A 72089-nucleotide genomic window follows, 5' to 3' on the forward strand; every position below is an offset into this window, starting at 1 on the left:
TGTTTCATTAATAATAAAATAGAAAAATATTGTAAACATTATTATTATTATTATTTACTGAAATAAATTTTCTTAGTGTTAAATACAAAATTTGTAATTAAATAGATTTATTAAATTAGATATATCATTTATCATGATTTTTTTTACATATTATTATATATATTATTCTAAAATATATTATTATACAGAATATATTAGAATAATATATTTTAGACACGGTGAATTAAATTACTCAATTGTTTCAAATATTATAATTTAATATCTATTTATCATTATTTAACAACAATTACTCTATACGTTGATAGCAATTTAAAAATCAGCTACATTTCATCATTGTAATAATATTTTAATCAATGCCATTATTGTTTACTTTCAAACATAAATTTATGTTGATACTAATTAAAACCTCATGTTCTTCCCATTTATATTATATATAATATATTATATAATATATTATATAATATATTATATTTTTCCATAAAAAATATTCGGTGGCTTTTAATTTACATATCTTTAAAATAAAGACAACAAATTAAAATAAAAAATACAGAACTCTAGAAAAAATATTAATATCCTTATATTTTAACTTCATTTCCAACTTTAATATTACTCTAATTATAATAATAATATATTTTGGTGTAAATTATTATAAATCTTTAACTATCTATTTTCTAATTCAGAACCACCTACCATTTTTAATTTTCAGTTTTTTTTTCGTTTCTTTAATTTCTGATTAATTTATATTTAACGGTTATTATTTTCTATTAATTGGTATAATAATAAACTTTAAAAATTTATATGTCCTAATAATGGTATATGAAAACAGTTGTAAAATATTATGTTTTTTTTTTTTGTATTCTTATCCACCTTTATAAGTATCATTGATCCTACTTTCATTCTTTATTCAGTGTTTTTGCTATCCAGTTCACGTATTCATTATTTTTTAGGATTTTTCACAATGTCTGCTATTGCCAACAATTTCAATCAGTAAGAGATTTTTTCTAATAATTATTTGCATATTTGTTTATCTTATTATCAAATTTCATACTCAATTATTATATTTTCATGTAAAAAACACCTTATATGTTTTTGCAGGCTTAGCGAAGATGATATATTGCCTGCATAAATAATAACAAATGATAGAGTTTGTTCACATGTATATCGGGACTGGAATAGATGCGCTAGCAAACTGACAAACCAATGACATATTCTACACAATCTTAGTGGAACACACTACCACATTTTTTAGATTTTTATTTATAATTTATATTTCAGCTTTTACTTATTTTCTTTTGTTTTTGTCATTCCCTTATTGTCATTTTTTTTCTGTTGTTAATTTAGATTGGATATATGATAAAATCATGTTATTTGTTTTGTTAATAACATGTGATTGAATTTACTGTTGCTTTTTGACACATGTATGCCACATACGCCATATACAAAGGAAAATATATTCACTAAATATATTTGGCTTTAACACTCATAAAGTTTTTCTTTCTTTCAATTTATTACCAATTATTGTCTAAACTTTATTACAATTACTTGATTTTTGAAATTACTTCCATGATTAAAAAATAAATTTTATATAAATAATTTAAAATAGAGAATAATTAAAAATATAAATACAATTTAAATATATATTTATCATTTCTAAAATATAAGCTAAAAAAATCTCTCTTCTATATTTCATATTAAAATTAAATAATAAGTAAAAAAAATAATTTAAATTATGAGTTAAATGTTAGACTCAATATAATTCAAGTAGTCATATTTTGTAAGAGATAACTTACTTATTTTAATATATAAATGAAACTATAATAAATCTTCTAATAACTTAAAAAATAATATTATAAATACTTTTTGTATTATTGTTTCACATTAAAAATTTAATAATATAATTGCAAACATACTTTAAATAACCTACAAGACAATTTTATATGTAAAAAAAAATTAGATATCAACTATTATAAAAAATTTAGTTTTGTTTCTAATATATCCGTGCTTTCCGTGCGGAGCACGGGTCGACAAGCTAGTATATATAAATCCAAGGTTGTGATGATGACAACCCTAGCCACATGTCACCTAGGTAGTATCTCTAAACAAAACTTAGCCACATGTCACCTTGACAGTAAATCTAAATAAAAATCTTAATTTTAACTTTTACTAATTTAACCCTGTAATATCCCATAGTACCCAAGTATGTATATTTATACTCTATGAAGGATTAAAGAGAATTGATGGATTAGAAGAATCAAATGGAATCAGTTAGAAACAAACCAAGTGGCAAACTAATAATTGTGGCTTAGTTAAAGGGCATTTTGGGCATAAGAGGAAAGTATATCATAAAGGATTGTTTGGCTTTATAGAAATAATATTTTTAGAGGATGAAGTAAAAGAGAGAAAGAATAACAACTTATGTTCATCTTCATCAATTGTATTTTCGCACTCTAAGAACAACCTTCACTAAGCAGGTAATAACTCTTCACTCGTAACTCCGATTGAGCTGATTCTGGTCTTGTTGGAAATCTTACGAATTTCTCTACAATTTGCATATATGGATCGCCTCTTGCATGTTCTTTATCATGGAGAAAAACACATTTGAAGTAGAGGGTCTGATGCTGATTTTTAGGGAAGACATGCATGCGGGTTTGACAACAGTGGATGTAGAGTTTTGATCAAAGGAGAAACTAGAGAGCACCATTATCATCCTCTTCAACACAGAATCTTCAAAGATTGAGGTGAGTTCCATTAGATAGAACTTGGGCAGGAATGGGGATTATTTATATGTTGAATGGGTTAGTGAGATTATGCCTGAATGTGTCAGTGTTTGGATGATTGTTGTTGCATGCTTGATCAATTAGTACAAAATGTGTTCTTTTGATGTCCTTGCATGTACTGGTATGTTGATACATGTTAGGGTTTGATTGAGGTGGATTGGAATGCAAAGAATGGCTGTTAGAACCCAACCCGTGTTCTGCACTGTCAGGTTTGCTACAACGAACTCTGTGTTCGCTGCAGCGAATGCCTGCAGACTGCATAATTGTGTTTTCACTAAAATGACCATGACTTGAGTTCTACAACTCGAAACGGAGCACCGTCAAAAGCGTTGGAAAGGTCTTTCAGTTCTCTATGTGAAATTGCTTAGATAACATGCTTTTGATGCAGAAATAAATTATGGCACATGATTAGGAGTTTCTTGGTATTAGAATAAGCACAATTAGCCCCGAATTTATGCCAATAAGATATTATCCTTGTGTTGAACTTAGACCAGAATGGTACCCTAACTATTAGGTTGTATAATGTTATCCTAAAATGAGTATTGAACTCTTGATCATATTTTAGGAGTTTTGATGTGCTATGGAAAGTTCTGATTTTTCCTTTATTAAGAACCTTCGCTGTAGCGAACTTTGGCTCGCTGTAGCTAACTAATAGCGAATAAGTCTGGGAGTTGATTTGATTTATTCGCTGGAGCTCGCTACCGTTCGCTGTAGCGAATCGGGGCTTCGCTGGCAGTTCGCTGTAGCGAACTAGTCTGATGCAGAATTGGTATTTTTTCCCTATTGAGTGCAGTTTCGTTCCGAATCGGGAACCGAAAGCCTCTTGTTTTGGATTGAGAATTATCATGGAATTTTTTGAGTAAATTGGTGATTCTATGATTATTAAATGCATGATTATACTATGGTTATGACATTGATATGCATGTTGGATGAGTTATAAATCACATGTAATGTTATGTATGACTATGCATTATTTTCCGTTTGTTCCGGTTGAACATTCGGATGTGATTGCCTGTGTGATGGCTGATACTGTGCTGTGTGATCTTGGTGATGTGTGTATGTTTGAATCGGAGTAAGCTTAAGCTACTAGGTGGTAAGTCCTGTTTATGGACTTAGTTCCATCATTATCGTTGCGATGTGCTTGTGAGGGCCTACGGGGCGTATCCCACTCGACGTAACTCATTTGCATTCTCGGTATGTTTTGCACACCTGAGCTACCATTGCGATATGCTTGTGAGGGCCTACGGGGCGTATCCCACTCGACGTTAACATATCGGCGTGCTTGGTATGGTGAAGAAGTAATGCCACTTAGGTAATATTACTTCCGATTCACCTCTAGTGATGCCACGTAGGCAAGGTCACTAGGCTTTCGCCCGGTGGGCTCGTATTGTCAAGATGGCGTATTTACACTCGACGTTAACTCATCTGCGTATGGACAGTGATGGGGTCGGACGCCACTTAGGCAATGTCACGGCTGTAACTCATCTCGGATGGATCCCATTTAGGAGGAGTATCCGATTAGTCTTGCGATGTGCTTGTGCAAGTCTCTTGATGCGATGTACGGGTGTAACTCACCGAGGGTGTGGTTTGGCAGCCTAGGTAGACAGGCAGATTCTACTCCTGGATTCCTCGTACATGGGTACGGGTCTGCATACTTGTTTGTGTTGGCGTTGAGCCTGTTGTTGTTTTTACCTTATTGGATAGTTATGGAACTTCCATTGATGGTGTACCCTTGTTTGTATTTGCACCTGGCCGTGAGGAAAACCCGGATTCTCGGTGAATCCGTTTGATTGCATGCACCTTGTAGAATCGAGTGAACCCGTAAGATAGGGGAACTCACTGAGATTTAGTAATGTCACCCCAATTCTCTTAATGTTTTTCAGGAACAGGTTAGAGGTAGACGGATTGCTGGATGGATTGCTGAAGCCTATGGTTAAGCAATTGGCAGGAAGACCTCGTCAGACGATATCTTTCCACTGTGCATTGTTAAAGACAAGCCGATTGTATACCTCTTAGTTGAAAAACTTGAATTGTATATGATTTTAATTTCTTGTCTTTACCGCTTATGTATGTTTCTTGTACCATTTATAGCATCACTACATATTATTCTAGACATATATGTATGGGGTGTTACATTTGGTATCAGAGCAGGTCGATTCTTGTCCCTGCCATGAAACATCGCTAGCAGTTCTCTTCTCCCTCACATGTGTGTGTTGCTCAACCGATTCTTACTATCGTAGTATCCATTCGTTGAGCCTGGCCAGCTCACTGACTGTATATGCGATTGATAAGGTCATGATAGAGCCACTACGAGGATGCGTGAGATCTGAAACGACTTGAGCTGAAGTGGTAGAAGTCAATTGAGTGGAGGAAATGTTGGGATTATCAACTATAAGAGAAGTGTTGGTCGAAGAATCTTGGACAACCCAACTGTGGTAGTAAGATTCAAGACGACTGGAAGTTCTAAGATTCCGATTGGATGGAATGAACCATCTCTAGACCCTTGTAGTAGTGGGGGAAAATCCACGAAGTACTGGAGTAGGAATGGAGTAAGGGAATTTTGTGATAAAGCCCAACTTAGAGATTTGTTGTTCGATCATGGTGTTAGTAGCATACATGGATGGAGAAACGGTTGAATGGAAGACCTATGGGAGTTTGGACAGAGATATTGGATCTTTTAGTCAATCTGGCTTGGGAAGTACTTGTATAGATAAGGAGCTACACCCCGACTCGTTTTGGTGTACCCCAAGTAGTAGGTAGTTACCCTGTGAAGGAGTGATCAAACAAGTGAAAGTGGTGACCTCCAATTGGGAAAATTCCTAGACGTCGGTTCTGGTGGAAGGAGCTACTGCATCTTCATGCTCATTCTGAAATGCGTGAGTCCTAGAACTACGCTAGGAGGCAGCTGAATGAATGAAAATGCAGAGTGCAGTGATCCATGTTTCCTACTAGTTGTGATTCATCTAACCCGAGTGAAGCCGTAGAACTACGCTAGGTGTTGGGGACTTAGGTGGATTGAACTAGTGGTTATCTGCAACGTCGGCGGGCTGACCTCATTTTGTGATTGTCGTTATAGCCATGATATTCCGATATGATGGAAGTTATCTTTAGAAATTTCTTGTGTGTGCCCTGTGTGAATGAGTACACACCCGGCACATGAAACTCGGACGAAATTCTTATCAAGTCAGATCTAGCTTGTTGCGTTTAAAGGAAGTTAACCCTGAACGTGTAACACTCTTAGGTTTCAGCATCCTAAGGAGTGAGATTGAAAGGACTTGAGGAGCAATGACCCCAGTGGGAGACCTGTTCAGTTATTGTCGGTCGTGGCGATAGGATATGAGTGGAGATCGTTATACGCTACTGGGTAAGTTACTTGAATGCATGGCCTCGGAGTTGGACCACCGTGTTAGTACTACCAGACAGGTATGACGCCACAGTATCGCTGTCGTACACGGAATGCGAGTCATCTTTTCCGATATATATGGGGCAGTGTTGATCTTAAAGGTAGGATCCTGTTTTTGCACTCGTGAGACCCGAACCGGAAACTCTCATAAGGTGGTGAGATAAGGATCCATATGTCGTGCTCGATGGTTGAGGATCGTGCGAGCGGGTACAATGAGATTGATTAGATTCTAATGCTACACTTATGAGAATACCTTGGGTGATCATGGTCGCGTGAGGATTTTAGGGTTCTACAACATGGATGTTTTCTTAGTTTGACAAATTGGTGAACCTTTGCGCTTGAGTGTCCGAGATTTGAGATATGTGTGCAAAATGTATCCTGGACGGCACGATGTGTGGCAATTCTCTAACCTTGGTGGACAGTGTTGGAGTGGATGAAGCGTATCTTGGAATAGCTCAATGTGGGACATACCTAGAGGAGTATTGGTAGATCCTCAGTAACGTAGACAATGTCGGACTTGGAAAAGTAGAGGCACATTGGTTTTGGTAGTGTCATGGAATTTCAAAGGGAGATGTCCAAGGCACACAGTATGATCTCTTGTTTGTAACTAAACCTTTTCAGTTAGAAATGTTGCATTGGGATAACGCAACCGAAGAAGTCAGCTTTGTGTCAACTTCAGAGACGAAAGACATTAGATGACTGTATGATTGAAGCGCTTCTGAGAAAGGATTATTACATCAGTCAAGTCGCGTGAGTTATTAGAAGTATTGTCACACCAACGGTGTGAAGTCGTATGGCTGGGGAGAGTTATCGTAACAGCTGTAAGATGTGGAAGTCGGTAAGATAAGGCAAACTCATACTCAGAGAAAGTATTTGGCTTTAGGAGCTCTTGAACCGAAACATGTGGACCAAGTTATTTTCAAGTAGACCTAATCCAGAATGATGGAAAAGTTAGTAACTTAAATTTTGGGAATTACTAAACCTCGAGGAGAAGTGGAGCGATGAGTGTGGTTAAGATTTTGGCATGTGTTGTATCCGGGTGAATGTCGAGAAGGAACTGTTGCTACTAAGAGACTAAGTATGATGTAGTAAAGGAACTAAGTTAACCATGGACAAAGTGTAATTCATAAGATTCCAAGAAGTTTGTGACCGGTGGAGATCAGAGTAGTGCAACGGATGGGCAGAACCAGATGATTACGTAGTGGGTATGGACGAACTACTTGTAAGATTTTGTGTTGGAACGAAGATATTTTCATAAGAGAAATCACTGGAGCAATGTTTAATTTTCTTCTATTTCTCGGTGATCCACCATAATCTTGAGAGGTGATGTTGATGGGCCGACTTAGAGGAGGCATCATGATTGATGTGTGGTCAGATGTCCCCTGGACGACGGTCGAGCTTGTGGGTATCGTGACCATTGGAATGATGAAGTCAAGTGAAGGATTTTACTTGACGAAGATTCATCGTGGATATGTCTGGTGCACTTATGAGCATGTGTGAACACTTGGATGATGGTTGTAGGAACGCTGTTAGAGTTCACCTTTTCTTTCAGTGGAGCTTTATGGGAAATTGTCGAATATCAAGGTTGTAGTTCCGGGATTCTACTCCCTTGTGGTTTGCATTGGCAGTGATGTGGCCTAAGACTGAATGAAGGATCTGTTTGGAAGTGAATCTAGAATATCGTCATTGAAGGAAGGTTTTAGTAAGATTTCTTGGAATGGCAGTGTTTCCAGAAACCAATGGCAAGAGTGGAGAGTTTGTGGATTATGTTAAGTAAGGATGAGTTCGGAAAATATGAGGTACGATAAATATCCAACTAGATATGGATTGCCATCAGTTCCAAGGCTACAGGCTCAGTATGATGAGTAGAGGTTGGGGACCTCGAAAGAGATGCGTTGTGTAAGGGCTAAGACTCTCCGTCAAGAGTATTTAGACGCGAGTGTATAAGTGGGTTGTTCTCTTGGATGAAAGGACCTTCAACGAAAGTCGTAAGGGTATCCAAAAGAGGAATGTAAGGAACACTCATCCCCTCGTTGGTAGAAGATGTGAGAAGCTTGTTATTTTGGTGACTGGAAGGAATTCGAGGGCGAATTCTATTTAAGGGGGGAGAATGTAATATTCCATAGTACCCAAGTATGTATATTTATACTCTATGAAGGATTAAAGAGAATTGATGGATTAGAAGAATCAAATGGAATCAGTTAGAAACAAACCAAGTGGCAAACTAATAATTGTGGCTTAGTTAAAGGGCATTTTGGGCATAAGAGGAAAGTATATCATAAAGGATTGTTTGGCTTTATAGAAATAATATTTTTAGAGGATGAAGTAAAAGAGAGAAAGAATAACAACTTATGTTCATCTTCATCAATTGTATTTTCGCACTCTAAGAACAGCCTTCACTAAGCAGGTAATAACTCTTCACTCGTAACTCCGATTGAGCTGATTCTGGTCTTGTTGGAAATCTTACGAATTTCTCTACAATTTGCATATATGGATCGCCTCTTGCATGTTCTTTATCATGGAGAAAAACACATTTGAAGTAGAGGGTCTGATGCTGATTTTTAGGGAAGACATGCATGCGGGTTTGACAACAGTGGATGTAGAGTTTTGATCAAAGGAGAACCTAGAGAGCACCATTATCATCCTCTTCAACACAGAATCTTCAAAGATTGAGGTGAGTTCCATTAGATAGAACTTGGGTAGGAATGGGGATTATTTACATGTTGAATGGGTTAGTGAGATTATGCCTGAATGTGTCAGTGTTTGGATGATTGTTGTTGCATGCTTGATCAATTAGTACAAAATGTGTTCTTTTGATGTCCTTGCATGTCCTGGTATGTTGATACATGTTAGGGTTTGATTGAGGTGGATTGGAATGCAAAGAATGGCTGTTAGAACCCAAAACCCGTGTTCTGCACTGTCAGGTTCGCTACAGAGAACTCTGTGTTCGCTGCAGCGAATGCCTGCAGACTGCATAATTGTGTTTTCACTAAAATGACCATGACTTGAGTTCTACAACTCGAAACGGAGCGCCCTCAGAAGCGTTGGAAAGGTCTTTCAGTTCTCTATGTGAAATTGCTTAGATAACATGATTTTGATGCAGATATAAATTATGGCACATGATTAGGAGTTTCTTGGTATTAGAATAAGCACAATTAGCCCCGAGTTTATGCCAATAAGATGTTATCCTTGTGTTGAACTTAGACCAGGATGGTACCCTAACTATTAGGTTGTATAATGTTATCCTAAAATGAGTATTGATCTCTTGATCGTATTTTAGGAGTTTTGATGTGCTATGGAAAGTTCTGATTTTTCCTTTATTAAGAACCTTCGCTGTAGCGAACTTTGGCTTGTTGTAGCGAATGATTCGCTGTAGTGAACTAATAGCGAATAAGTCTGGGAGTTGATTTGATTTATTCGCTGGAGCTCGCTACCGTTCGCTGTAGCGAATCGGGGCTTCGTTGGAAGTTCGCTGTAGCGAACTAGTCTGATGCAGAATTGGTATTTTTTTTCCCTATTGAGTGCAGTTTCGTTCCGAATCGGGAACCGAAAGCCTCTTGTTTTGGATTGAGAATTATCATGGAATTTTTTGAGTAAATTGGTGATTCTATGATTATTAAATGCATGATTATACTATGGTTATGACATTGATATGCATGTTGGATGAGTTATAAATCACATGTAATGTTATGTATGACTATGCATTGTTTTCCGTTTGTTCCAGTTGAACATTCGGATGTGATTGCCTTTGTGATGGCTGATACTGTGCTATGTGATCTTGGCGATGTGTGTATGTTTGAATCGGAGTAAGCTTAAGCTACTAGGTGGTAAGTCCTGCTTATGGACTTAGTTCCATCATTACCGTTGCGATGTGCTTGTGAGGGCCTACGGGGCGTATCCCACTCGACGTAACTCATCTGCGTTCTCGGTATGTTTTGCACACCTGAGCTACCATTGCAATATGATTGTGAGGGCCTACGGGGCGTATCCCACTCGACGTTAACATATCGGCGTGCTTGGTATGGTGAAGAAGTAATGCCACATAGGTAATATTACTTCTGATTCACCTCTAGTGATGCCACGTAGGCAAGGTCACTAGGCTTTCTCCCGGTGGGCTCGTATTGTCAAGATGGCGTATTTGCACTCGACGTTAACTCATCTGCGTATGGACAGTGATGGGGTCGGACGCCACTTAGGCAATGTCACGGCTGTAACTCATCTTGGATGGATCCCATTTAGGAGGAGTATCCGATTAGTCTTGCGATGTGCTTGTGCAAGTCTCTTGATGTGATGTACGGGTGTAACTCACCGAGGGTGTGGTTTGGCAGCCTAGGTAGACAGGCAGATTCTACTCCTGGATTCCTCGTACATGGGTACGGGTTTGCATACTTGTTTGTGTTGGCGTTGAGCTTGTTGTTGTTTTTACCTCATTGGATAGTTATGGAACTTCCATTGATGGTGTACCCTTGTTTGTATTTGCACCTGGCCGTGAGGAAAACCCGGATTCTCGGTGAATCCGTTTGATTGCATGCACCTTGTAGAACCGAGCGAACCCGTAAGATAGGGGAACTCACTGAGATTTAGTAATCTCACCCCAATCCTCTTAATGTTTTTCAGGAACAGGTTAGAGGTAGACGGATTGCTGGATGGATTGCTGAAGCCTATGGTTAAGCAATTGGCAGGAAGACCTCGTCAGACGATATCTTTCCGCTGTGCATTGTTAAAGACAAGCCGATTGTATACCTCTTAGTTGAAAAACTTGAATTGTATATGATTTTAATTTCTTGTCCTTACCGCTTATGTATGTTTCTTGTACCATTTATAGCATCACTACATATTATTCTAGACATATATGTATGGGGTGTTACAAACCCTATATTAAAAGTAAATAAATATAATAATCATCATAATAAATAATACAATATTCAGCCACAAATATTAATAATAATTATATAAATATTTAATTTAACTTATAACTTAAATTTTTAAATTAATATAGTTTAAGAATTCTTTTTAAAAAAAATTAATTTAACTTATAACTTAAATTTTTAAATTAATATAGTTTAAGAATTCATTTTTTTATACTTATAAAATTATGTGTTAAAAATATTTAAATTAAATTACTTTATTTATATAAGTAATATAATTTATACAATCCCCTAATTCTAACTTTTATTATTTGATATTATAATAAATATAACTATTAATAATAATTATATAAATAATGTATAATAACATAATATTTAACTAATAATTGTAAGAGATAATAATAATAATAATAATAATAATAATAATAATAATAATAATAATAATAATCTCCTTAGTATAAATCTAAGGTTGTCATCATGACAACCCTAGACACAAACCTAATCCTAATTGTAATATCCCTATTCACCAATTTTGGACTCTTATGCTAGAATTTGTATTAAAGTATAATTGGTACAATTAGTAGTTAATTGGTGAATTTAGTGGAGAGTTAGTAAGACAAGGACATGTTTAGTAATTTTGATGAGTAAGACAAGGGGCAAATTGGATATTTTGCACTTGAACTATATAAACCCAATATGTGGTCTTTCTAACTCATTTTCCTCATTCTTTCCACACTTAGAAGAAAATCAGAATTTGGAAGTAAAAGAGATATGAGATAGAGATAGGGAGGTCTTGAAGAAGAAGAGGAAGCAAGACTAACTTCAAGCTCATCATCAACATGCATGTGCAAGATATTTGTAGATAGCAAAGCTTGGCTTCAAAAATCATGCTTGGTGAGAGGATCATCATCATCATCTCCATCATTCAATCATGCAAAGTCATAATTTCTAATGATTTCAAGGTGAGTTTCATTAGTTAGGAACTTGGGGTAGGATTTGGGAACTTTGCATGATTAAGGGTTTAGACTGATATTAATGTCTTGCATGATGATTTAATCGGTCAAATATCTGTTCTTTTGATGCAATTGTATGATATGGAATGTTGAAATAGGATGGGATTCGAATTTGGATTGTTGGGGAACCTATGGATGAGTTAGAACTCTTTTGGAATTGGTTTTATGCAAGAAAAATGTGATTTTTGCTTCTGGTTCAGTAAGAAATCGATTGCAGGGGTCAAGCAATCAATTGCACTGTGAAAAATTGGCATTCTGCGCTTCTGGTTCAGTGAGCAATCGATTGCACACGAGTGCAAATCGATTGCACCTGACAGAAAATCATCCTTTTACTGTTTCGACCATAACTGGAGTTTCGTAACTCAGAATTGGGCGCCGTCGGAGGCATTGGAAAGCTAACGGAAAGGGCTACAATATGCTTAAGCTTACACAAAATTGTCATAATTTTAAGTACTAATTAAATCCAAGTGAATATTCTTGTATCGTGGTTACTAAATGATAGTGCTTGGATAATCGTATTGTTAATCATTCTAAATGCCTTGGTGCATAAATGTTTCTTCAACTGGGTTGTAGGGATCATGGAATGAGTGGTAATGTAAATCAAAGTTATCCACGTACACTAAAGATGTTGAGGTCTTATAGCTTGTGAAGCTAAGCATGTGAACCAAGAGGCGAGGAGGTCTTACAACTTGGTGTAACTTGTGTACGTCGATTAACAAAATATGGATATGGTAAGGTGAACCTTAGGATACCTAAACCAAGAGATATGAATGGATGTTAACCTGATATTCCTTTTCCTATCAAGCGGCTACTTTCGAAATCCTACAATCTAATGGTGTAGTAAGTATGAGACGAGGGGTTAGAGAACAGACATAAGGATAGTAACTGCGAGTAGGCATGTTACATATATGTTGGCTATTTCTTGTGAAGTAATTCCAAGGATGCCCCTGTGCCACATATATTGCAGGCATTCCTCGAGTGTGTGATCTCAGGAATGGGCCGTGCTCCGTAGTTCAGGAGCTATTCTTCGGGGATGAACTCCCGGAGATGTGGGCCACACCTTCTCCTTTTGTCATCTCCTTGAGGGTGAATTTCTATGTGAGATTCGGGCCCTGGGATATTGGAGGAGTTGAATCGTGAGATGCGATTCAATGTCGATTCCATGGTTCTCTATAGTCATATGAGTTACTTACCATGTAGATTGAAAAGGTATGTTTTGGGGTCTTGTTTCGAGAGCAGATAAGCAGGTAAACCCGGAAGACCAGACCTTGAGGGTAGCTCCCGACAGAAGGTTGGCAGGTAAATCCGGAAGACCTATTCTGGAGGAAACATGTACCTAATATTCGAACATTTGATATGTTCTGAGTGAATCCAATTGGGTGGTCAGTGGACACTCAATCGTGGTGCTACGAGTTGATAGGCTTTCCTGTACTGGATAGTGAGGAAACCTTAGGATCTGAGATGGATCTGTAGATTATGTATGTACCTTGTAGAGCCGAGAGGACCCATAAGATAGGGGAACTCACTGAGATTTAGTAATCTCACCCCATTCATCTTATTATTTTTTCAGGTACTATGCAAGATCGAGTTTTGCTAGATGCTTGGATCAAGAGCTTTTGATCGGATACCGCGAAGACCATACCTGATCCTTTCTTCCGCTGTGTATCTTTATCATTGTGTAGACATATTCATTGTATCCATCTTCAAGATGATTTTGAAATGTATACATCTTATGCCATTATTTCCGACTTTTGTATGTACTCAATACCAGTTATTAGTATTCTGCTGATATGACTCTAGACACATATTGGTAGGGTATTACAGTTGGTATCAGAGCAGGTCGACCCTCGACATAGCTGTGAGGCATCATTAGCAAACTTCTTTCTTCCTCACAAATGTGTGTTGCTGGCTCGATTCTACTGTCATGTTATTAAGTTATTGAACTTGATCAACTCACCAACTGGGTACGTGATAGGAAGGATCGCGGCAGAGCCGCCAAGAGGACGCGTTATCCCCAAAGTGACTCGTGTGGCAACAGAATTCCTGTAGTAATTATGGAGAAATGTTGGACTTGGATAGTGTTGCATATGCAAGGTAGTTGCGATAACATACTCCACGGCAGAAGTCAGAGGAAGTTGGAATTTCCAAAACACCTTATAGGACAAAGTGAACCTTTCAGACGAAGTGTATGTTAGAGGAGGCAGTTAAAGTGGTAGAAGTCAGTTAAGTTGGGAGAATGTTGGGATTGTCAGACATAAGAAGAGAAATTAACACAGAATAGTTGACAACCAAGCTGTCATGGTAAGGTCTAAGACGACTAGAAGTTCCAAGATTTTGATTGGATGGAGTGAACTTTATCTGGATCTCGATAGCAGTGAGGGAAATCTATAAAGCACCTAAGTAGGAATGGGGTAAGGGAATTCCATGATGGAGTTAAGCTTGAATCCGTTAGGAATTCGTTACTCGAATATGGTGACAGTAGCAGACATGGATAGAGAAATGGATGGATGGAAGACTTTGAGAGTTGGACCGAGATATTGGATCTTTCTAATTGCTTTGGCCTGGGAAGTACTTGGGTGGATAAGATCATTACACTCTGACTCGTTCTGGATATTGGATCTTTCTAATTGCTTTGGCCTGGGAAGTACTTAGATGGATAAGATTATTATTAATTTTAGGTATAATAGTTGAGCATATTTTTTTTAAAACGGTGGACTCAATACTATAAATTTTGAATTAATTATAATAAATGTAATGACAACCAATAGCTACATATTATTCCAAGAAAAAATCAAATAATTTTTATTAACTTTATTTATAATATTGAGCATATATTTTTTTAAACGGTGGAATATATAATCTAAATAAAACAAAAACGGTGGAATATAACAAATGCTACAATTATGAATTTTACTAAAACAAAATTCAATCATCATTAATTGATTCCCTCATATTAGAAATCTACGTGTGATCAGTTTTATAGTTACTCTTTTTTTCAAATTTTCCACACTAACTCCAAATTAATTTTCTTTATTACTAAATAAATTTTGTTAAAGCGGTAGAGTATTATTTCAAAAAAAAAAGGGTGGAGTATCCTTCATCAATCATATTTATATAATTTTAATAATTCATATTTATATTAATTAATATTTTGTAACTTCCAAATATATATATATATATATATATATATATATATATATATATATATATATATACATAAATATATATATATATATATATATATATATATATATATATATATATATATATACATATACATATTTTATATATTAATTCATATTTATATTAATATTTTTTTTATTCTTTATAAATATCTATTTCATTATCTCTGTTTGGTCATCTTATTACACACATATTTATATTTTGTCATCTCACATAGCCTCATGCTTATGTGTCATCCTTATAAAATTCTACTAATTAATAAAACCTCATTTACCAAAATAATAATAATAAAAATAGTAATAATGATAATAATAATAATAATAATAATAATAAACATAATAATTATAACTATAACTAATATAATTAATCCTAAAATTTTAAATACTTATTTTGAATATATGTTAATCTTAATATATATAACTCCTATTATCATTGATATTATAAACTATTTTATTTTATTTTATAAATTAGTAATAATAGAAATAATAATATTCATATATCAATATTAAAAATAATTATAATAATAATAAATATTTTATACAATTCTATATTCAATTTCCTTGGAATGTTAGCAATCAAAGAAGCAAATGACTTTAATTTGTTTTAATATTAATTTATTTTCAGTCAACTTATATAACTTTTAGAATATTTAGAATACATATATATTTAAGTTATATATAATTTTATAATATATTGATTTAAACATTGGGTTATATTTTTAAGATACACACTTTTAGATATTATTACCTCAATTATTATTAATATTATTTACATTTTATTAATTTGTTAAAAAATTCAAAATATTATTATAAGTGATTAATAATATTTTATTTAAATTAAAAAAATTAAATAGTTGTAATTAATTAATTTATGAGTATTAAAGCTACATATATTTAGTGAATATAATGTTGTTTTAATAAACCCTTTTGAATATCAATGCATAATTGAAATACAATCACCATTTAATTAATTCACCTCTCTATTAGAATTCTACGTTAACAAAACTGATACATTTATTTCAATTAAAAAAAACTGATACATAATACTCATATTTAAGTTAACATTCATATAATATAATTCATATTTATATTACTTAATATTTTGTAACTCTCATATAGATATTAATTTATATTAATATTAATATTTTTATTATTCATTATAAATACCTCTTTTATTATCTCTCTTTGATCATCTCATCAAACACGGGCCTCTCATCACACATGAAAAATTTTAAAATCAGTTATTAGTGTTGTTTTGTTGTCTATGTATATTTCTTCTATGATAACTCTAATATTTGAGATTTTGAGTAGCAAGATGTCAAAATTACTACCAATGGTTAGTATTGTAAATATATCATCAATATATCATATTTTGTATTTTATTTTACATGTTTAAATTTATGCTTTGTTGTTGTTTTGTTGTTATATGGATTACACCTGATCGCACAATTTCATGATCAATTGGGATAAGGTATTTCTTTGGTAAGAGTGAGGGCCTAAGCCCGACAAAGAAAAAAATTACACAACAATATGCCTCGGGGTAGCATGTCCCCTAAGATCAGCCTCATACGACTCTCTAACTTGCGGAGGACAATCCTCAAAAACTGTTAAAGAAGCATTAAAAGTACGTCTCGGCTTAGCTAACACATTAGCACACCGATTTACCTCCCGATAACAATGCAGAATATTAACCTTCCAATTCCTCTTCATCATATCTCAAATATACCTACTTAAAGGTAATTCTTTTTATCTATATTATGTTTTTTTTTGGTTTATTACTTTTATATTATGTATTTAAAATTAATAAAAATATATGAATACTTTTATTAGTGTTTATCGTTAATAATTACCTTTTAAAATGTAATTTAGGAAGTTATTGAAGGTGGTGATTCAAATAGCAAAGATGAAGTGGTTGTTGCTAATACTTGCCAGACTCCAACTAGCAACTCACTTGGAGAGCGAAAGACTATGAGTATGAAATATTTAGAAACAATTGATCTTGAAGGTGACAATGCATCCATCACTAAAGAGTCAAAATTGCTATGTTTGAAAATAAAAGAAATAGAATGACTCACTCTCTTTTCAATTTGATGATTGACACTCTGTTTCAATTTGATTTGTTTTACGTCTTTTTTATCCATGTAATAACAGTCAAATATTTTATTAATAAATAAAAAATATTAGCAATGATTTTTTTTCCATGAAATTTTTTATTAATTAATAATAAATATTAGTATGAATTTTACTTTATTTTCAATTATACACTTATAAATTTTCCTTCATTTCCATTTATTTGCAATTATGTATTGATATTTAAAACAACTCATTAAAGGAAAATCATATTCACTAAATATATTTGGCTTTAACACTCATAAAGTTTTTTTTTCTTTCAATTTATTACCAATTATTGTCTAAACTTTATTACAATTACTTGATTTTTAAAATTACTTCCATGATTAAAAAATAACTTTTATATAAATAATTTAGATAGAAATAATTAAAAATATAAATACAATTTTAATATATGTATATATATATATATATATATATATATATATATATATATATATATATATATATATATATATATATATTTATCATTTCTAAAATATAAGCTAAAAAATCTCTCTCTTCTATATTTCATATTTAAATTTAAATAATAAATAAAAAAATTAATTTAAATTATGAGTTAAATGTTAAACTCAATATAGTTCAAGTAGTCATATTTTGTAAGAAATAACTTACTTATTTTAATATATAAATGAAACCATAATAAATCTTCTAATAACCTAAAAAAATAATATTATAAACATTTTTTATATAATTGCAAACATAATTTAAATAATCTACAAGACAATTTTATATATAAATAAAAAATTAAATATCAACTATTATAAAAAAATGTAGTTTTGTTTCTAATATATAAGTGCTCCCCGTGCGGAGCACAGGTCGACAATCTAGTAACTATTAAAACTTGTCTCTAAATTATGAGTATATCAATAACTAAGCTCAAGAAGAAAAAATATATTTTATTAAGAATCATATCTCATGTGTAAAATTTATAAGACATATTTATGTTATCTTGGTTTAAATTAATTTGTATTTTTAATTTATTTATATAATAATATAATATCATTATTATTTTTTACACTACAATATTGAAGTTACATGAAAATGATATACACTTGTTCAATGATTAGAGTTTAATCTTGTAATTTTTGACTTTGAATGTTTTTTTAAATTAATTGTAAAATGATTAAGGATGGCAATGAGACGGATCGGGGACTGTTATTACCTCCTCAAATTCAGATCCGAATCCCCAAACAATCTCCGTTTTCCACCCCAAAATCAAACGAAGATGGAAAATTAAAACTCAAACCCGACTCAAACGGGTTCGGGTTGGGTTCGGTTATCCCCGCCCCGCCATCATCCATTTAGTGAAATCAATTTTTTTAGATAGAAATAATTACTTTTTTCAAAATTAAATTACTTTATAGATAATAAAATGAAACAATTTCAAAAAAATTCATACATAATTTCAAATAATAAATACAAATCAGTATTTAATATTCTAAATCATCAAAAATATATAATAATATACACAATGAAATAAATGGGCGGGTTCGGAGTGAGTACTAGTGTCTCCATTATCCGACCCGTCCCTATACTTTGTAATCGGGAAAAATTCAAACTCAGTCAAAGCGGATTTTCTCCATCAACTTTGGAACGAATTCGGGTGGATACGGGTTCTGATACCATGCCTAAAAATGACCATTAATGTTATTTTATCATGAACCATCTACCATTCATTTTTCTCTAAATTTTTAATTTTTAATTTATCATGTGTTATTTTAATCAACAACCTCTTTTCTTAATTCCAAATGTGACTAATCTTTTCACAAAATTAATCATATGTTTTCTTAATTTTTCTATTTGAAGAGCACGTTCAAGTCACATAAATAATTGTTCTCTTAATTTTTTTATCCGTAAACAATAGTTAGATTATATGTGTTAGACTTTTGTAATAATTGATTTAATAGTGGTTTAATCTATTTATATTTTGAATTTATGGCAAGCAAGCACAATAGTCAATAGAGAATATTTTATTTGTGATGAGATGTGCAAGAACATCTTTTGATTCTGATATTTGAAAAAGTGAATGAATCACTCCCATCACTTGTTGTGTACAAGTGTGAGGTGTTAGTCTCATATTGTTCGAAAAAGTGGAGGTTGAACACTTTATTAGTGAGATGACTCATACACCTATCACCTTAAGGTTTTGGGTGATTATGTGGTGTCTCTCTCATTTATTTGGGTGAGTCTTTGATCTTTAGGTGAGTGTTTCACCTGATGTGAATATTTTCCCCTCCTCGTGATGACCCAACAGTGGTATCAGAGTCGATGGTTCAATTAAAGGACCGGCTCCTTGTAACGAAAGTCTTCCTGGAAATGTGGTGATCAGGCGCCGTGTCCCGTTGTAGTGTCTGCAACGGCGGTACAAGTGTATGTGGATAAAAGACTATGGCTAGGGTATTAGGATATTTATAAATCTTACGAAAAGAATCATATGTGAAAGTCATAAAATATCTAGAGTCGCCAATGAAAATCTCTTTGGTGGACCGCATACATTATACTGTATGTAGTTTAAAATTTCCCTTGTTTTGTGCTTTACGGTCTTAAATCAGACACACATTGTTTCTCACAAACACAATACTTGCATAAATCCATTGTATAACTACAAACACCCTACAATATATTTATCTTATGAAGTTTCATCATTCTATGCTCATTAAGATGACCCTGAGCATATGCTAAATTTTGACTGCATTATTATCATACTCAATTGATGTAACATCAACAATGGTTCACAACAGTTTATAGATGTTACATTCAATCTTTCTTGCTCTCTTCACAATCAAGGAACTCTTACTAACCTTCATTATGTCCTTATATCTATCAGACCTATAGGAGAAACCATTTACTTGTAGAGTACCTAAAAAATCAAGTTCTTCCTCAATTTTGAAATATAGCTTACATTTTTCAATGTTCACACGCCACCATCGTCCATGACAATTTTAATTTGTCTCACTCCAATGACAGTACATGCTTTATCATCACCCAAATAAGCAAATCTAAATTTATATAACTTGAATGTAATGACCCATTCTCGGTGCAATGTCATGTGGCAAGAATAACCAGAGTAAAAATGCATGTATTAATGCGCTTGCTAGATGAAACACACAATATATTTGCTTTATTTCCATAATCGTCGTTTTGAAACACATTTGTAAAATTGGATGAGCCATGTTTTCTGTTTGGACAGTCCCTCTTCCAATGTCCAATATGTTTGCAATCATAACACTCAATTATTTTTTATTCTAGATTTAGACATCTTTTCATAACCTGCTTTACCCTTGTTCCGTCCATAATCTTGACCTCATTTCACTTACAACTCATCGTCATGAGTTACTTCCTCTACACTCTGTCTCCTTTGTGAATAAGACTAAAGTGTAGTAGTAATCACATTAAAACTAGTATTCTATTTCCCGTAAATACAAGTAGTCACCACGTGGTCATTAGAACTTGATAAGGAGCACAACACGATAATTGTCTTATCTTTGTCATCAATCTTCATCCCAAGTCTCACCAGATCGGTGATTATTTTGCTGAAAACATTGACATGTTTCAAATTGGATCCTTCCTGCATCTTCAGACTATATAGTCATTGCTTTGCGACAAATTTGTTCATCAACATCTTTGACATATACTAACTCTTTAATTTGTCATAATCCATAATCACTCGTCTCATAGAACCTTGTCACCTCGAATTTTGCATCGGGATTAATCGTCGTGTAATACCAATTGTTAGAACAACAACTAATGTAGAAGATTAAAGAGAAATGGAAGTAAAAGACAATAAATATGGCAGATCTTTGTTAATGTGGTTCAGCCAAGGGTACATACATATGCGATTGAGGAACATTTATAGTTCCTTCTTATTTTTGTGATAAATTATAGATTCGATGTTACAAGCAATAGACATAATATTATGATTAAATTTATAATAATACCTGTGAGTCGTACCGCATGGACTACCACCCAAATAACTCCAATCACCTACCACAAGAAATAGTTGGGCCTAAGACAATGTTTGAAGTTTCTATGTTTAAATTATTGTATTCTTTTATGTCTTTATACGAGACATACTCAACAAATTCTAATTATATAACTTTCAAATAAGTTAGGCAACACATATGGTATAATCTCATGTTATCATTATAATTTCGTGCCAATAGCATGTTATGGAATTAAATAAAATTTTAGCAATACATTAGAAAAATAGAGATTCATATATAATAAAAAAGAATGGTCATGTTAAAGGCATTGTAATATATTAAAGGCAATGTTATGAAGAAAAAGAAACTAGTTGCCTTAATTGCGATTCCTTTTTTAAAATCTTAGCCGCCTTAATTGTGTTTTTTTTTCAAAATTCTAGCCGCTTTAATTTTGGTTTTTTTTCAAAACCCTAGTCGTCATCCTTGCAGGTTTTTAGGTCCATACAAAATTGTTAATCACATGGAAAACTGTTCATCTGCATAACCGTTCTTCATAGAAAACATTGTTCACAGCAGGAAACACTATTCATCCGTGAACTGTTCATCGCTGAAAACAATGTTCATTGCAGAGGCATTCTTCACTTTTAGGAAAAAGGAAAGAAAAAACTCAATTAAAGGTTGTAGGCCTCTTTACGACAGTTTGCTGGTTTTTATTTTATTTTATTGCGTCAGACACATTCGCATGACATCAATCAACATGTCAGAAGGAGAATTGGTTGAACTCAACAAAGAAAAAGTAGAGGTTGAGATCTCTCCTTAGTAAGTCAGAGAAACCAACGGGTACTTCTTTTTTGGCACATTCAGGTATGTTTCCAACTTGCTCTTGGTAATTCTCAATTTTCTTTTAGATTTAATGCCTCAGATAAACCCTTTAACCAATATCGGATACTAGATTCTTTAGCCGATCACATGACACCTTTTCCCACATACTTTTCTTTACTTATTCATCATGTCCTAGCAACAACAAAATATTCATTGTATATGGTACCCTTATAATTGTAGTTGGGCAAAGAGATATCCAAATAAGTCCATCTTTAATCCTTCGAAATGTTCCTCATATTCCCAAATTTTCCACAAGCCTAATTTTCATACAAAAACTCAAAACCGGCCTATCATGTAATGTTGTTTTTTATAACGATGCTTGTGTTTTTCAGGACAAGAATTCTGGGAGGACGATTGAAAATGCTTGAGAATAGAATGGACTTTATTAATAACGAAAATATTCCTCCTAATATACACAGCAACAACAAATCCTTTTATTCATAATCACTTAAAATAAACAGAGGGAAGGTTCTTCTATATCATTATCGCCTTGGCCATCCATAATTTAGAGTCATAAAACAATTGTTTCCTTCATTATTGAAATGTTTATATGTGAAAAGTATTTGTTGTGAGGTGTATCAACTTGCAAAACACAAGCGTGTCTCTCTTCCTATCGGTAATAAAATGAGTATTTTTCCATTTTACATAATTCATATTGACGTTTGGGGTCCGTCGAATGTTCCAAATATATCAGGTGCTCGTTAGTTTGTAACATTTATTGATGATTGCACCCTGGTTACTTGGGTATACTTGGTAATACAAAAATTGGAAGTTTGTTTTTTGTTTCTTCACTTCTTCTCTATGGTTTTAATTTTTGGTAATACTTGAGTATTGAGAGAATTAGGTCTAGTAATGCCAAAGATTACTTTAATCATGGTTTTAATTTTTTTCTCAACAAGAAGGTATTATTCATGAGTTTTCTTGTGTCAAAACCCCTAAATAAAATGTCATTGGTGAGAGAAAGAGTAGGCACTTGTTAGACCAAACACTTGCTACGATATTCCAAAATAAAGTTCCTAAGAAATATTAGGGCGGGGATCTTATTATTCATGAACTTGTTTTAACTGCATCGTATCTTATGAATCGTTTACCCTCTAATGTCCTTGTCTCCAAAACTCCAATGGAATTCTTATCCTCATTCTATCCTGATGTGTCTACTTTGAGTAATCTGACCCCTAGAATATTAGGATATACGTCGTTTTTGCATATACATAGTGATGATAGAGGGAAACTTGATCCTAGAGTGTTAGAATGTATCTTTATAGGATACTCTTTTATCGAAAAGGGTTACAAATTAGGGATGGCAACGGGTCGGGTGCGGGTTTCACACAACCCAAACCCGCACCCGAAATCGGCAACCGAACCCGAACCCAAACCCAAATACTGTTCGGGTGGAAAAACAACACCCACGGCCACACCCGCTGGGTTTCGGGTTTTTTCACCCAAACCCGAACCCGTAACAAAATACACAAAATACATTTTTCCTACAATTTTCCTACAACTTTCCACAATTATATATATATATATATATATATAAGCGGGTGTGATTTTGGGTTTCGGGTGCGGGTTTCACACTACCCAAACCCGAACCCGAAATATCGGGTGGCACCCAAACCCAAACCCAGTAAACTCGGGTTCGGGTGGGCCCCGCGGGTTTGGGTCTACTTGCCATCCCTATTACAAATGTTATCATCCACCATCTCATAAATATTGTCTCTCGAGATGCCACCTTCCATGAATAGGAAAGTTACTTTCTTCAAACTCATCTTTAGAGAGAAAACATAAGTAAGGAAGATGAGTCTCCTCTACTTCCCAACCTTACTTTTGAACCAAAAGTTGAGACTAAAACTAGTGGTGACAGTATTGTGACTGAACTTGATTCTAGAAAAAAAATGTTTAAACTGATGTAAGATTTGGAAAGATTTTAGTATATACAAGAAATAATAACATTCATGAATCTACTCATATCCAAGAATCCAATTCAACATTGCATGAGGTGACTTCTTTCAACCCTTCAAGCATTAGGGATTCAATTTTTGAATTTTCTCATGAACAGGAAACAAAATCCAACTCAATACTACCACCACACTACAAAGATTTATCTTCCAATTTCCCTTAAAAAAGATATATGAACATCTACTAAAAATCCATTTTACCCTATATTAAACTACCTAAGTTTTGAACATTTTTCACTCACCCGTAAAGCATCCCTCACAAGTCTAAACACTATAATAATACCTAACTCTTTTTTTTACCATCAGTGTCTGCCCATTGGACCGCCTAATCTGGTTCGAGGGTCAGTTTTGACATCAAGTGGTTTCAACCCCTCCCGATCGCAGTTGTGCAGGTTTGAATTGTGGTTCTTCTTACCAAGTCCAACATCAATTACCACTAGACCAACTAACAATTGGTACAATACCTAACTCTTTAATTAAGACATTGTTTGATAGGAAATGGAAACAAGCCATGGACTTGGAGATGAAGGCACTGAATAAGAATAATACTTGAAAACTGGTTTCTCTACCAAATAGAAAGAAACTTATAGGGTACAAATGGGTATACATTATAGAATACAAGGCTGGTGGATTATTGAGAGGTACAAGGCAATGTTGGTTGTCAAAGGATTCACTCAAACTTATGGAGTAGATTACTCAGAGACATTTGCTCTAGTTGCTAAAATGAGTACCGTAACGTAAGGGTGATATTATCTTTAGCAGCCAATTACAATTGAATTGTCTTCCTTCATGAAGAGATCTATATGGATGTACCCCTGAATACTGTGAACTTATTACCACCAACATTGTCTGCAAATTAAAAAAGACTTTACATGGACTAAAGCAATCACCAAGAGCATGATTTAGAAGATTCACCAAAGTTATGAACAATTTGGGCTTTAAAAAAGTGAAAGAGATCATACTCTATTAATCAAACATTACACCTCTGGAAAAAATGAGTGTATGTGTCTGTGCCTGTGTCAGTGTCAAACACCTGCACCTACACTTATGATTACGTTTAATTTGTTTATTTTTTCAAATTATTATCAATGTCAAGGTCGTATTCGGCGTGTTTGTGCTTGATAGGTAATAATTTTATTGGTTTATCTGGATGACATTATAATAACATAGGTGATGATGAGAAGGAGCATAACTGTTAGGCAAACACTTAGCCAAGGAGTTTGAGATTAATATTTTATGGGAATTGAAGTTGCCCACTCTAAGAAATGAATCTTGCAAGAGTAAAAAACAAAAATGTTTCTAACTAAGAGGCTGAACAACAATAACTATGAAAAGATTATTTCCAAACTGAAAAATGATAGATATTATTCACCAAAGTGTTGTAAGTTATTTTTACTACTTTTAGTAATAATTTATATTCAGGCTTTTAATCCATTGGCAAGGCCCGTTAGATTAAAATAGTCTTATATAAAAAGATTAATACTTTTAATTTTAATATACTTGAAATTAAAATATCTATTCAGTTTCAAACATATATTTTAAATGATACTTCAAAGAATACTTCAATCAAGCAGTTCAAATATATGAAGATATCAGATAGAGCATACGATATGAGAAGTTGCGAATTATCAAACTACTAGTATTATTTATCAACCAAATTGAAAAAATCCAAGTTAACAGGAACATAAGCTATCAGTTTCTACGCTCCCAACTCAGTATACAACATATCAAGAAACTTATATTGAAAAATCTCACAACATACATGAAAAATTGAGATACAATCCAATTGGCATTACAGCAATTAGCCTTCATAATCCCCCTGAGCAAACTTGTTTTCTTGATAGAAGACGGCTATTACTTCATTTCCACCGAATTTTCTCCCATTCAACCCAGTGCAGGCTTTTGTAGCACCCTCAGTATCCACATATTCCAAAAACACCTGCAAATGCAAAAAACAGAAAAGTTGTCACCCTTTGTTTGCCCATATATAATAGTATATGCGAACTGCTCTATGACCCTCACAGAAACTTTGGTAATACACTATATACACATTTTTCAACAGGCTTTTATTTGTTGAAATTCTTGAGAATACCACCAAATTTATGAGACACCTGTAATTTAGTGATAACTGTTTAAATTTTAAAGTATAGGAGAGAGTAAGTTGGAAAGTGCGTTAGCGTATGGTTAGCAAACCCAGATTCCTTCCAGTAACTGACTGCATGCAGCCGGGTGATCTGTAACCGTCGGATGGAGCTCGGACAGTTTAGATCTTAAGCTCTGTAATTTTAGTGTAAAAATAATAATAATGAATCAAAATCTGCTTATTTTTTGGACTGTCGGAAGATGGTCACAGATCAACTGACTGCGTGAATGAGCAACCAGTGATGGCAAGGAATCCGGGTTCATTGCTAGCACTCCTTTTGTTGAGAATAGAGAATAAGAGAAAAGGGATAAAATCTGTATTCTATTGAATGAGAAGAAAGATACAGATTACAGTCCTATTTATATAGGAACACAGAATAGTATATTATAACAGAAAGCAAAACTATCTATATATGAAACAGAAATATAAAGCTATATCTAATACCTTTAACCAGTAACCATATTTCAATTAAAAGCATATTTTAAAGTATTGACTTAATTATTCTGAGCTTAACAGCTTTACCCCAGAAGGATTTTAACTTACAAAAACAACTCTAAAAGTTAACAAAAAACATGTTATCTATCTGGTCAATTTCGTGCATTAGAATTCTTTTTTAAAACAGTTTCAGACTCTCTAATGGTACTCACAAACTCTTCATATTTGCCATCCATAACTAATAACTATACACCAATCTATCACTAGCATAAAAACGCCATGCACCCTTCATTTCTATATTAATAATAACAGCAATCATCATCATTATTATGAAGAAAACAAGAATGATAACTGGAAAAAAATAGATATATCATGGCAAGAATTTTTTATAACAGAATACAGACCTTTCCAACTCCACCAGATAAATCCCCATCTGGTTGTGGGCGAGGGATCACAACATTCACCAAAGTACCTGCACATATTGTGACAATAAAAGAGTGTACAGTGTAAATAAACTTTCAAAATATGCAATGAAGTAGGTATGGATGCATAAAGATGGAAGGTTATGGAGGCCTGGGATTGTAACCTGATGCTTTATAGAAGGTCAGACTACAAAAGGCTATGAAACAAATAAATATCGCAATTAATACAAATGCATTGCAGGTTTCAGTAGAAAACCAACACTCAAAATTAGTAATTACCAAATTTGGAGCATTCCTGTCTCATGTCATCGATAATTTCTTCAAAGTCCTCATCTTCTTTGAGCTCGTCAGGAGAAACTGCGTTGGTTAGACACACCACCTTTGTAGCCACTAATGCTGGCTGAAATATAAGTTTCTGCAAGATTGGAAGTATTAAGTAACTAGAGTTTTAAATGGGCACCGCAATATTGGTAATAGAAACATTTTCAGAGAGAATATTTCATACCTGCAGTGCAATTTGCTGTTGTGCATGCATTAAAATGCTCTCTTGTTCAGGTTTAGGCTGGGTTGTACCTTGATTAGCTCGTCTAACAGTGAGAGTCTTATCTCCCATCTTAATTCCATTTAGAGCTGCACATGCAATATCTGTAACTGCGAGATCTTGGTAAACACAAAATGCATAACCCTTTGAATTTCCTGTTTCTCTATCTTTCACCAGATCGAAACCCCGAAGAGGACCAAAAGTTTCTAAAAGCTCCCTGATCTGAGTTTCTGTGAAGTAATACGGAAGTCCACCTACAAAAATGCGATCAGGGCCTTCAAGTCCACCAGCTGACCCAGGGGTTAAACCAACAGCGCCGAGGTTTAGGTTTGGGTTAGGTTGACTTGGGCCTAGAGTAGCAGCTAGAGAAGGGTTGTAATCAGTAGGTCTCCTAACTTTGACAGGTGCCCCCTAGAGTTATAATTAAAAAGAAATCAAATTGATTCAGATCATCAATATTCATTTACTCCAAAAAAATTAAAGAGGGAGAGAGAAGTCTCAGACAACCTCAAAAATAATCCCATCCAAAGCCATTGCATTGCTAGCTTCCTCAACAGACCTCATCTCAACAAAGGCGAATTTTTTGTCATGGTTAATGTAAACATTGACCACCGCATCACCTTCATACACTCACAGCATAAAATTAGTTCCTAAGGATGAATGACACCTAAAATTTCAACAGGCTGAAGTAAATCATATTTGAAGATTTTATGTACCTGGACCAGCAGTGTTTCCTCCAATCTTAGCCATGACCTGGCTGAAGTAAATAGCAACAGACTGCAGCATAACATGAAAAAATCCATAAGTAAGGGTTAAACAATCATGAACAAAAACAAGCTTAAATAAATTACAGACTTGTCTTCCACTTGTTTGTATGTCAATAATAATGACACGTTAGAAATGCTCCCAGAACTCACAAGGGTAAAAGTCTCGCAATAAAGTAATTGAATAGAGCACGAGATAAAACTAGATGGTCATTTGATTAACTATTTGGCAAGAAGGCGGTTTAGCAGACTGCCCACCTCAGTCATTCTCTCGATCAGATATTCAACACATGAAAAGTACATGACATCAGATTGTAAATGGTCATATGATGAAACAAGAAAAACTATTTGACAAGGCAGCTTGGCTAATAATCGTCATACAGAAGTTAAAAGGGATGACTCTGAGCAATCTTATAAAATATATTTGAGCATTAAAAAACATGAACAATTCTACAAAACCTATTTCACACAGTAGTTACAATTATCCAAAAACCAGCGGTAAGGAAATAGATAAGGTCAAAGATCATGATGCCAATAGTAAGAAAAAATGATAGTAGAGAAGGCCTGTTTAGGCGTGGTACCTGCTCATTGGCTGTCGGAGGGAGTCCACCAACATACACCCTTCTAGCATGTCGAGTAGCCTGTATAAATTTCACACATCAATGAAGTGCCTAAATTAGAGCAAATACTGCTAAAATTCTAAAACTTCATACATCAATTAAGTGCTTAAAATCAGTATATCACTGGACAGTATTTCTTTACCTGTTGTGTCATAGCCTGAATTGGCATCATAGGGAGAGCACTGAACTGCTGCATCTGAAGAAGAAAAATAGAAAGGTAGAAATTAATATAAGCCAAACCTTATTAAAAATAAAAAAGGAATGGGAACAAACAAAGTGAGATATACCTGATTAGTAGCCATTGGAAACATGTTTTGCAACACTCCAGGAATTGTAGGATTTGGTGTAGTAATCTGACCTGCAAGTATAGCCATATTACACCTCAGAACAAGTTTATTACTGAATCTTTTGAATAACTATTGATTGATTGGGTATCAATGACTCCTCTTACTTCAAATTCTATTTGTTCAAGCAGAATTAAACCTTGTTAACATAGGCATGAGATTAAAGGAACATTTAAACAAGTTTTGGAGATAATATCTGTACGTCTACCAAAGTAGATATAGTTTCCAGTTGAAGACGAACAAGGCCCACCAAATACCGGTGCATTGATTCCTCCATGGACATAAAAGCTACAGATGTCGGCTCACACCCATTGTCAGCACATTGGGGCAAGTAGCCCAACATTGCCTTCTTAGAGCATAAGACAAGACATAGAAACAAAACAAGCAAACACCAAACAGAAGACAAAAAACCAAAGTATCTTTTAGTTTCAGGATTATATCAACAAGTAAACAAAAAGAAGAAGGCTAAATTAAATTGCACACCATAGGAGACCAGTCCTCAAAGAGCTGTGATCAGATAATAACTGAATACAGCTTACCCAGATAACAGCATGCAATTTGATATGAACTTTTTTCCATACTACGACCAACAAAAAAAGAAAGCAGTTAACATTAACAAAGTTTGTACAAAACACAAGAGCATATACCTGTAACAGCGGCGGCACCAGCTAACATTGCAGAAGCAGGGGGGGCCAAATCAAAACCACTAACCCTTTTGCTGTAAGTAAATAATGTTAGCATTAAAAAATAAAGGCTACCTCACACTATGAAACATTTTATCAGGTAGGTAGAATGTTAGAAACTTTGTTGCCAACCCTACATAGTGGTATAAGGCTTGGTTGTTATTATTATATTGAACCAGTCATCCAACAGATGTTTTTAAGGAAAGAACGTAACTTAACAATTTTCCGAATAGCTGCCACATGCATATGTGAGGGCATACTCTATAAGTTTAAATCTTTAAGTATGTTTATTATACGATTTACCTCTTCGAGCGAGAACGTGACCTTGTTCCATGCTCAGATCTATCTCTAGACGGAGAAATAGACCGAGACCTACGTTTATGCCTTTCCTCTCGATCATAATCCCCTCTTCCTCTTCTGTAATATAAACTAGTATTTTAAGCAAAACTGAAAATGAACAAAACAAAAACAACAATTCCAAAAGAAACAACATTACTACTAAAACATGAATAATCAACACAAATTAAGCATCAATATTAAAAATCACATATGAGCTTTTAACCTGTCATGGTCACGGTCACGACTTCTGTGAGAATCTCCATCATCCCTATCTCTATCCCTACCCCTTTCCCTATCCTTTCTGTCACGGTGTCGATAGTCTCTGTGGTGAGGATCCCTTTCCTTCTCCCCTTCACCACGATCCCTCTCTCTGTCTCTATCTCTGGGTCTATCCCTATCTCTTTTCCTATCTTTCTCTCGTTCCTTTTCTCTGCTTCTCGAAGATTCTCTATCATATTCACGAGATTCATGCTGCCAAAAACAAACAACAACAAAAATAAAAAGCTATCAATTAGATAATTACACAAACCAAAAAGGAAAAGAAAATCCTATCCATATATAGGTTCTAATTTCAAAGGTAAAACACATTTATTGCAGAAACCAATTACTAACTAACCCTAATTGCTTAATCTCAAAACCTAGTGCATTTAACCACTGTTTATTGTTAATTTCAAACGTGAATTACAATAAACCCTAACTGTTAATTATCAAAAATGCTAAAACGAAGAGTAAAAACGAATCAATGAATTCAAATTCAGAGATGGAAATTGGAAAGAAAAACGTACGCGAGATTTGGAGACAGGTTGATCGAGAGCTTGAGGAGAAGATGCAGAAGAAGGATAGGGATGAGTGGTGTCAAGATCCTCTCCTCCTTCTCCTTCTCCTCCGGCTTCTCCTCCTCCGGCGCCGGCGCCGTTCCCGTCGTATCTTTCTTCTTCTTCGTATTCAGCCATCTCTAAACCTAAAAGCAGTTTGTTTCAGTGTTCACTTCTATTCTCAACTCAGGCCACTATTTTCCTAGCTGCAAAATTTTTTTCTTTAAACCTTTGTTTGATAAAATTATTGATTCCCACTTATAGTTTTATATTTGATGGCTTATTAGTTAATTAAAATGTTTAGTAAAATTAGCGGTTTAATTAACTGATGTAAAATGATATAAAAAGATATTTATTAATTAATAATTAAATGTATATTTAAAATAATTAAAATTTATAAAGATATTAATGAAAAAAAAAATGATAAGTTATAAGCTACAAACTAAAATGCTATTTAAAATAGCGTCTGAAAAAAAACTATAAGCTAGTAAAATCAACTATAAGCTCGTGATTAAATAAAATATAAATCCTTCGTGTGTAATTTTAATTTTTGAAATCTTTAAACTATGAAATCTTTAAAATAAATAGATTATTGATAGAATGAAATGAAGCAAGTTGAATAATATCAATAATGTTCAGGTTAATTTAATCTTTCACCTAAATTTAACACCAAAATTATCAAAAAAAAAATTATGTTGTTTATGTAAGAAAAGATTATTCAAATTAAAATATTTTATTGACTTTTGTAATCCTCTGAATCCTAAAATATAATATAAATTTAATTATAATTGACTTTTGTGACACTCTAAATTCTTAAATATAACATAGATTAAATATAACATAGAGTTAAAGCTAAAATAGTTAATTTGCCTCTATAAGCTGGCCTCTTTTTTTTTAATGAAAAAGTCCTTAAATATTAAAATTTATTTGGTTTTCATTTCAGACGTCAACCTTTCCACTAACAAAGTGGCACCACTGACGTGGTCTTGAGGACGAAATCCAAAAAGTTAATTTTACAAATTCATCTCTTTTTTCCTCAACTAGTATGATATCCGTACATTCGCACGAGCACTAGTAAGATAGACACGTTGTTTTTAAAATATAATAAAAATAAAATAAATGAAAGACAAAATTGTTTAATCAAAAAAATTTTATTATCTTTAAAAGAGATAATAAATCGATGGCTATAATTTTTTTCATAAATTAAAATATTTAAATCAATAATACATTTTTCCCTTATATAAATATTATTTTTTGTTTTGATATTATTTATTAAAATATTTGAATTAATAATAAATTTATTTACGATATTATTCAATAATTTCATCTTCTCTGTTATCTATAATTTCCATATATTAAGAGAAAATAAAATTTATTAAACTTTTAAAAAAATAAACATCAATTGAAATTGATGATTACCAACTTTGACTAATTATGAATGTGATGGTTTTCAAAATTATTTAACTTGGAAAAATAATTTGTTATTATAAAATGCATCCTTACTTCTACTAATTCAATGATTTTTGCAACATACCACTCAATAGTTGTTGGAGTATACTTATTGGAGAAAGGCCTTTGAAAATTGACTTAGTTAATTATTACTTTGAAGGAAACAATAATACATGAGTGTTAGATTTCACAATCTGATAGATTAGAACTAAGAGTGATTTGATTATGAATTTGATTAAGGAACACACTTTCTCAATAATGAAAACAATAAAGTAGATTTTCCATCACTTTTAGAACCAAAGACATAGTAATAAAACATATTATAGTACTTTATTACTATTTTGCTTCTTCTGGTGTTCTGATCTCATGTGGTAATTGCTGAGAGATGGTTGATATACCTGCAATGATAGTAAGAGAAATCTCATTCTAAATTCAAAATTTGATTTGTCAATAAACATGATTTGTGATATTACATTTACACTATTGTTTTATTTCATCCATTTAACCCACCTTATTCACTTATTATATTACTATTATTTTTGTTTCTACTGACCATTACCACCGTTAGAGATGACAACGGGTCGGGCCGAGTGCGAGTTTCACATTATCTAAACTCACACCCGAAATCAACACCCGAACTCAAACCCAAATGTTGTTCGGGTGGCAAAATAACACCCACACTCGTTGGGTTCGGGTTTTTTCACCCAAACTCGAACCCGCAATAAAATATATAAAATATATTATTTCTACAACTTTCCAATATATATATATATATATATATATATATATATATATATATATATATATATATATATATATATATATATATATATATATATATATATATATATATAGGAGGGGTATATTTACTTGAGGAGTAAATTATTATAACTTACTCCAAATCTAGACCATTGATTTTTTTTCAATCTAGTGGTTAAAAATAATAAGTAATTAAATGTGGAGACAGAAAACTATTACTTATTATTTTGGGATAATAGGTATTTACCCCCCTGTCATATAGCGAGATTCGATTTACCCCCCTATTAATAATTTTTTTTGGATTACCCCCCTGTATTTTTAGGGTACCCCCTAAACGTGTAAAAAACAGTGAAAAACCAGGGGGGTAAATCAAAAAAACCAGTTTACAAGGGGGCCCTAGGGGGGTAAATCATAGAACTTTTCATATTTCAAGGGGGTAATCCAACAAAAAATATTAATAGGGGGGTAAATCGAATCTCGCCTATATGGTAGGGGGGTAAATACCTATTATCCCTATTATTTTTAACCATTAGATTGAGAAGAATCAATGGTCTAGATTTGGAGTAAGTTATAATAACTTACTCCTAGAGTAAATATAACCCTCCTTATATATATATATATATATATATATATATATATATATATATATATATATATATATATATATATATATATATATATATATACAGGGGTGATTTCGGGTGCGGGTTTCACACTATCAAAATCCGAACCCAAACTCAGTTAACTCAGGTTTTCACCCGTTGACTCGGGTTCAGATGCGGGTCTGCTTGCCATCACAAATGACTTGAATAGCAATATCTCTACACCAAATAAATAAACAATGAGCGAAATTGCGTAAGCCTTTACGCGAACGCTATGTGACCGCAATGGTTTTTTATACCTTTCAAAGAGTAGCAGAGCTAGTTTGAGTTATTTTAAACTATTGTTCCTTTCATTTTTGTCATCCACCCTTTGATTTTAGTTCAAGAACCAGAAGCTTTAAGAATTATTATCTCAGGTGGTTGTATTTGTATCAACGTATATAAAATAAAATTAGTTTAAAGGTCAAAGTTTACTTGATGTGTAACACCCCATAAAATTCTTTATTTAATTTAATTAATTTTTTTATTAAATATTAGAATTAATTGGATTATTGGGAAATATGGATGAAATAAGGCTAATGGGCCAGTGTTGCTAGTAGCAGTTGGGGGGGTGTACCAGTTGTAAAGCCCTTTTCTAAAATAAAGTTATATTTTCATAAAATAGAAAAGAGAAGTATTTTGTGAAAGGAGAGCCAAAAAGGGAGAAGAGAAGATTAAACGTGAAATTGGGAGAAGAGCAAGTGCGAAGAGAAAGAGCATCCAAGAATTCGACATCGAGGTAAGGGGGGATTCTTCTCATTAACCTCTATTATGGGTATTATGAATGATTCGATCGAATTCGTATGTTAGGATTCTGAATTGGATTATGTGTCGGTGTTTGGGGTTTTGGGGTTTATAGAACTTTGGTTCAATTTATGTTGTGAATGATGATTGGTGTTGAATAATGATGTTAAAGCATGATTAGAAGTATGTGTAAATGTGTATTTTCGTGTTTGTTGGTGCTGTTTGATGTTGCAATACGTTGTGGTACGTTCTGGTATGGATTGGAATTGTTGCAGGTGCTGAAAAATGGAGTTTTGGGGTTTCTGGTACGAGGTAACCGGTTACCTGGGGAGTGGTAACCGATTACCTGAGGTTACGTCATTGAGATGGCCTATTCGTTGTGAAGTAACCGGTTACTTGAGTTGGGGTAACCGGTTACCACTGTTGGAATTTGTGTTCTGTGGTTCTGCTGGGAGGCAGTAACCGGTTACTGGTTTTGAAGTAACCGGTTACCGTTGTTACGAATAGACTTGTTGGTTACTCCGTAAGGTAGTAACCGGTTACTTGAATTGGAGCAACCGGTTACCACTGAAGCTTTTTGGAAAAATACTTATTTTAAAAATCCGTAACTTCTAAACCGTTAATCCTTTTTGCACGCCGTTTCGAGGGCCTGGTAGATGAATTATTTCCCTATTTAATGATGTATATTAGGGGATTATAATTTAAAAATCATTTTGTTGGTTTTGTGGATTGTGTTTGGTGAATATCAAATGGCTGTGATATTATTATGCTTGTATGTTGTGACATGAATGATTATGAATTGTTGGTGGATATTAATGATGAGCATGTCGTGGTTGATGCATGCATTTCATAATCATGTTGTGGGCTGTATCCTTTATGGTGGTGGGACAGCGGTAGCTAATCCCCATTGAGCGGAATTAGTGAGAGAAGTAGTCGAATCTTTATGGTGGTGGATCGGTGAGATGGGTTATCCCATGATTGGTACCACATGCATTTAGTTGCATTGCATTAGGTTGTTGTGTATAATTGTAACATGAATGGAAGTTGTCCAATGTTGCAATTTGCATGTATTTTGGTAATAATGACTGTATTTGATAAATGTTGCTATGCTATCTGAATATAATTGATTTGGGTGAATAATGTATGGATGAAGTTGTAATTGTTTATATTCCTATAACATTTGTTAATGTGGATGAAACTCACCCTTACTGTTGTTATTTTTCAGATTGAGGAGTAGCTTGTGTACTTGGTGAGGATTAGCTCGTCAAGTAGTTCGTTAGAGTCGGTTGGGTCTGTGTCATGCTCTGGTCGTGTAACACCGGGAACGTTATTTTAGAATTGGCTGATAAACTTCTGTTTTGTTTATGGTTTATGGTTGAATTATGAGTCTATGACTCCGGTTGTTTGATTATTCAGTTGTTAAGAATATTCCGCTGTGTTAACATGCTACCTGAATAATTTTGGTTTATCGTTCCTTATATGGCATGACATGAATGTTTATTTATTTTATTGGAGTTGTAATGCCCTTCCTCATGTTTTACTCTGATTTTTGAAAAATTTTCCGCGGGGTTTAGAAGGGTGTTACAATAGTGGTATCAGAGCATAGTCGGTCGTTTGAGTCAGAGTCTTATAGTCGGTTAATCCTTCGTATACGATTAGTGTAAGGTTGACACTGTCGATACTTCTTGTTCTAATGAATATTGTTTGATATTTAGCAGAACAATGGCCGGAAGAGGAGAAAGAAACGACGACGCGATCGCTGAGGCTCTGGGCATGATTGCTGGTGTGTTGGGAGGGAATGCCAATGGAGCTGGTATTGGTGCTGACAGGCAGCTGAACAGTTTTCAGAGGAACAATCCTCCTTTGTTCAAAGGCACGCACGATCCCGAAGGCGCTCAGAGGTGGCTGAAGGAGATTGAAAGGATCTTCCGAGTGGTCGATTGTGCTGAAAATCTGAAGGTGAGGTATGGGACTCACATGCTGTCTGAAGAAGCTGATGATTGGTGGATGGCTAGTAGAGATGAACTTGAATCTGCAGGTGTAGCGATTACTTGGGCGGTATTCAGGCAAGAATTCCTGAGGAGGTACTTTCCTGAGGATATTCGGGGCAAGAAGGAAGTTGAGTTTTTGGAGCTGACACAAGGTAACATGACGGTACCGGAATATGCTTCAAAGTTTGTTGAGCTGGCCAAGTACTATGTCCACTATAACAATGATGAAGCGAGCGAATTTTCGAAATGTGTTAAGTTCGAGAATGGTCTCCGTGATGAAATTAAGCAGGGAATCAGGTACCAAAGGATTCGTCGGTTTGCTGATTTGGTAGATTGTAGTAGAATCTATGAAGAGGATAACCTCAAGCTGAAGTCATCTCACTCCCGCGAGTTAGTTGACAAGAAAGGGAAGAAGCCGATGGACCGTGGTAAACCATATGGTAGAGGTAATTATAAAGCTGGAAGTTGGAAAAAGCCTAGTGGGGGAGACTCTAGTGCCCCTGTTAAGTGCTTTAAGTGTGGGGAACCGGGACATCGTGTTCACGAGTGCAAAAGTGAAGAGAAGAAGTGCTACCGGTGTGGTAAAGCAGGCCACATTGCTGTTGACTGCAAAGGAAGGACTGTGACTTGTTATAACTGTGGTGAAGAGGGCCATATCAGTCCACAGTGTCCTAAGCCGAAGAAGAATCAAACTGGGGGTAAAGTTTTCGCTTTATCAGGTTCAGAGACTACTCCAGAGGATCGATTGATTAAAGGTACGTGTTTTATCCATGACACTCCTTTAATTGCAATAGTAGATACTGGAGCAACTCACTCGTTTATTTCATTGGATTGTGCTAAACGTTTGAACTTGGAAATATCTGATATTCGTGGAAGTATGATCATTGACACTCCTGCGTCGGGTTCAGTGACAACTTCGTTTGCCTGTTTGAACTGTCCAATTGATATTTTTGGCAGAGAGTTCGGAATGGACTTAGTGTGCATTCCGTTGGAACAACTTGATGTCATCCTGGGTATGAATTGGTTGCAATTTAATCGGGTTCATATCAACTGTTTCACGAAGACAGTTATTTTTCCTGAAGATGTCAGTGTCGAGGATTTAGCAATGACTGCTAGACAAGTGGATGAAGCCATGAAGGACGGGGCTGCCGTGTTTATGTTGATTGCATCCATGGAAGTGAAGAAGAAAGCGGTGAGTAGTGATTTACCAGTAGTATGTGAATTCCCAAAAGTTTTTCCAGAAGATGTAAGAGAGTTACCGCCAGAGAGGGAGGTAGAATTTGCTATTGAGTTAGTTCCTGGAACTAGTCCTGTGTCGATGGCGCCGTATCGTATGTCGGCATCTGAATTAGAAGAATTGAAGGGTCAACTGGAAGAGTTACTGGAAAAAGAATTCATTCGTCCTAGTGTGTCGCCGTGGGGTGCGCCGGTGTTGTTGGTAAAGAAGAAAGAAGGCTCTATGAGACTGTGTGTGGATTATAGACAGCTGAATAAAGTTACTATCAAGAATCGGTATCCATTACCGAGGATTGATGATTTGATGGATCAACTGGTTGGTGCGAGTGTGTTTAGCAAAATTGACTTGAGGTCGGGATATCATCAGATTCGGGTGAAGACGGACGATATTCAGAAAACGGCATTTAGAACAAGGTATGGTCATTACGAATATACAGTGATGCCATTTGGGGTGACCAATGCGCCGGGGGTTTTCATGGAGTATATGAATAGGATCTTCCATCCTTATCTGGATCAGTTTGTGGTGGTATTTATCGATGATATACTAATATATTCTAAGAGCGGAGAAGAACATGCAGAGCATCTAAGGGTGGTATTAGAACTATTGAAGGAAAAGAAACTTTATGTGAAACTGTCAAAGTGTGAGTTCTGGCTAAGTGAAGTAAGCTTTCTTGGGCATGTAATTTCTAAAGATGGTATTGCCGTTGACCCAACAAAAGTAGAAGCAGTGTCTCAATGGGAAGCTCCGAAGTCAGTTTCCGAAATCCGTAGTTTCCTTGGTCTTGCGGGTTACTATAGAAAGTTCATTGAAGGTTTCTCGAAGTTAGCGTTACCGTTAACTAAGTTGACTAGGAAGGGTCAAGCATTCATCTGGGATTCGAAATGTGAAGAAGGATTTCAAGAATTGAAGAGGAGGTTAACTAGTGCGCCGATCTTGATTTTGCCGAATCCGGCGAAATCTTTTGTTGTATATTGTGATGCTTCATTGTTGGGATTAGGAGGTGTACTAATGCAGAATCAACAGGTAGTCGCGTATGCGTCGAGGCAACTCAAAGTACATGAGAGAAACTATCCGACTCATGACTTAGAGTTGGCAGCAGTGGTATTTGTGTTGAAATTGTGGAGACACTATCTGTATGGTTCGCGGTTTGAAGTGTTTAGTGATCACAAGAGCCTGAAGTATCTCTTTGATCAAAAAGAGCTGAATATGAGGCAAAGGAGATGGTTAGAGTTCCTCAAGGATTACGATTTTGGACTAAATTACCATCCGGGTAAAGCAAACGTGGTTGCCGATGCTTTGAGTAGGAAGTCCTTGCATATGTCTATGCTGATGGCAAGAGAATTGGATTTAATTGAACAATTTAGAGATTTGAGTTTAGTATGCGAAGACACTCTTGTCAGTGTTAAGTTGGGCATGCTGAAGCTGACTAGTGGTATTCTGGAAGAGATTCGAGAGGGTCAGAAAGCTGATGTAGAGTTAGTGGATAAATTGACTCTAATTAACCAAGGCAAGGGAGGTGAATTCAGAATCGACGAGAATGGTATTATAAGGTTTGGTAATCGTGTTTGTGTTCCTAATGTTTCCGAATTGAGGAAGAGTATTCTCGAAGAAGGACATCGTAGTGGATTGAGTATACATCCTGGTGCTACCAAGATGTATCATGATTTAAAGAAGCTGTTTTGGTGGCCTGGAATGAAAAAGGAAATAGCTGAATTTGTCTATGCTTGTTTAACTTGCCAGAAATCGAAGATTGAGCATCAGAAACCATATGGAGCTATGCAACCGTTATTTATTCCGGAATGGAAGTGGGATAGTATATCTATGGATTTTGTTTCTGGGTTGCCGAGGACGGTGAAGTACTATGAAGCCATTTGGGTCATAGTGGATAGGTTGACAAAGTCTGCTCATTTTATACCAATGAGAATGGATTACCCAATGGAGAAACTGGCTCAATTTTACATTGAGAAGATAGTGAGTTTACATGGTATTCCTTCGAGTATCGTGTCAGATAGAGATCCAAGGTTTACATCCAAATTTTGGGAAGGGTTGCAGAAGGCTTTGGGTACTAAGCTGAGATTGAGTTCTGCTTATCATCCGCAGACAGATGGACAGACGGAAATAATTATCCAATCGCTAGAGGATTTATTGCGTGCTTGTGTGTTGGAAAGAGGTGGTACTTGGGATAGTTATCTACCCTTGATCGAATTTACCTACAATAATAGTTTTCACTCGAGCATTGGTATGGCTCCGTTTGAAGCTTTGTATGGTCGGAGGTGTAGAACGCCTTTATGTTGGTATGAATCTGGTGAAAGTGCGGTGATTGGACCGGAGATTGTTCAAGAAACGACGGAAAAGATTAAGATGATTCAAGAGAAGATGAAGGCTTCTCAAAGTCGTCAGAAGAGTTATCATGACAAGAGGCGGAGAACACTTGAGTTTCAAGAAGGAGATCATGTGTTTATGAGAGTTACTCCTATGACTGGTATCGGACGAGCTCTAAAGTCAAGGAAGATGACTCCGCGTGTTATTGGTCCGTTTCAGATTTCAGAAAGAGTGGGAGAGGTGGCGTATCGCATCGCGTTGCCACCGACACTTGCGAATCTGCATGATGTATTCCATGTATCGCAGTTGAGGAAATACATTTCTGATCCATCTCATGTGATCCAAGTGGATGACGTACAGGTAAAGGATAATCTGACAGTTGAAGCTTTTCCTATGAGGATTGAGGATCGGAAGGTGAAACAATTGCGTGGCAAGGAGATAGCGTTGGTCAGAGTAGCTTGGGGAGGACCAGCCGGTGGGAATGTCACATGGGAATTGGAGAGCCAGATGAAGGACTCCTACCCGGAACTCTTTGCCTAAGGTATGTTTTCGAGGACGAAAACTTTTCTAGTGGGGGAGGGTTGTAACACCCCATAAAATTCTTTATTTAATTTAATTAATTTTTTTTATTAAATATTAGAATTAATTGGATTATTGGGAAATATGGATGAAATAAGGCTAATGGGCCAGTGTTGCTAGTAGCAGTCGGGGGGGGGGGTGTACCAGTTGTAAAGCCCTTTTCTAAAATAAAGTTATATTTTCATAAAATAGAAAAGAGAAGTATTTTGTGAAAGGAGAGCCAAAAAGGGAGAAGAGAAGATTGAACGTGAAATTGGGAGAAGAGCAAGTGCAAAGAGAAAGAGCATCCAAGAATTCGACATCGAGGTAAGGGGGGATTCTTCTCATTAACCTCTATTATGGGTATTATGAATGATCCGATCGAATTCGTATGTTAGGATTCTGAATTGGATTATGTGTCGGTGTTTGGGGTTTTGGGGTTTATAGAACTTTGGTTCAATTTATGTTGTGAATGATGATTGGTGTTGAATAATGATGTTAAAGCATGATTAGAAGTATGTGTAAATGTGTATTTTCGTGTTTGTTGGTGCTGTTTGATGTTGCAATACGTTGTGGTACGTTCTGGTATGGATTGGAATTGTTGCAGGTGCTGAAAAATGGAGTTTTGGGGTTTCTGGTACGAGGTAACCGGTTACCTGGGGAGTGGTAACCGATTACCTGAGGTTACGTCACTGAGATGGCCTATTCGTTGTGAAGTAACTGGTTACTTGAGTTGGGGTAACCGGTTACCACTGTTGGAATTTGTGTTCTGTGGTTCTGCTGGGAGGCAGTAACCGGTTACTGGTTTTGAAGTAACCGGTTACCGTTGTTACGAATAGACTTGTTGGTTACTCCGTAAGGTAGTAACCGGTTACTTGAATTGGAGTAACCGGTTACCACTGAAGCTTTTTGGAAAAATACTTATTTTAAAAATCCGTAACTTCTAAACCGTTAATCCTTTTTGCACGCCGTTTCGAGGGCCTGGTAGATGAATTATTTCCCTATTTAATGATGTATATTAGGGGATTATAATTTAAAAATCATTTTGTTGGTTTTGTGGATTGTGTTTGGTGAATATCAAATGGTTGTGATATTATTATGCTTGTATGTTGTGACATGAATGATTATGAATTGTTGGTGGATATTAATGATGAGCATGTCGTGGTTGATGCATGCATTTCATAATCATGTTGTGGGCTGTATCCTTTATGGTGGTGGGACAGCGGTAGCTAATTCCCATTGTGCGGAATTAGTGAGAGAAGTAGCCGAATCCTTATGGTGGTGGACCGGTGAGATGGGTTATCCCATGATTGGTACCACATGCATTTAGTTGCATTGCATTAGGTTGTTGTGTATAATTGTAACATGAATGGAAGTTGTCCAATGTTGCAATTTGCGTGTATTTTGGTAATAATGACTGTATTTGATAAATGTTGCTATGCTATCTGAATATAATTGATTTGGGTGAATAATGTATGGATGAAGTTGTAATTGTTTATATTCCTATAACATTTGTTAATGTGAATGAAACTCACCCTTACTGTTGTTATTTTTCAGATTGAGGAGTAGCTTGTGTACTTGGTGAGGATTAGCTCGTCAAGTAGTTCGTTAGAGTCGGTTGGGTCTGTGTCATGCTCTGGTCGTGTAACACCGGGAACGTTATTTTAGAATTGGTTGATAAACTTCTGTTTTGTTTATGGTTTATGGTTGAATTATGAGTCTATGACTCCGGTTGTTTGATTATTCAGTTGTTAAGAATATTCCGCTGTGTTAACATGCTACCTGAATAATTTTGGTTTATCGTTCCTTATATGGCATGACATGAATGTTTATTTATTTTATTGGAGTTGTAATTCCCTTCCTCATGTTTTACTCTGATTTTTGAAAAATTTTCCGCGGGGTTTAGAAGGGTGTTACATGATGGATTGTCTAGCCGAGAGAATGCTAATACTAAAGAAAATGTATAATTAACAAAATTAAACCAAATGCAAGTTTATTTGATACAAATTATACTTTTCTAAAGTGAGTAAACTTAAAGTTCAAGAAACTAACCCACAAATACTTTAATCATGTTGTAGAAAATATATTTGAATATTCTTCAAAGTTGTGAAAAAAGTACATGCATTAATTTGTTTAAATAGAGCTGCCATCCGATCAATGAAATAATACAACTTCAAATCAACCATATTAGTTAAGAGATAAAAGTTAGGGACTTCACCTCAGAAGCAACATAGACCATATTGTCTGATGTTTGCCAATACCTAGCAGGTCGAAGTCCATTCTGATCAAGGCATGCACCAACACTTTTTCCATCATTGTGACACATAAATCGGATTACAAACACTCGCAGAAAAATAAACGCTTAGAGAAAATATTGAAAAAAATTCTCTGTCTACTAATTTCAGGTTAATTTATTAAACAATGGGCAAATTATTTCCTAATGAGAGTGAGCAGAACCAGAGTAATTTCAATTTAACAGTGATTTTCTCTAAACAATGCTGTCACAAAGGTAATTATTTGGATGATGTAATAAAAACACAATTTACTAAGATACAAAAGAGTTAAATTTGTCTCCAATTCATAAATTGTGGTCTCATACACATATCATGCTATTTTGGATCATTTAGCCAAAAAACTTAACTTATTCAAACAGTGGGATACAACCCGTATCAGAGTTTATTATTCCCTGATAGTTTGAACAGGGCCGGTCCAAATAATTTGGAGGCCCCGTTCTATTTTAAAATTAAGTCTTTAATAGATAAATCACGACAAATAAAAAAATCATATTTTGTTTAAATTGTAAATAAAATTAAATATATAAAGATAAAAATGATATCGAATTATTTTATAGAAATTTGACTCATCGAAGTTTAGATTTTTCGTATTTTTCTACTCTTACCATCTTCGGTTTAAAGAAAAGTTATATATTATTAAGTTTATATTATTTAATGAAAGAAAATAATTCTTTAAACAATTTCGCCAATATTAATAACGAAATGTTTTATTTAATTGTGAAATTACAAATTTTTAAATCTCACAACTACTATTCCAAATTTATTAATATGTCGATTCCGAATAATATAAAATATAAATATTTTCAAATTTACATTTTAAAAATTTTCATACATTTAAAAATATAATAATAAAAGAAAAAATTGATTAAGTTAATTATACCATTAAATTTTAAATAAAATCAAATTCATTTTATTTTGGTTGTAGGCTGAGAGATAAGAATCGAACAGATAAGAATCGAACACAGGTCCTGCATCTTCAAAATTTGTTTAGTTACCGCTCTACTGGACAAAAACATATGATAAAAAAATGGAATTAAAGGTACATATTATATATATTTAAATTTATATCAAGCCCATTTTTGAAATTTGAGGCCCTAAAATATCGGAGGCCCTGTGCGGTAGCACTCTTTGCACCCCCACAGGGCCGGCCTTGAGTTTGAGCCAGCTTTACTAGTTGTACACTGAGTTCTACTTTCTGTTTACTTTTGTACATTGAGTAAGTTGTGTTTAATATAAATTTGGTGCGAGGATATGCCTCTAATGCTTTTATCTTTGAAACAAACAAAGATACACATGCTCTTGGTAGTAATTCACGGTGATACATAGCAAGCTTTGCAATGGCTGTCACAACAAAACACTAAGGGATAACTCATGTGCCATGCCCAGACGGCTGCAAGGAAAACAAAAGATACTTCATCAAACAACTACCCATTAAATCTCTCAGAATTGAAAGAAGCAAGGTTATATGCTACAACATACCTTGAGGAAAGGTTTTCTTACAGAAGTAGTTCTAAACTCTAAAAAAGTTCACCGGCTTCGTCTTTGTGAGATCCACCACCATCATGCTCACCAATGGCCCATCATAATTTCAATGCCAATTCTGTCTAATGAAAGTTCAATGAATGTTTAATCCAAGATTGTTGCAACACTCCCACATATAGTTAAAATAGTTCTTGACAAACCTTGTATGGGCTGTCATAAGCTTCTCCAAGTCTGTCCATTATAGGTTTCTGCAACAAATTCATGAAATGTTAGATATAAAGTTATTCACGAGCTTCTTGAGTTTAAAGTGGCTGGTTCTTGAAATGATAAGAGAGTGGAACACGGTCAGAGTACACTGATCTACTTCCACCACTGGAAATAACTGAGCCAGAGCTTAAAGCAGCCATTGTAACATCCTTGCCTTCAGAGTCATACCTGCAGCCCAAACAATAACAAAATCAATATTATTAGCATAAATATAACATAACAAAGCATCAGTAATCTAGCGGAAATCAGTATACCATCATCATAGTTGAAGACATGTTCTTAACAATTCCAACAACATCTTAAATCCAGAACAAACATTAATTAGATAAACAACTAAGAATAATCAGACATATACAATAGCAACAATACTCTCAACTTCATTCCCTTCACGATGTATTCCGTTTAAATCTTTATCAACTATATCTCAACAGCTTTTTCATTTAGTGTTTTAATCTGCTTCTTAGTTTCCACTACTTCCTCGATAAGACACAAACACGTCAACCTTGACAGTAATTTGACACAATAGAATTATTATAATCCACATGCTGCAACAACCTGGAATTAGATCACAATTTGAGTTATTATAATCCACATGTGTTTTGCTAGAGCTGCTATCATATCCATACCTTGTTAGATTTAAAAATAACTAATTAGGAAAGATTACCCCTTTTTAACTAATGTCCAATCGTATACCGCTAACAAATGACTGCTACCAGTTTCAAAGTAACTTTCTTTCATGCAAACTTGATAGTTGAGATAAAAGAAAGATGAGCATTATAAATTAACTTCTTTAATAAAATCTAGGATATCAACTACATATTAATACGGTACACACTACCCACATTGCATAGCATTGTTGGACATCAATCAAAACACATGTAAGGTAATTATCAATTGTTTGCGAGGTCATTTATTTCAACACTAATAGAAAAAAAACAGTGTACACATATCATAACAAATTGTTTATAAAAACAGCTCCAGCATAATCAGTTGGAAGGGAAATGAAAATGACCATATGCATATCATTCTACACCTTCCTTTCCTCTGTTGACCTTCCACTTCACCTGATTTCTATGCTTGATGAAAAAGTCCCACCTTGGTGAAAATTTAACTCCAGTAGCCTATTAATCCAAAAAAAAACAACTCAATTAAATGACATTTTGGACATGTAAATTGTTACACACTGTGTGTTTGAGCTGAAGGCTTGATTTTTGTTTACCAAAAAATAAATAATACAAGTACACAATTATATGCAACTTGTACAACAATGTAACCATTAACCAGCTAACTAAAAATACCAAAAAAATACACTGATGACCACAAGGATAAGTTGGTCATGTATAAATATAAATGCAATGCAACAAATGCAAAATATGATCCATCATAGTATGGTTCTTTTGTTTTGCATTATGATTTTCAGATGATGCTATTGATGCCACAACTACTGCAACAACAGAAGCAACACCAACAACTGATACTGCAACATGAGTGAAACAACACTCGATACAAAATAAATGAAGGTTATTTATTGACGAAAGAATTACGAAACTCGCCTATTTCGAGAGTGAGTATGCATAAAAGTACTAACCAGCTCCAGATTTTAGAAGATTTGAAACAGTATCATGCTTAGTGCATTGCTCAACAATGGTAAAGCCTAAAAGTACTGCATTTGAGCAGGATTCTATTGTGATGAAAGGTAAATAATTTTACTGAAATATCAGAATAAGATACCACATAAAATGTCCAGAATCTTCGACAAGTTTGAAATTCTGGTGTAACAGATCCAAAAGTCTTGAGAGATGTCGAGACATGTGATCTGTCAAGAAACATTAGCAAGGTATATACACAGATTTATGCCAAACTGAAAGATAAATGACACCAGTAATTGTTGACCCATTCTGGTGACAAAAACACCTACTCTGGGGGCATACCAAGCCAGGAATGAAGTCCACTATAAGCAGTATTAATTCAAAGCTAAACATCCCCGTTTACAACCCTTCACTTAATCCCTACCCAATGACCCTTCTACCTAGATCCTTTCTAGATATGGAATATCCCTATCCCACTTCCTATTACCGCAGTAATGTTGTACAGTTCTCCAGTCCTATGAGTTGTAGCAACGACCTAATACCCGACACATTTTAATCACACTTACAAACAGTTTGGAAGACACACTTCCATGACAATCCCTAGCCAAGACTCTTGACTATGAATAATAACTTGGAGTTACTTCAAAGATTCCTCCAAGAACAATACTCCTCTTACCTACATGCTTCGAGGATCACATGGTAACCTTCCTACAACCCGAGAGGTTTACCTCGATAAACCCTAATGATTACATCTTGAAAATACTCGATTGTCTTATTTTTCTTAGGTTACAAACCCTTTTATTTATTGTTAGAACAAGATTTGTTCTGATCAATATTCTTGTTTTGATGATAACAATGTATATGAATTTTGTATAAGACAATGTGGTACTCTAATTCAACGCATTTTCCATTTCAGGAAATATATAAGGAGTATGCACAATTCAGCGCTAAGAAGCACTGACTCAGAAGGTTCAGGATTGCAACATCAGAACATGCTCTCGCAAGACATCAGAAGATGGTCAAGCAGAATCAGAACATGGTCTATGAAGCATCAGAAGAACTTGAGATCAGAAGCAGAAGCACTGAAGTTCTTATGGTATCACGCTAAAGCACTTCAAAGTCAGAAGACAAGAAGATGCTCTACACCAAGCTGTAACTCTGATTCTGATTATTCAAACGTTGTATTCACAAAATCTGAGATCAGAAGTTAGTACTAGATGACAGGCTACGAAGTCTAATCTCTGACTGACAAAAGGAACGTTAGAAGCTACAAAAGGCAAAGTTAGTAAAAGCAAAGAAAAGCATGGCTCGAGGTAGTTGACAAAACAGTGAAAACATTAAATGCAAAGCTGTCCAGTCACGCAACACATTAAATGCAGTTCAACGGTCATCTTCTCAAAATGCCTATAAATATGAAGTTCTGATCAGAAGCAATAACAAACAACTCTTGCAAGAATACCAAAACGCTGCTGAAATCAATACTTACGAACTTCATCTTCATCTCACATTCTTTGTAATATTTAGTGAGTGATAAGCTTAGAACTTAAGAGAAATATCACAGTTGTGATTATAGCTTTTTAAGAAGCATTTAAATACTCTTGTAAACATTTATTTTTACATTGATTTGTAAAAGGTTTTTAGAGTGGTCAGTGAGATCAATAGACTCTAGAAGACTTAGAAGTTTCTAAGTGTTGATTTCCTAGAGTGATCAAGGTGTGATCAGTATACTCTAGAAGACTTAGAGTGTTTCTAAGTGGACAACCATTGTAATCAAGATTGATTAGTGGATTAAATCCTCAGTTGAGGTAAATCACTCTAAGGGGGTGGACTGGAGTAGTTTCGTTAACAACGAACCAGGATAAAAATATTGTGTTCATTATTTTTATATTAAGAGTTTTTAAAGTCACACTTATTCAACCCCCCCCTTTTCTAAGTGTTTTTCTATCCTTCATTTATAACCTACACCCAACTGGATTTGGGTCTTCAATCACAGCTTATTTGTTGTTACAATCTAGCAGTAACTTCTGCTATAAACAAGGTCTTCAATCTTTTAGTTTCCGTGAATCTCTCCATATTTAGAAAATATATAATCTTCAAATATTATGACTTGATTCTTCTGATTAATTCCTCAAATCTTCTTATTGTTTCTTCAGACCTGTTACGTGTATATGCCTTTATTTTATTTGCATAATATCCCTGAATATTCTGCATTCTTCTGTAGTAATTAAATCACACAGATTTAACTAAAACTCTTCACTTCAGCTCAGGCATGATGTCGTGACATCCCATGTGACATGTTATTCCAGATGTTGAATTACTTCAACATAACATGTTCTATCATTTTGGTGGGACTTCTTTTCTGTACCTGTTCTTCTTATAACATTACATTATCTGTACTATTATTTGTTTTTACAAAAATTAATCTAATCCTAAAAAACAGAAAACTAACAAAGTTGATCTTCGAAAATTTTACTAAAATATCAGAATAAGGTAAACAATTTTACTGAAATATCAGAATCTTCGACAAGTTGATGTTTCTGCACCAACCTCCCTTCCTCTTCACTTCCATCTGAAGGTTCAACATGTCATTAGAATTATATTTGTAAATCATTTCAAAGAAAGCAAGCAAGATATAAAGTTATATGGAAATGCAAGTATAGAATAACTGAACAAACCTTCAAGATTTATTACCAGTACAAGACCAATACCATGTGCTGAATTTTCTGAAAGATTTTGGCTTTGACACAAACCGCTTCCTTGTAAAACTTCCAGTAAAAGCTCAACTGTGAAATGAATCAGTAGATGCATCAGACGAACACAAAGCACTCATATACAAATTATAAAGCAACAAGTGCTCGTGTCAACGCAACATTGAAGAAACACTGGAAGAATGTGACTAAGGAGAAGCATATTTCTTCTCTCTAGTTTTACCACAGACAAAACAGTAGATTTACCATAGGCATCCAGACTTTCTTCTTTTTCTTTTTCTTTGCTGCTAAGTCAAAAAATCAAATGAGAATACGTTAATAGAAAATCAACAAACAAAATAAACTTTTTCTATTCAAGAAATAACATTTCAGCATCATCCATTTTCCACCAGTCAACGAATGCGAAGTCGAGAGAGGGAGAAGCAGTCAACGAATGTCAAGTAGCGTATATAATGAAATTGGTAAGATCCATGTTGAAAATCAAGTGGAAACCCGAAAAGTAATTACAAAGTTGAATGGTTTAGGTTAAACAAAAGGAACCCAATATAGAAAAATCAAAGATTAAAACAAACACAGTGAGAAGAAGATTGTCGAAGAACTAACCTTAAGACACACCAATATTCATAATTCCTTCCCATTTCTGCAACACTAACATGAGATTGGTAAAGAGCAGGAACCATGTAAATCTTCAATTGCAAAGTTGAATGCTTTAGGTTAAACAAAATAAAAACAATATTGAAAAATTCAAGGATTGAAACAAACACGGTGAGAAGAAGATTGTCGAAGAACTAACCTTTAGACATGCCAATATTCATTCTTCCTTCTCATTCCCGTAACACCAACATGAGATTGATAAAGAGCAAAAACCCTGTAAATCTTTGATTCATAGATTTCTAAAAATTCTCCCAGAATCCGGTTATCTTTGTTGAAGAAAAAGAAGAGAGAAGAAAGAAGAAAAGGAAGAGAGAGACAATAAAAGAGAGAAGCAAGAAGCACAAAAATAGAGAGGCAGCAGAAGAGAGAACAAAGGAAGAGGAAGAGAGAGGTAGAACTTCTATCTTCTATCTCTAACATCTATCTTCAACCTCCATCTTCAACTTCCATCTCCAACCTACATTTTTTTCATTTCCAACTTTCATCCCCAACCTTCATTTTTTCCTCATCTCCAACCTCCATTTCTACACATTGAAGCATGTATTCAACAATGGTCATGGTGTTTCCTTCTTCAAAAGCAACAATGACAACAAAAATAGAAACTAAAGGTGCAGCTACAAGGTGGAACCTGAAGAGAATTTGATGATGAACAATTATACTTTACTACACATTGTAACTCTATGATCATGAAAAGAACTAATATATTCATAATGAAGGTAGCAATGACATAAAAGTTTTTTTTTTTCTTCTAATGTAGTCTGTGATTGTTAATTTTGTATTTGTTCATTCACATTTGGAATAGTACTTTTAAGGAGTGCTTTAGTAATAATTGATTAGTTTTCTTCCCAATTTGTACATTATAAATATTTGGTTTGTGTTAAATATAATTCTGAAACTTTGCTATGATACATAATATTAAAGACAAAGCACTTCAAATAAAATACAATTTAAATGTAACGCAATTAAGCATATGTATCCAAATAGGTCGGAGGATAGAGATAAGAAAAAATGGAGGTGGGAGATGAAAAAAAAACGCAATTAAGCTTATGTATCTTAATAGGTTGTTTCAATTCACTTATACTCTTAACTCAGACCACTTTTTTCTTAGCTGCAATTCTTTTTTTTTATATTTTAAATGTTTATATATTCTTTTTATTTACTTATTCAAATTTAAATTTTAAATGAAAAATTAAATAAACTATATAAAATACAAATCATTTGTATGTAATTTTAATTTTAATCTTTAAAATATTTAAAATGAATAGAGTATAATGGAATGAAATAAAACAAATTTTCATTTTTTATATCAGGGAAAAAAATATAATTGTATGTGATAAAATAAAAAGACATCAATATCACTTCGAGGTTATAGATTTGTTTAGTTTTATCTAATCTAATATCTATCTATCTATTAAAACAAAAGACGTTGAAAATCACCACTAAACCCCTCTTAAACCAAATTTACTTTTAACTTAATTTCAAGGGCATTATTGACTAATTGCTCCATACTTGAATAATACTAGAGGTTTAACAACTAATATTGCTGATGACACTGCTGATGTGTCATGATGGGAGAGCATTTTCAATTTTTTTTCCATTCATATAAAAATACTATTTCACAAGATGGAAGGACCAAATCATTTTTAAATTTTCAAATGACCATTGAATTCTCTCTTGACTCATTGAATCTTTCACTCTACTCAATACATTGAGTAGTGAAAGGTCACATTGAGAGTTGGAGTGGGAAACTTATCTCTTTAAATCTCATTACTCTCTATCACCATTCAAATCAAACAATCCTTCCAAGAAAAAATTCCTCTTCCTCTTACATCAGCCTGCCATCATGTTCAATTGGATGAAACTTTCACTTGTGCCAAAACCTACTGCCTGCATCTTTAATATCCCAAATATCACCCAACAATATTCCAGCCCTGCATTTGCAAACCACAAAAAAAATCAATATCAAGCATAAATTCTACACTTATCAAACAGAAGCCCAATTACACATGCCAAGACTAAGGCTGCAAAATCCTGCAGATAAAAGAAAAGAACAACAGTAACTAACAGTTACTTTCCTAACCGTTTCTAACCGAATCCGTAACAAACTCCCAAACCAGTTAACAAACTCTAACAACCTATAACAGCTTCATAACTACCATCTAACAGAAACACTAACAGAATAACAGAATTCAGAACCAGTTCACAACCAATCTTATAACAGAGTGTAACTGAAAAATCAGGGGAATCACCTCTATATATCATCAGCATCTCCACCATTTTCAGGGTCCTCTCTTCACTTCATCACCATTTTTTATCAGATTCAATCTTCACCACTTCTTTTCAATTTCCATCGATTCACAATCTTCATCTTCTTCCATCATTCTTCAATCCCCATTCACAATCTTCATCTTCCTCCATCATTCTTCAACCTTCGTCCACAATTCTTCAAATCTTCCTCTTCCATTCTCAACACGATTTCCCTGCATAATCATTATCACCATCTTCGTTACAATAATACCTCAGAACAACAATACTTCGCAACATCAAAAATCTCAAAGTCAAAACAGAAGAGGAAGAAGAAACGAGAGAAATCAAGAACTCACCATAATCTATTGAATCTTCTCCTTCGCGCTTCAATCTTCAACTCTCGACCTCCATCATTCTTCAATCACCAGAAACTTCAATCATCATCATCATCACACAGCTTCAACATCACCTTCATATCAGCTTCAACCTCGCACAAGAGCAGCAAGTCGTAAACTCAGAGAGACGAAGAGAGGCATTTAGAATCGACAAAATTAAAGAAGAATCAAGAAGAAGCAGTTGTGAACATGAGAAATTGAGTTTACCAAAGTCAAAGACCTCCAGAACTTCTCTGTAGCGTTTATTTCGTCTTGCTCCGCCGTGTTGAATCTATTTCGCCGTTTGGATAAAGGGAGGTGAACAAAGAGGTAGGAGGCGAAGGAGAGTGAGGTCGAGAAAGGGGTTTGTCGACATAGGTTTTCATCACGGTGGTGTGTCGGATTTTGATCGGAGAAAAGCTTCAGCTCGTCATCGCCGTTCGCTCACGAAGAAGAAGTAAGCTGAAGCAACACATTCGGTGAACCCTAATCCCTTTGTTTATTCAATTTTCGTTAACATGTAATTAATTGGATAATTGGTATTGATTGCTGAACTAAGCCTGATTATGGTAATTAATATAAAATCATGTGAATAATCAAAACTTTTAATTAACATAACAACTTAATTGACTTTAGTGGAGAGTTATTAGATGTGAATAAGGCTTAATTGACATAAAATCTGAACTAATGAATCTGGATCAACAAACACTATGGCCCACACGAATTGCTATTCTCACACCCCCGAGGCCCATACGGCCATTTTTGGCAAATCAATGCTGTAACAAAAACTCTTCTGGGCCTTTCCCTCTGGGCCCTGTGCTCTGCTGTTCAGACCACCATTTTCAATTCACACCCCTGACTCTATTTAAAATTGCTAGAATTTTAGGTCTTTTTACTTAGATTTTTCCCACCTCCTTGTAGGCAATAAAAATGACTTTTTTTCCCTTACTCTTTGAGACTTTAATACATGAATTTTAGACATAAAAAAAAAATCACTAAAAAATAGTAGTTTTAGGCTATTTGCTTTAGTCTTTTACTTGATTTGTAATTCAATTCCTCTCATAAAAGTCAATATAAAAATAGTAGTATTTTTAGGCCACTTTTGTACTATATTTTTTTGGCTTGTTAATTCATGCTTATGTGTGACTTTGTACCATTGTGTTACTTAATATTTGCTTCTATTGTGACTTTATTTCCATGTCTCTTTAAATCCTAACTTTAGGTAGAAACCATGACAACATTAGGACTTAGAAGTTCCCATCATAACATTAGGCTAGTTATTCATTTTAGGCTAGTTTTCTTCTCCTTTTTCTTTTCAACATTAAGACATTAACAAAAAGAGATGCGAATCACATTAAGAAAGTGATAGAGAAATGAGTGGGATTCATTCCCTAATCTGTTTCTTAATCACTTAGTGGCATAGAAATGAGTGAGATTCATTCCCTAATATGTTTCTCAGTCGCTACTTAATGGGAGAGAAATGAGTGGGATTCATTCCCTAATCTGTTTCTCGAACATTAACTAATGGGATAGAAATGAGTGGGATTCATTCCCTAATCTGTTTCTCGAACATTACATAATGGGATAGAAGTGAGTGGGATTCATTCCTTAATCTGCTTCTCGATCATTATGCATTTTTATGTGATTCGAATCGCAAAGTAAATTCCCTTAAAAAAACACTCCACCAAAAACACTTAAAACACTTAATAAAGGTTCGGACCTAAATCAAAGTAATGAAGTGGTGCGAAGCCTTGTATTGGGTTTTGTTCATCATGGAATTACATCTAAAAGACACAAACCAATTTTCTCTCTTCTTTCTCTTGCCTCCGAGGCATTCTTTCTCTTGCCTTCAGGGTATTCTTTCTCCTAATCGGACACGTTACTTCCGCTCCATTCCCAGCTTAAGACTCCAGAGGTCGAGCAGCGGAGTGCGAATGTAACTGTTCAACTAAAAAACACAAAAACAAACAAAAACTAAAGAGCCGAACTACGGCGCTCTGATTCCTGAAAAGGATATGTAGGCATTAGGTCGCGGGGCCTAAGCGAGCACAACTATTTATAAACTTTTTTTCCCCGTGTTTCTTCTTCTTTCATTTGCATGCATTCCCTTAGCATTAAGCTTTAGATTTATACACCCTTTAGATAGTAACAAACATAGGTGGATACCATCGAGTACGATGGGCGTGAGGGGTGCTAGTACCTTCCCCTTGCGTAACCGACTCCCGTACCCTATCTCTGGTCAAAAGACCTCTTTCTTTATTCTAGGTTTTCTGATATTCCTTTCCCCCAATGGGATAAATATATTGGTGGCGACTCTGTTCACATTTCGCGAGCGTGCGACAGGAGGGTCACACAAGAAAGGTGTGCCCTGAACGCCTGAAATATCATGGAGGTAAGGATAATGGCAACACTGCCATTGTTCAAGATGATTTCGAATCATCTGATGTTCTTGTGGTTTCAAGCAGTGACTCTAAGAAGGAGTGGATTATGGATTCAGGTTGCACTTGGAACATGACTCCAAAGTAAGACTTGTTCGAGGAATTATGTGATCAAGATGGTGGATCAGTATTGCTGGGAAACAACAAGGCTTGCAAGATTGCAGGTGTTGGATCTGTGAGATTCAAGCTCCATGATGAGTCAATAAGGTTGTTGACTAAAGTCAGGTATGTTCCTGATTTGAAGAGAAATTTGCTTTCTCTTGGTGAATTTGACAAGAAAGGATATGTTTTCCAAGTAGAGAAAAGTATCCTAAGAGTCATGAAGGGTTCGAAGGAAGTCTTGAGAGGCGTGAAGAAACTAGGCTTGTATACCCTTGAGGCTGAAGTTGTAAGTGGTTCGACAAATGTTGCATCCACGAAACCTTTGTCGAAAACAGAAATTTGGCACATGAGATTGGGCCATGCCAGTGAAAGGGGTCTGGTCGAATTAGGGAAACAAAATCTGCTTGGTGGAGACAAAGTCGAAAAGCTGAAGTTTTGTGAACCCTATGTACTTGGAAAATCTTGCAGAGTGAAGTTCAACAAAGGCAAACAAAGAACGCATGGATCCCTTGATTACATCCATGCTGATCTTTGGGGGCCTGCAAGGTGTCCATCACATTCAGGAGCAAGGTATTTTCTATCCATAGTAGATGATTATTCCAGAAAATTATGGGTATTCATCCAGAAGACTAAGGATGAAACTTTTGAGAATTTCAAAAGTTGGAAGACTCTGGTTAAAAATCAGACTAGCAGAAAGGTCAAGAAGTTGAGAACCGACAATGGCCTTGAATTTTGCAATGAGGCATTCGACAATTTTTGTGCTGCCTGTGGTATTGCAAGGCATAGAACTACTGCAGGTACTCCACAGCAAAATGGTTTGGCTGAAAGGTTTAATCGAACTATTTTGGAGAGAGTCAGATGCATGTTGACTAGTGCGGGGTTAACGAAGGTGTTCTGGGCTGAGGTTGTTTCGACCGCAACATATCTGATAAACAGATGTCCTTCGACAGCGTTAGATATGAAGACACCTGAAGAAGTTTGGTCGGGACATCCACCAGATCTCGACAAACTGAGAGTATTTGGTTGCGTAGCCTATGCTCACATTAGGCAAGACAAGGTCGAACCTAGAGCTCTGAAATGCATGTTCATGGGATACCCAGAAGGAGTCAAAGCTTATAGGCTATGGTGCCTAGAGCCAGGTCACAGGAGGTGTATCACCAGTCGAGATGTAGTTTTCAATGAAGCTGAAATGGCTTTTAAGAAAACTGATGATGTTGGTCGAAGTACAGAAACATCTGACGAAGAGTTGGAACAGGTAGAGATTCCTGTTGAGGTGGAGCATGTTGATGCTGAATTGCATAACCCTAATGAAGTCGAAGAAGAAGCAGAAGATGCTGAGAAAGTTGAGGAAACTGACGATGACTACCTATTGTCGAGAGATAGGTCGAGAAGAGTCATAAAGGCACCTCAGAGGCTTGGGTATGCAGATCTTATAGCTTATGCCTTAATATCTGCAAGTGAGGTTCTAGACGAAGAACCTAGAGACTACAAGGAAGTTATGAGGAGTCGAAATAAGACTGAATGGCTGAAGGCCATGGATAATGAGATGAAATCTCTTCATGATAATCATACTTGGGAACTGATCAAGAAACCTGTTGGGGCAAGGTTAGTCAGCTGTAAATGGATTTTCAAAGTTAAGGAAGGAATTGAAGGAGTGACGTCTGTCATACCCCAAAATTTACCCGATATAATCCACATCTTCTAATTTATTAAGGGTGTTAAAAATTAAGAGCCATAGGGTTTAATATATCTATTATTAAACTCGACCTCTTATAAAATTCCCTTATAAATCAGTTGAAATAAAATAGGGGTTTGAATAGCAAGTATTTTTGAGATCCAAATAATGGGCACAATTATCACAAAAAAAAAAGTTCTATCATTTTTGGGATGTTATCTGTGTTTCACCAACACTTTGTTTTTTTATTACTATTATTAATTTTATTATTAGTTAGTATTAATTTTTTAATTTTACTAACTAATTATTGTTGATTTTTTAGGATTATCATTAGTTTTTATTATTACTAACTATTATTATTAGAATTAGTATTAATTATTATTAGGATTATTGTTATTAAATATTATTATTACTAACTATTATTATTAGAATTAGTTTTAGGATTATTAGGTTTAGTTTTAGTAGGCCCATTAGGTGTAAGAAAAAACCTAAATTGACTAATATAAAAAAGATTTTGTAAAAAAAAAAAGGAGGCTGCCTCCAAGAACCGTGAAAAAAATTTCAAGGAGAGGTCAAATTTGAGTTCAAGATTAAGGCCAATTGAAGAGCTTCTATCGATCCAAACATATTCCTTGGTCCTTCCTGAACGATTTTGCATCATCACGAATCATCGATACTTCCCAGAGTCGTTGCGGCAGGGTCACGGTTTGGCAAAAAAATTGTGATTTTGATTCTCGATATACAGACCTTATAAATTGATATTGATTATATATTTGTATTCATTATGGTGTTTACAATCTTTCTGGGCAATTTAATTGGTGTTTAAGTGCAGGTATGGAGTTTCACCATTGCTAGATTATACAAGCTCAAAATTGGGGATTCTTCAAAATAAGTAAAATTGGACCAAATTAAAGCCATTATTGTGTTCATAATACAATTTGCAATCGAACCATGGGATTCTTTTATGTTTATTTGCTGTGGTAGGTGAGGACAAAATCTGCATAATTGGAAAAAAGCTTAGCGGACACGAAGAAGAACAGTACCACTCACGTTTCATTTTTTTTTTTTGAATTCTGGGTTTATTCGTTTTTATATATTTAGGATTGAAACTACAGTTTTATCACTAAGTGAGCGTAGCGCGTTTGGTTCTAAAGAGAAACTGGGAATCGAAGGGACCTGGGTTCGATCCCAGCGTTCCACATATATTTCTCTTATTTTCTTTGTTAGCACATGCCTGCCGATCCAGTGGTTCCTGCATGTATACCCCCACCATACGCCCCAGGCATCAGCCAATGGATTTTCTTCAGATCAGATCCAACGCTCTACAGCGTGAGGTTCCACCATGAACACTCAAGGAGCTGCCACACAGGATCACGCCCAGGTTCTATTTATTTTTTATTTTATTATTATTATTATTATTTAATTTAGTTAGATTAAATTGTTGATTAATTAGGTTTAATTTAATGACTTATTTAATTAGGATTAGATATAAAATAGGATTAGGATTAGGGATGTAATTATTAGAACTTTTCTCGATTATTTCGACTATTTGATCTAATTTATTTAATTAATTTTAATAATTATAAAAATCATAAAAACCCTATAAAAAAGTTTATCAAAATATTAAGGGTTTGCCCGGTCCCATTGCCATTTGGCAAAAATATTAATTCGATTAATTCTTACTAATTCTCTCCTCGACCCGACTAAAGCTATTAGTCGCATTAGACGAGAGATAAAAAATATATATAATTTAAAATACATTTAATTTGCTGCCCGCGACTATCAATCTATCGATCTGAGTAACCAGCAATGCCCCTTAATCCGTTAGCTATACTGATCAAATCTATTGATCATCGCATCTAACGGTGACATATCAAACCAGGGTTGTACGCCCAAAACCTTCAAAACACACTAAACTACGATACTACGGATTTTCATCCTTTTCAATTAGGCAATTCAAAACGCCTTTCAAATCAAATTCAAAACTACGATAGGCCATTCAAAAAGCCTTCAAACCATTCAAATCAAATTCTAAGGCGTACAACCCTGTGCCCGAACTACGTTGACACTGATTCTCCATAAGGAGATACGTAGGCACTTGGATAACCAAGGCGAGTCCCCCTTCCATAAAATCTCATTTTTCCCCTATTCATTCTTTAGCTATTAAACCTCAATGTTTTAGCCATAAACCTTTACTTTAGATTCAAAGCCAATAGGAAAGGGTTGAGGGTGCCTAACACCTTCCCTCGACCTGATTATAATAACTTACCCTGAATCTCATAACTGCGTAGGGTTTCCTATTCGCCCTTCAGAATAGGTGGCGACTCTTAGTCTTAATTTTTAGGCAGGTTGCTACAGCTGGCGACTCTGCTGGGGACAAATCATCAATGGTGAATTATTATGCTCCTAGGTTTTGGCAGGGTTTAGGTTTTGGCAAACTTTTTTAGGTTTTTGGCGAACTTTTTTAGGGTTTGGCAAATTTGCCAAAATTAGGGTTTTGGAATAGGATTTAGGTTTTTTCATTTTATTTAAATATTTATTTATTTATTTATTTAAAACTTCCATTTACAGTAATTACAATAATTTAAATGAATATTCGTTTACTTTAATATTTGTTGTTGTACTGCAATTTTGGAGCTACAAATGGCAGGATTTGGGGATCAGGTTCTTATAAATATTTAAATTTGATTTAATTTATTTATTTATTTACGATTTTTATTTAAAGTAAATATTTATAGTAGTTTAAATAAATGTTTATTTAAATGATTACTTGTTTTACTGTAAATTTTGGGGATATATAAATTGTTGTTAAACCTAAGCGTGGGAATTATAATAATGACCAGAGGGGAATTACATCGCCTACGAGTCTTATTATAATTCCACTCAGAGTGGGTTGAATATCCGGAAAGGTCTGATACGAGGCTCGACCTTGTTGAGGGCTGGACTTGGTATTTGGCTGATCTCTCTGGGAACCTACCCCTAAAACTCGAACCTCATGGATAAATGAGTTGTTCTAAAATCCAAAGAGACAAAACGTCTCGGCGGCTACGAACGATCCCATGAGACCTTCTAGAACATACCAATGGGAAGGGTAGGCACCCTAAGCCGTTACGTCGAACCTATGAACTTAGGGCTTATGTGCTTACGTGCTTATTATATATGTGCAATTTATATACTGCGAATGCCTTGCGTCTTAATTTTGCAGGTATTCCTACGCGTTCCCTGGCCTGCAGGGACCCTATTTCTAAGACCATGTCCTTCCCACGAAAGACACCTCCATTTATGCACGTTGATTGGCCTCTCGATGGCCATGAGACCTAGTGACTGTCATGAACGGTCACTCCACGCTTGCATCTACGCACTCCCTAACCTGTGGGGAGTTTCCTTTCATATCTTTGTACTCTTACAACTATGTGTCCTTCCCACGAAGGACATATTCGTTTACGCACGTCGATTGGCCTCTCGATGGCCATGCGATCTAGTGATTGTCTTGAACGGTCACCATGTGCTTAAATCTACGCATTCCCTGTCCTATAGGGATTCTAATTCCAAAATCGCATCCTTCGTTCAAAGGACATATTCGTTTACGCACGTCGATTGGCCTCTCGATGGCCATGTGATTCAGTGATTGTCTTGAACGGTCACCCCGTGCTTACATCTACGTGTCCCCTAGCTTGTAGGGATTCTATTTCTAAAAAAGATCACATCCGCATACGAAAAACAACTTCATTAGCATGTGTTTGATTGGCCTCTCCATGGCTATGAGATCTAGTGACTGTCCTGAACGGTCACTCCATGCTTATTCCCGCGCACCCTCTAACTTGTAGGGTTTTGGATTTCCATCTATACATCTTTCATCCCTAGCCTGTAGGGATTTCACTTCATCCAATATCGTCCTTATATAGGTTGTGTTCCGCATAGAGAACCTCCCCACTAAGGACAACTTCATTGGTACACGTTGATTGGCCTCTCGATGACCATGATACTTGGCGACTGTCTTGAACGGTCACCAACCGCTACCTTCTGCATACTCCCTAATCCAAGGGATTCCATTGGGTGTGTCATAGTATCTATCTTGCAAGGATTTCACGAGGGTCTAATGTCGCCTCTAAGGCTATCCCTAGGATTACACGTCACACGTCTGCATTGCATGCAAGGAGTTATAATACAAGGAGTCTTGTGGATACGCATGCATTTGCATTTTCATGCATCCATACATTTACATTTGCATTCATATCTTCGCCCGCACCCACACTTACCTTGCTAGCCGATTTCCCGAGACTCGTGGAGAAAAACTAAAGAGGAGAAAGAAGGAGGATAAACAATTAAGAATGATCTTAAGGAAAAAAGGACGCCTTTCACCATGCCAGCCACATGCCCACGCCTTGTCGTAACAGGATTGTGAATGCAACAAAGGTTATTATCGAGCAAGGATTAGTTCAACAACGAAGTTCCCTCATAGATACACTCAAGGGGTATCTAGTCATAAGGGGGTTCATCTTAGAACATATCAAACTTACAAGGACGCTCTAAGATAACCTAAGGGGCAAGGGTCAGTCCAACTGGGGCAATACCCTGAACGAAGATGCATGACTACGATGGAGGGGATGCGACATATGTCAACCCCACACCAAGGGGAAAAAGGGTCATAGGTGATACTATCCGTAGGAAAAGCAAAAGAGGTTCAGTCAAAGGAAACTCATGAAGTTCCGATACGACGAAAACCCACCGCTAACAATTTTTTCCCGACAGGTTTGACGCGCCCAAGGAAGATTCGAGGTTGCCCTCACTTCTACAAGTCTAAAAAGCTAAGGAGTAAAAAAAGATAAATAGATCTACAAAGGAGATTGTCCCTAGGATCAATAGGTTTTGCCATGCTCAGGATTTCAACCCCTACGATCGCTGCTAAGTGTTTCTCAGGATAAAAATTGTACCTTCGGATTAACAATTCTAATGGGATGACCATGCAGGTTTTGGAGTCAATTCATTCGCTCACTACTACACATTTCCATGCTACTTTCAATTTCAAATTTAGGGTTATTAACAAACTGAAGGGAGAATGACGAATACAAATAACTAAGTCCAGCTAAACATATGCTTTCAAGGTAAGACCGAGCCGAGGATGTACAGGCATTGTTTCCATTCCCAAACAGTGGAGATATAAGGATGTTAATCCCTCGTTACCCCCTCGAGCCAGGAGTTGGAGTTTGTTTCTACTTCTCAAATAAACCTTGATTTTAACCAGGGGCAGGGTAGATTTCAATTAATCCAATGGTGTATTTTGGTTGTCAAGAGAATCAATTAATGAAGTAAAGGTTCAAGCATAAGGATCAAGCAAAGCAAAGGTTCAAGCATATCTCTTTCCTCGCATTCATCCAAGATTGAGGAAGCAATGGAGGTAACATTTACAACATATTTCTTCCTCAATACATCATTCAAGATCGAGGACGTATCAAAGTCGAAGTTTACAAATCAAAATTAGCACGGCAGTCACAACATTCAATATCCAAGGATCGAATCTCAAAAGGAGTATTCAAAAGAAAAAGGAGAAAAAAAACGCCCACTAAGTCAAAACAGAAAATTTCATAAAAGAAAACAAAAGGCTTAGGCAAAAAATTAGGGCATCCCGATGGATCAAACTCAAAAGAATTGGTTCATGCAAAAATAAGGGATAAAACAAAGGCGAAATACGAAGGATAATCTGGTGACTGCTAAACCATCAAAACATCACATCAATGCTTGAATCTTTACAACATTTTTATCAGTGCTTGGATCTCTACTAAGGCTTCTGCTCAACATCAGAACTAAAACGATTCTCTTACAAACAAAGCGCATTCATTGAATTAGGCGAATTTTAGGATCTGGAGAACATCAAGGAGAAAGGGGTGGGATAAATAAAATTTTGAGCCTTATATCCATTGTTTCTTAAAACATGAACCAGGCCAAGTTACAACATTCAAAAGTCCTAATTGAGGCAAGGTTAACCATGAAAGCATATAAAGCAGGATTTTGTTATACCGACTCCTAGGTTTGTTAAAACTATTTCTAAATCACTACGCTTCTTCAAGCATTCATTTCTAAAACATTCAGTCCTAATTCATAACGGACTTCAATTTCAAAACTTGCATACGCATCGCATTGGAGTTACTTCCCGAAGAGTACAATGTGATCTAGAAATATACACTTAGCATCGAGGAAATCTCGAAACTGGTTTAATCAAAGGCGATCATTTCGAATAAAGACTCTGGAATAGGGATAACCACATCTAGGGGGTTCTCCTAAACAGGGGCAAAAGTTCAAGGATCACAGGGGCATGCAATCAAACATACTATTCACCAGGGGCATTCTTCCTAAGGGGCAATCGACTTGGGGCACATCTTGAAGCAATAACAAACAGGGGCATGTCAAACATGGGAATAATTCAAATTCAAAAGGATATAACACTATGGATAACCCTCCATATCCTGGAAATCAGGGGCACACCCTTCAATCTAAACGTCGGAGCATATGACAAGGTTATTTCTTGAAGCACTTCCTTCATAGCTTGGAGATCATAGGCATCTTTTTTCCACTAAACACTGGGGCATTGGATATCAAATCCATAAGGCGTGAAGTAATTCAAAGGGTCGAACTGGGGCAAGACGCACAACATAAGGAAAAGGCGTTCTCGCACTTTACAGCATCAGACAAATCTTTCTCCTAACTACGATCTTCAAAATGCAAAAAAAATAGGGATTGGGAAATCGCGCTAGCATCACACCCCACCTTATCAAACAAACCTACAACTCCAGCGAGCTGTATACGCTTTGGTTGCCAACAACCTATCATTGGAGCATCATGCAAATATACATAAGTCATGCATTACATACATTGGTCAATACATCACACCACACCTTTAGGGTAGTCTTCTTCAAGACATTCCCTTTCTAAGAACCTTTCTAGGTAGTCTTCTCCAAGACGATCATCATCATTTCCAAGAACCTTTTTAGGTAGTCTTCTTCAAGACAAATTGTCGTCCTTTTCAGGAACCTCTTCAGGTAGTCTTCTTTAAAACATTCTACGAACCCTTCTATGTGGTCTTTTCTAAGACATTCATTGTCCTTTCCAGGAACCTTTTTAGGTAGTCTTCTTCAAGACATTCCTTTTTAGGTAGTCCTTTTTAAGACATCTTTCAGCCTTTCCAGGTGGCCTTCTTTAAGACAAAATTTCTATACTTTCTAAGAACCTTTTTTGGTAGTCTTTTAAGACATTGTTCAATCTTTCCAAGTAGTCTTCTTTAAGACATTCCTCATCCTTGATAAAAGCCTTTACAGGTAATATTCTTCGAGACAAATGTTCATATCCATGCCAGAAACCTTTCCAGGTAATCTTATAGAAGACATTACTTCGTTCCACTCAACATATGCATGAGCATAAGCATTATCCCGTACATCAAGACATCCAAGTCATCACTCTAGTACTAAACCATACCATCCACCTACTTCCCGGTAACCTTACCGATGCCACTAACCTTACTGAGATGTTCTTTCCAATCACCTGATTGATGTTTTCCGGTAACCTTACCGATGCCAGTAACCTTACTGAGATGTTCTTTCCAATCACCTGATTGATGTTCTCCGGTAACCTTACCGATGCCAGTAACCTTACTGAGATGTTCTTTCCAATCACCTGATTGATGTTTTCCGGTAACCTTACCGATGCCAGTAACCTTACTGAGATGTTCTTTCCAATCACCTGATTGATGTTTTCCGGTAACCTTACCGATGCCAGTAACCTTACTGAGACATTCTTTCCAATCACCTGATTGATATTTCCCGGAGAAATTTGTCCGAACCAGGGCAACTGATCCAAATGGTGTAGGGGAAATTTGTCCGAACCAGAGCAGATGATCCAAATGATGCAGGTGAAGTTGCTATGAGCATAGCAAATTATCCTAATTGGTGCAAGTGAAGTTGCTATGAGCATAGCAAATTATCCTAAATGGTGCAGGTGAAGTTGCTATGAGCATAGCAAATTATCCTGATTGGTGCAGGTAAGTTTGCTATAAGCATAGCAAATTATCCTAAATGGTGCAGGTGAGTTTGCTATAAGCATAGCAAATTATCCTAAATGGTGCAGGTGAGTTTGCTATAAGCATAGCAAATTATCCTAAATGGTGCAGGTGAGTTTGCTATAAGTATAGCAAATTATCCTAAATGGTGCAGGTGAGTTTGCTATAAGCATAGCAAATTATCCTAAATGGTGCAGGTGAAGTTTGCGATAACCCTCGCAAATGACCCTATTGGTGTAGGAGCCTTTCCAGGCAGTCTTCTTTAAGACGTATCCCATCCTTTCTAGGAGCTTTTCCAGGCAAACGGGGTGTTACAAAGAAATTTTACAACAAGATTTTCCAAGGTTTCTTTAATTGGGTTTATCACGTGAGTCCCTCGGCAGTGATATTCTCCAAAACATCATCAATAACACGCAAAGGTTTTATCTTTCTTTTCAGAATTACTAACATACTTCAACTAACATAACTAACAATCATGCATCATTCAACTAACATACCTCATTCATACAAAGTGCATATACATACATGGCTCTCATTTATTTTGAGAAGCTCACTGCATCATACATCACATGCATCATAAACATTGCATAAAGTTCAGGTTGTCTTTTTAGGCCGCGCCACAATCAAAGCAAGTGGTTCCTCTTGAAAGCATTTGCTTCACATTCTGAAAAATGATATTTACCTTGGGTGGCATCTCTAAGCCCATCTCCTACAGAACTTCTTCCCAACAAGTGCAAATTTCGGGGCATTCAATATTCAATCCTCTTCTACCTTTAGATCACGATAGGCAGACGTACCTATCTGCCTCTTCAGGTTTAAGAAGATTGAATAGGGGCAACGTCGAAAAGATACAAGGCAAGGTTAGTTGCAAGGGGTTTCACTCAGAAAGAAGGTGTCGACTTCAATGATGTGTTTTCTCCTTTTGTGAAGCATAGGTCCATTCGAATGTTACTTGCCATGGTAGCACAGTTCGATCTTGAACTGGAACAGATGGATGTGAAGACTGCGTTCTTGTATGGTGATTTAGATGAAACGATCCTGATGAGGCAACCTGAAGGGTATGTCGAAAAGGGGAAGGAAGATTATGTGTGCAAGTTAAAGAGATCTTTGTATGGGCTGAAACAATCTCCTCGACAGTGGAATAGGAGATTCGACAAGTTCATGGCACACATAAGTTTCATTAGAAGTCAGTTCGACCACTGCGTTTACTTCAGATTTCGACATGGTAATTCATTTGTTATTTTGTTGCTTTATGTGGATGATATTCTCATAGCAAGCAACAATGTTGAAGATGTGATGAGGGTGAAGGCTAAACTCAATAAGGAGTTCGATATGATGGATCTGGGAGCTGCTTCCAGAATTCTTGGAATTGACATTCGAAGTGATAGAAAGAAGTCTAAGTTATGTTTATCTCAAGAGGCATACCTACGGAAGATTCTTGAAAAGTTTGGTATGTCGAATTCGAAGCCAGTTGTGACTCCAACAAACCCTCAATTCAAGCTGAGTATTGATCAGTGTCCTAGTACTGATGTCGAAAGAGCCTATATGAATAGCATCCCATATGCTAATATAGTTGGTTCTTTGATGTATGCTATGGTCTGTACTAGACCCGACATAGCATACGCAGTAAGTCTTGTAAGCAGGTACATGGCGAATCTTGGAAAGGATCACTGGCAAGCATTGAAGTGGATTTTAAGGTACATAAATGGATCTCTAAAAAGAGTCCTAATTTATGGTGGAGCCTTGGGTGAAGATGGTAAAGCAGCAATTGGAGGATATGTCGACTCTGATTATGCAGGTTGTATGGATTCCAGGAAATCTATTTCTGGATATGTTTTCACTATGTTTGGCATAACAATTAGTTGGAAAGCAACACTTCAGAAGGTTGTTGCTCTATCAACCACTGAAGCGGAGTATATTGCATTAACTGAAGCTGTGAAAGAAGCATTGTGGCTTGAAGGTTTTGCGAAGGAGCTGAAACTTCAAGGTCGAGGTATCACTGTTAAATGTGATAGTCAAAGTGCAATACACCTGTCGAAGAATTCAGCCTATCATGAGCGAACTAAGCACATTGATGTGAGGCTGCATTTCGTCAGAGGAGTAATCGAGCGTGGAGAAGTCCAAGTGCTGAAGGTTTCGACTGAAGACAATGCTGCTGATATGATCACCAAGACATTACCGAGTTGCAAGTTTTTCCACTGTATGCAGTTGCTAAAGCTGCATGAAGAAAGCTAGTTTGTTCCCTTGATGTTGTAGAGTTAGATCCAAGGTGGAGATTTGTGAGATATTGGATCAAACTCTAGTATGGCCGAAGGGTAGCTTCTTGGTTTGACAAGGTTAAGCATGAAGTAGAAGGTTGTTCACATGCTTGTGTCGAAGATGCTAGGGTTGTTAGCATGTTAAATTAGGTTTTAGTGTTTAAACCCTAATTTGTTAAGTTAGCTTGTTTATTAAGTTGACTTGTGTAATGGGCCTTGTGGAAAAAGCCCATTAGTTAGTATGTTAGGTTTTATTATAAATAGCATACTAGTCTCTCATCATTGCTAAGCTGCAAATCCTAATTTGGGGTGAGAGAGGTTATTTGTTATTCTTGTAAACTTGTAATCTTGTTTTAAGAGAAAGTAAAAGAATAACAGTTATAACCAATTCTTGTGTTCTTCTTCTCCTCCCTAATTCCCTATTATACTTTGTTCTTGGTATTGAATTCACAACAAGAAACATTTAGTTTTGGACCGATTTTGGGCTGGGTTTTCATGTTATTGACCTAGTTGGGTTATGACCCGGATTTCTTGTTTCACGTATACCTAGGGCAACGTGTGTAATGTTCACGTATTCACGATTCACGAAAAATTTCAAATTTTTGTACGATTACGATGGAGAACTAATTCCAAGGATTGATCTACTGTTCGTGTTCCACCGAATCTTTGAGGTTTTTTAATTTTAATCCCAATTCTTTTCCCTTTCAATAATCTTTTATATGTCTTGCATGCTTAATTCGAGTTATACAAAATATTATTGATTTAATTCGATTGGTTTATGTGTGCTTGTTCTTTTTAGCGTTGCTTTATCGTTAAATTACATATGTCGAATCATGTTCGCTTAATTCATGAGTGAGGAATCTGTTTGCTTAATTCAGATAATAGGAATATAAATTGCATAGTGTCAATTTCGCTTGTTTATTGGTGCTGTAATCGGATAGGGGTTAGAGTTCGCTTGGGAGTTGGATTTATAATTACTGATTATAAGTGGGGAACCCGAATAGTAGGTTAATTTATTTTAGCTTATTTTGATAATCACTTATTTGCTCTATTTTCTTGATCGAATCCTAAACCAAAACAAGCCCCCATATTTGTTTCAGTTGGTTAATAATTATACAAGAATCCTCGCGATACGATACTCGAGTTGTCGTTGTCGCTAACTATATTTTCAAAAATACTCGTTTTTTATCCGTGTGTGACAGCAAATTATTTAGCTTTTTCTAAATAGGTTATGACTCTCGTAAGAAGCTGTGTGACGTCATCAGATTTTGAACTCAACACTCTTGAAGAATACCTGTGATGTGTTACAAAGGAAGTCAATATTGTGGAATGCTTTTTCTGCAATAGTTCTAAGGAATGATAAGAAGACTCAAGTTTTGATCCTTCTATAACATGCTTCAATCAACATACAATCAGAAGCCTTTGAAGATATAGAAGACTAAGATCAAGAATGGCTTGCATGAGATGGTGAACATAAAAGTACAAATGTAAATTGTGACCTCTACTTTTATAAGGTGGGGTAATGACAATCTTATCTGTACTTGTTATCTACCATTCCCACCATGACTGTTGGGAACTTTACAGTTGGATTTGTGTTTCCTATTCTACCCTCCAACAGATATATTTCTTCAGCTATAAAAGAAAGACTTAGAATAATTTGAAATCAACTAATTAGTTCTACAAAACTACACCAAAGTGCTGCAAAAACTCTATTGAGACATTTGTTCATATACTTTTGTATTTTTAGCAAGGAGCTTTTGTTCATATCTTGCTTTCAACACTTTTGTGTTGTTGTACTTAAACATTGTGTAATATGCTTATTAGAAGTATCTATGTATACATATCTTTTTAATCAACAGTGGTTGATAGATTCCTTGGGACACTAAGTGGTAGTCATAATTCTCAAGAAGACAATGGTTGCAATCATTATGGTTTCAAGATAAGGATCAACGAACTTGTTGGGGTCGTCAGCAAGGTTGATCGGACTTAGTGTGATTATCTACAGCTTGGCATTAATAATCAGCTGAATTTGTTATGGTTGTTAACAAGGTTGATCGGACTTAATGTGGTCGTTTGTAGCTTGGAATTAAGGATCAACGGACTTGTTAGACTTGTCGTCAAGGTTGATCAGACTTATTGTGGTTGTCTGTAATCTGTTTGGTTATAGTGGATTAAGTCCTTGTTGATAAGGCAAAATCAGTGGGTGGACTGGAGTAACGTAAAAGTAATTGTGTTCATCTATTTTTTCACTTGTTAGATTTGTGTTTTGAGTTGCAAAAAGATTATATTTGGTGCAACCCAATTCAAACCCCCCATTTCTTGTGTTTCTCGCACCTTCAATTGGCATAAGAGCTCCGGTTCTGGTTTGATATACTTAATCGTGTCAGATAAAGAATCTAGACAAACTTTTAGAAACACCATGGTTGATCCTACACCACCACCTGCTCCAGTTTCAAATTATAAATACAATTTTAAACCTCTCATCTTTGATGGTGAAAAGTTTGAATATTGGAAAGATAAACTAGAAAGTTTCTTTCTAGGTCATGATGTTGATCTTTGGGATATGTTAGTTGATGGATACAATCAACCCACAGATGGTAATGGAATACTTCTTGAAATGAAAGCTATAAATGATCAACAAAAGAAAGATGATAAGAATCATCATAAAGCAAGAACCATCTTGTTGAATATTATTTATTATACTGAGTATGAGAAGATCACAAATAGAAACTTAGCTAAGTCTATATTTGACTCTCTCAGAATGACGCATGAAGGAAACAATCAAGTCAATAAGACTCAGGTGCTGGCCTTGATTCATAAGTATGAAGCCTTCGAGATGGAGGATGATGAAACAATTGAGACTATGTTCTCAAGGATTCAAATCTTAGTTGTAGGATTGAGAATTCTTAACAAAGGGTATTCTATGTCAGGTGACGTGAAGAAGATTATCATAAGCTTTCTGATCGGTAAAATAGCAAGTGTACTATTTTGCCTCTTGTAATAATAGGGAAAATTCCCCGAATGTCGATCTCAGGGACTGCGCAGGAATAATGAGTTCAATACAAGGTTCAATTAAACAAAAACTTCAATGGGGTTTTGTTTGGTAATTATAACTTAACAAAAAATAGAATAAGCAGTAAATGAAATTGACTTTGTAACAAATATGAGTAACATGCTAGGGACAGTGGATGATTGACAATGTAACAACTCTGAAATTTCTATTGCAACAACTTATTTTCAATAATCAATTACCGGTTCTTAAGGTTGTTTGATCCTAAGTCCTTAGTGAAAAAACCTTTGATCCTTCATCCTAAACCCTAAGTCCTTAGAAATTTACGATGAAATCAAGCAATTAGTTATCAAGAATATCCGGTTGCTATAAGGTATTCCTAGTCCTAGGTAATATCTATTATAGCATATTCTCATGAAAGCATTATCAATGGTGGTCCACCTAAATGATAATCATAGATCAATTCCAATTTGTCCGAAAGGAAAAGCATTAGAAACATCAAGAGAATAAATCAACAATTAAAAACATAATTGTTATTGCAATTGCAAACTCAGAGTCATGACAAAGTTAAATCATAGCATTGGGGGGTTTAGCTACTCATAGTATTCAAAGAAAACACAATATTTAATAAGGACATTACAAGAAATTGGAGGAGATTGAATCTTCAATTGCTTCCGTTCATGAAGATCTTCTTCTATCCCAAACCCTTGCTTCCTCCAATCTTCTCTTGTATTCTTTTCTCTAATCTGTCAAAAGTTCCTTCTCTCTTGCCCTAAAGTTGTTTTTATATTGTGTCTTCCATTTAGGTTGAAGCCGAATACAAAAATACCCTTAATGATCCCCTTTGAGTGAGGCAACACAAACAAATATAATCAGCACGCATCATCAACACGGGCCGTGTTGCTGCACACGGGCGCCCGTGTGCCAACAATCATCTTTCCAGGTACCTTTTCACACGGACCGTGTCTGTGCACACGGGTGCCCGTGTAGATCCTCTGCCTTGGATCCAAAATTGCATTTCCAGCCACATTTCAACACGGGCCGTGTTGCTCCACACGGGTGCCCGTGTTGGCCTCTGAAATCAGCTTTTCCGGCTTCTTTTCATCCACTCGTGCGCGCCGCAAGTTCCTTATTTTCACATGCATCAACCTATAACACTAACACTACCAAACAAAGGCATAAAGAAGATCTTTTGACATAAACTTTAAATCAAATGCAATGCAATACTATAAATTAGTAAATATGATAAACTTAACTTAAAAAGCAATAAAACAGCCGAATGTGTTACTGAGATGATAAATTTGTGCCGGATGAAAGACAAAACTTAATAGAAATGGTGACCGATCACAACCCCAAACTTATCTCATTGCTTGTCCTCAAGTAATGTATTGAGACTAAACAGAGGTCACCCACGAATTTCTCTTCTCCACAATACAGCTTGTGTCTTTTGCAACTTAGAATTTTCCTTCCCGATCAAGCTTCTGGTTTCCTGAATCGAACTATCTACCACACTTTCACATCAGAGGGCTTATTTACCTGCAAGCTTTTTCACACTCTCACCAGATCTCTCGGGGTTAAAGTGTTTGCACTCACAGTACCAAAGTATGCAATATCAACTCTTAATTTTGAATTTACTCTATCTTCACTACACAAACAGATTCCACACACTTTATGAGGTCTTTTGGGTTGTAACGGGGCTTAGGTGCGGTAGGATAGACAACGGATGAAAAACAAAGGGTTTTGGATTCGACATTCATGTTAATTTTCTCATTTTTGTGCCTCAATAATAACCTGGGGGTTTATTCAACTTTGATACTTCACTCAATTTTTCTATGAGCATGTTTGAGTCTTTAGTAACGGCAAGTGCTTTTATCTTCTTTCTTTATTTATTTATTTATTTATTTTTTTCTTTTTTACGCACTTGCTCTTTTTCTACGAATTGCCACCCCAAACTTAGCTTTTTGCACACTTTATAATTTACAACAATCATGCCGAACA

The 72089-nt window shown here is 35.4% G+C and overlaps 1 protein-coding gene across 2 annotated transcripts; it reads right to left on the reverse strand.

The window, feature by feature from the left end:
- Nucleotides 1-25761: 25761 nt before the first annotated feature.
- LOC131635063 (splicing factor U2af large subunit A-like) lies at nucleotides 25762-31580 on the reverse strand. Of its 2 annotated transcripts, XM_058905665.1 has the most exons (15): nucleotides 31213-31580; nucleotides 30651-30898; nucleotides 30392-30505; nucleotides 30053-30123; nucleotides 29945-29985; nucleotides 29608-29751; nucleotides 29349-29414; nucleotides 29204-29257; nucleotides 29023-29082; nucleotides 28394-28454; nucleotides 28185-28297; nucleotides 27642-28088; nucleotides 27416-27551; nucleotides 27119-27186; nucleotides 25762-26075 (listed from the first exon to the last, which is right to left on the reverse strand). In XM_058905665.1, the coding sequence occupies exons 1-15, from the start codon at nucleotides 31378-31380 to the stop codon at nucleotides 25938-25940; spliced, it is 1929 nt and encodes a 642-aa protein (XP_058761648.1). In that variant the 5' UTR covers nucleotides 31381-31580; the 3' UTR covers nucleotides 25762-25937. The 2 variants fall into 2 exon arrangements, with proteins under 2 accessions (XP_058761648.1, XP_058761647.1); XM_058905664.1 differs by lacking the exons at nucleotides 29608-29751; nucleotides 29945-29985 and having other exon boundaries at nucleotides 29349-29419; nucleotides 31213-31568.
- Between the last annotated feature and the right edge of the window lie 40509 nt (nucleotides 31581-72089).

This window comes from Vicia villosa, unplaced genomic scaffold (assembly GCF_029867415.1).
Source record: "Vicia villosa cultivar HV-30 ecotype Madison, WI unplaced genomic scaffold, Vvil1.0 ctg.001419F_1_1, whole genome shotgun sequence".
NCBI lineage: Eukaryota > Viridiplantae > Streptophyta > Magnoliopsida > Fabales > Fabaceae > Vicia > Vicia villosa.

Coding starts and splice junctions, on each gene's coding strand:
- LOC131635063 (XM_058905665.1), bottom strand. CDS start 31,380: ATGGCTGAATACGAAGAAGAAGAAAGATACGACGGGAACGGCGCCGGC. Junction 30,124..30,391: donor TCACGTTCTCGCTCGAAGAG/GTAAATCGTATA, acceptor ATTTACTTACAG/CAAAAGGGTTAGTGGTTTTG. Junction 29,415..29,607: donor CTATATCTACTTTGGTAGAC/GTACAGATATTA, acceptor CTTGCAGGTCAG/ATTACTACACCAAATCCTAC.